Source organism: Lissotriton helveticus (genome assembly GCF_964261635.1).
Source record: "Lissotriton helveticus chromosome 1_1 unlocalized genomic scaffold, aLisHel1.1 SUPER_1_unloc_47, whole genome shotgun sequence".
Lineage (NCBI taxonomy): Eukaryota > Metazoa > Chordata > Amphibia > Caudata > Salamandridae > Lissotriton > Lissotriton helveticus.
This window is the reverse complement of record NW_027611689.1, coordinates 1,636,491-1,708,579: the sequence shown is the minus strand read 5'-3', so window position 1 is coordinate 1,708,579 and position 72,089 is coordinate 1,636,491. Positions and strand designations below refer to the sequence as shown.

General features: G+C 46.3%; 1 protein-coding gene across 1 annotated transcript; it reads left to right on the top strand.

Moving 5' to 3' along the window:
- Positions 1-13,071: 13,071 nt before the first annotated feature.
- LOC144806122 (uncharacterized) lies at positions 13,072-37,838 on the top strand. Its single transcript, XM_078672553.1, is given in 3 exon segments — positions 13,072-13,167; positions 31,986-33,243; positions 33,246-37,838. Coding segments are annotated over 2 exon segments (2,484 nt in total). The 5' UTR covers positions 13,072-13,167; positions 31,986-32,321; the 3' UTR covers positions 34,808-37,838.
- Positions 37,839-72,089: the final 34,251 nt, after the last annotated feature.

Here is a 72,089-nt window from a genome sequence, read left to right as displayed (position 1 = left end):
CAGTGGAGAGCAGCTATTGAGTGCAGAAATGGACGACTGCAGCAATGGAGTAAAGCAATGGACTGCAGCAATGGACTGCAGCAATGAACTGCAGCAATGAACCGCAGCAATGAACCGCAGCAATGAACCGCAGCAATGAACCGCAGCAATGGAGTGCAGCAATGGACCGCAGCAATGGACTGCAGCAATGGACCGCAGCAATGGACTGCAGCAATGGACCGCAGCAATGGACTGCAGCAATGGACGACTGCAGCGATGGATGACTGCAGCAATGGACCGCAGCAATGGACCGCAGCAATGGACGACTGCAGCGATGGACGGCTGCAATGGACGACTGCAGCAATGGACGACTGCAGCAATGGACTGCAGCAATGGACTGCAGCAATGGATGACTGCTGCAATGCTGCAGCAATGGACCGCAGCAATGGACCGCAGCAAAGGAGCGCAGCAATGGATGACTGCAGCAATGGAGTGCAGCAATGGAGTGCAGCAATGGAGTGCAGCAATGGACCGCAGCAATGGAGTGCAGCAATGGACCGCAGCAAAGGAGTGCAGCAATGGACGACTGCAGCAATGGACGACTGCAGCAATGGAGTGCAGCAATGGATGACTGCAGCAATGGAGTGCAGCAATGGATCGCAGCAATGGACCGCAGCTATGGACCGCAGAAATGGACGACTGCAGCAATGGAGTGCAGCAATGGACAACTGCAGCAATGGAGTGCAGCAATGGAGTGCTGCAATGGACCGCAGCAATGGACCGCAGCAATGGACCGCAACAAAGGAGTGCAGCAATGGACGACTGCAGCAATGGACCGCAGCAAAGGAGTGCAGCAATGGACGACTGCAGCAATGGACTGCAGCAAAGGAGTGCAGCAATGGACGACTGCAGCAAAGGACAACCGCAGCAATGGACAACTGCAACAATGGACTGAAGCAATGGACTGAAGCAATGGACGACTGCAGCAATGGAGTGCAGCCATGGATCACAGCTATAGAGTGCAGCAATGGACTGCAACAATGTAGTGCAACGATGGACGACTGCAGAAATGGACCGCAGCAATGGACCGCAGCAATGGACCGCAGCAATGGAGTACAGCAATGGAGTGCAGTAATGGAGTGCAGCAATGGACGACTGCAGCAATGGACTGAAGCAATGGAGTACAGCAATGGACAGCAGCAATGGAGTGCAGCAACGGAGTGCAGCAATGGAGTGCAGCAATGGAGTGCAGCAAGTAACTGCAGCAAGTAACTGCAGCAATAGACTGCAGCAATGGAGTGCAGCAATGGAGTGCAGCAATGGAGTGCTGCAATGGAGTGCAGCTATGGACGACTGCAGCAATGGATATTAACCCACTGAGCTATCAGTATAAAATACAGTTCTGTAATATGCAGCAGACTCTCTGCAGGAGGCGCATTAACCCATTGAACCCTCCATATCAAATACAGTCCTGTAATATGCTGACAGACTCTGTACAGGAGGCGTATTAACCCACTGAGCTATCCATATAAAATACAGTCCTGCAATATGCTGGCAGACTCTATGCAGGAGGCACATTAACCCACTGAACTATCCATATAAAATTGTAGGAGAGTAGGGTCTGCAATCCTATGATCACCCAGATTTTTGCTTTTTGCTGCACTGGTTTACGACTTTCCCTGGCTGTGGGCCTGCTAATCAGACCCACAGCCTAGCTGTTCTCTCTATCCAAATTGTACTCAGGTACTGAATTGGCACTGGGCCCTCTCCAAGTCCCTGTACCCAGGGCTGAGGTGCACCCAGAAGTCTCCCAGGGGCTGAAGCATGTATTGTGCCACCCCTGGATTGACTAACTAAAACTGACACAACTGGCTGCACGACAGCTGGGGCAAGGTGGTGTACTCACCCTTTGCTTTAGATATAGTATACCTATATCTAACCCTAAAATGGACACACAGATCTCCTATCAGTCACTCCTATGGCAGGCCTTAACAATCCTGAAGGCAGAGTGCTTGGAATCGTGTGAGATGGTGCTCTGGCATGAGCTGAGCCTGTCTGCGGCTTTCGGGATCTATCCCTTAGCCGTTTCCATGATATCGCATACCATATACTCTTAAGTGCATTATAATCCTCGCGGTTATGTGCCAACTCTGGTATCGCTTTATCAAAACATGTCGAGTAAGGTGTCATACGAATTGGAATACTAACCCCTCGCCAATTCTGGCGACGGGGTTAGCATTCCACCCTTCTAGAGGGACACGACATGCATGTAACCTATAACCCGGTTAAAAGTCAGACAGAGCCTTAGCATCCACAAAATGGATGCTGCCACCGAGACACAAGTCTGCCCTCCTGCTGCTGGGAGTCCTCCCAGAGCAGGAGATAAGGACAAAGGGTTTCCTGCCAGGGGCGGTGCCAGCACCGTCCCAGACAGGGTTTTGTGTATTGTAGGTAGGCAGGGCTTTAGAGGAAGGTGACTGCACGTGGCACCCCGGTGCTCACTGTGCATAGGCTGGCTGGAACCAGTTCCAGGGTCACTCCAGACCCTGTGCTGGGGAAAAGCCCGCCAAGGAAGTGGGTGTAACCACCCCCCTCCCAGTCCCACCCATAGGGCAGGACTTAGTCGCGTGCCAGCCCCTTTTTACAGGATAAAGGTAGGAACTGGCCCCCTTCCAAATCAGATCATCTTTGAATCCTGAAACTACTTTCTGCGAAAGGAACTCAAGACTTCTTCCTAAGATTTCTCCCTTGTGACTAAGGAGTAGTCACCCTGCATCCGCAGGCACCATCTAAGAACACTGCGGTCTGCTGCAAGTCCTTCCTCCGGAATCCGACTGCCCAGCTCGACGAGAACCGGCTTCCCTGGCACCTCTGACCTCTACCCACCTCTACAGCTAAGCTGAGAACCGTGGGTGCGACGAGACCTCAAGGGACCGGCCATCTGCAAGACTGCACGACTTCTTTCCAGCAAGCCCGCCGAGTGAATTCCTGGTGAGTGCTTTGGGGTCCGAGAAGCCCCCACCCTGAGCAGCTCCAGCACCGAAGAGCAGCCCCCCAGCATCTCCACGATCTGCGTGGGGCCCTTGTGCTTTTTACTGCTCACCGCGTTGTTTGGCTACTAGCCCGCTGGCTTGTGGCCTTCCTGACGACGCCCGACGACATTTCTGCTGCTGGTCTGGTTGCTCCAGACTGGCCCTTGCTTCCCTCCATCGGAGAAGTACCCTGGACCCTCCTGGTCCACTCAAGACGCCATTTTAGGTCCACCGCGTGGGCCTTGCATTTGCCAAGACTTGTTGCCCAATCCTGGGTCCAGCGACGTCGACAGCAAGAACCTTCGTGGGACAGCTCGCACCTCCATCCTGGTCGCCGACAACGCCTCCTGGTCCGAGAGACTGCAGAGCCCAGCAGCGCCCACTCACCTGACTGCGGTGACTTCGCCCGGTGCCATCCTGGTGCCCACTTAATCACTGGCTAGTGATTCAAGAACTTGGTCCCCTCTGCTTTCAGGTTTTCTTCTTCCTTGATCCAGGCTTGGATCCATCGAACTTTTCTTCACTGGTCGCCTGCCAGCAACTTCTTCCTTCCAGGCTCCTGGTCCGGCAACGAGATCCCCGACGTCTTTTCAGACCTATGCAGCTGCAGCCCCTGGGCTAGGTAACTTCGGCACTTCGGTGTCCCAGCATAGCCTCACTACCCTAGGGTCAGGATCCACTGTCATTTTCTTCCTACCAGGTCGGGTTCGCCCGTGAACACTAACTTTGCCTTTACTAGCTTCCATAGACTTTGTCCCGCATCCCGCGTGAGAGTGCACACTCTGCACCCGAGTCCCCTAGGTCTCCTAGAAGTAATCTAACGATTCTATAGTCAAGTCCTAGCGATTCCAAAGCCTATTAGTACTGTACTTACCTGCTAGTAATTTCGCATTCCACTTTTAGAATATATGGTTTTTCGTGCCCCTCGGGCATTTGTGTATAACGTGCTAACTTAAGTATTTTCATAAGAGTTTTGTTGTGTGCTTAGCACCCTGTCCTCATAAAGAGTACAGGGTTGTTGTGATTCTAATAAATACATTGTTTATTTTCATAACACTTGTGTGGTGTCCTTTCACTGGGTGTTCAAGGGGTAATGTGATGGTAAAACAGCTGGCTTAACACGCCCTCTAGAGTCTTAGCCTTAGACTGCTCGTATCCATGCTACTAGGATAGCTGGTCTATAAGGTTGACTTACAACCAATCATCAATAAGGGTTTTTTGGACTGATATATAGTGATCACTAGAATAGTGAACACTGCACATCAGGCCAACTTCTCACAAAAATACAGTCTTGTAATATGCTGGCAGACTCTCTGCAGGAGGTGCATTAACCCCCTGAGCTATCTGTATAAAATACAGTCCTGTAATATGCTGACAGACTCTCTGCAGGAGGCACATTGACCCACTGAGTTCTCCATATAAAATACAGTCCTGTGATATGTTGACAGACTCTCTGCAGGAGGCGCATTAACCCACTGAACTATCCATATAAAATACAGTCCAGTAATATGCTGACGGACTCTTTGCAGGAGGCACATTAACCCACTGAACTATCCATATAAAATACAGTCCAGTAATATGCTGACGGACTCTTTACAGGAGGCACATTAACCCACTGAGCTATCCGTATAAAATACAGTCCTGTAATATGCAGCTGCCTCTCTGCAGGAGGCACATTAACCCACTGAGTACTCCATATAAAATACAGTCCTGTGATATGTTGACAGACTCTCTGCAGGAGGCGCATTAACCCACTGAGCTCTCCATATAAAATACAGTCCTGTAATATGCTGGTAGACTCTCTGCAGGAGGCACAGTAACCCACTGAGCTATCCATATAAAATACAGCCCTGTGATATGCTAACAGACTCTTTGCAGGAGGTGCAGAAAACCATTGAGCTCTCCATATAAAATACAGTCCTGTAATATGCTGACAGACTCTCTGCAGGAGGCGTATTAACCCACTCAGCTATGCATATAAAATACAGTCCTGTAAAATGCTGACAGTTTCTAATAATCCAAATCTGACCTGCACTGTAAATGTAAATGTAAATGTACATGTATTTATATAGCGCAAATCACCGACACAGTATCTAAGCGCTTGCTTAGGGAACCCGTCCTGGTATTCCCCTGTGAGATACCCCGGCAGGGTATCCACAAGGTGAAAGCCAGGCATCCCGCCGCGAGGGGCCGTAGTGGAGGTTAAGCAAGCTATTGCCCAGAGTCGCAGAGTGTGACCCCGTGAGTCGAGTAGGCACCGGAGCGAGAATTATCGAGTCCGTGGAATTTTAGAGCCCGAGACTCGCCGAGGCGGGGAATCGAACCCTGGTCCACGGCCGATCTCAGCTTCCAGGTCTGCCGCCTCTAACCACTGAGCCACACTTCTTCACTAAGTGCTACTCCCATTGGCATGGTTCGATCACAGTGTCATTTTATTTGAACCGAAAGGTTCAAAAGGCCTTCAACCGAGGCCTGAACCCATAAGGAAGATTGCAAGAAGAGCCTGGAAAAATGCAGATTGTTTGAAGAGAACCTTGCACCCTCTCCCCTCTGGGGTGGACGAGGCTACGTCGGCCTATACAGATTGGATAGACGTGGCATGCAATAAATTAGTTCCGGTTAAACATTGGACCCCTAAATGGGCCCAAACCTCAGCCCCCTGGTACTCAGATGATTTAAAAAACCTGAAACAGCCTGTAAAAGATTATAACGGGCATGGAGGAAAGGGTATAAAAGCAAGGATTGAGAACTGTATAAGCACAGTCTCAGAATCTATAAGGAACTATTGCTGGAAACAAAAAAGAAAAACAAATTTCTCGAGCTAAATCCAGTCTCAAAGAACTCTTTAAAAGTATTACTAAACTTGCCGCACCAGCTCATAAGAGCTTAAGTAGTCCTGAATTGTGCGAAAAATTGGCTCCTTTTTTCCAACAAAAGGTAGAATGTATTTTTTCTACATTCACTTTAGCCCAAAAAGGTGAAAGAGTGCAGCCACCTAAAATAGAACCTAATAGACCCAACCCTACACCAGTTTTAGATAAATTATCATTGCTAGAAACATCAGACTCACTCAATCTTTTGAACTCTTTTCGATCAGGGTCAATAGACCCATGTCCGGCGTTTGTATTGAAATTAATTCCGGAAGTCATAGGGTCAGCTCTTACCCCTTTGCTCAACACCATATTCACCACCGGCATATTTCCCAGGGACTGGAGGAAGGCCTTTATCCTCCCTCTATTAAAAAAAACGACTCTGGTTCCTAAGGACCCAAGTTGTTATAGGGCAATTTCACGGCTTCCGCCTCCTGCAAAAATTGCTTACAAAGCTATGAATACCCAGCTCGATTTATTTCTTCGAACCAATAATCTACTCGAACAGTCTCAATACTGGTTTAGAGGCAAACACAGCACGGAGCTGGCCTTAATTAAATCTACAGAGGAAGTGAGGGAGGCCTTGGACTGTGGAGGCAAGGCAATACTGAGTATGCTAGATTTGTCAGCGGCCTTTGACACGGTCCATCATGAAGCTCTGATGGACCGGCTGTCTGAAGCAGGGGTACAGGGTGCTGTTTGGAACCTCCTGCAGTCCTTTCTATCTGAAAGAACACAAACAGTTGATCTGGACGACAACAACATGTCAAAGCCGTTTTCCCTCTCTTGTGGGGGGCCTCAGGGCTCATCGTTAAGCCAGACACTTTTTATTGTGTACATGATAGCTCTGGCATGTTTAATAAGATCCTTTGGCTTCCAACTCACCTCCTATGCGGACGACACTCAAATTGTCTTATCTCTTAGAGATGGGGAGAAAAAGGAAACTGGGGCATGTTTTCATGATTGTCTGAAATCCATCTCAGGGTGGATGTCGACCAACTGCTTGAAACTAAATTCGAGCAAAACAGAAGTCATCATATTCGGGAATAACCCACACCTATGGACACCAGACTGGTGACCAGAAGATTTTGGTATTTGCCCTGCCCCCACCGGGAAAGCAACAAATCTGTGGGTGTTCGTGCATAACAAACTTACGTTTAGTGACCACATAAGCACGGTGGTGTCAGATTGTTTTCTGATACTCAGAATCATAAGAAAAATAAAGCTTTATCTTCCAGAAGAAAGTCTCAGGACGGTGGTCACGGCACTTGTTATGGCACATCTGGATTATTGCAACAGCCTCTGTCCGAATGCCCCAAAACAGCACATTAACAGGCTTCAGATCACACAAAACACGGCGGCCAGGTTGTTAACAGGGACACCTACATTTTGTCAAAAAAGAACTAATACAACTACACTGGCTCCCTGTGAAAGAAAGGGTACGCTTTATGGGCCTCTGTATGGCATTTAAAGCCCTCAATGGAATTGGCCCGACCATCTGAGTCAAAGATTCGAATGATATGTTCCTGGAAGGACTCTTCGGTCCACAGTAGCAAAACAAGTCCTAGTTCCTATATTTAAACATGCATTTACAATGCAATAGGTCTCGCATTTGCAAAAGTTAGAGCTAATGTCATTGTAAATGACAAACCTTTTATTTATGTGTTGGATTTGAAACCAAAACAGATAAATAAAAGGCATTGTCATTTACAATGCCAATAGCTTAATCTCTCGCAAATGCGAGACCTATTGCATTTGCAATGCAATAGGTCTTGTATTTACGCGTGTTTGAGCTATTGACATTACAAATCACAATGCGTTTTATTTATGTTTCAAAAACCAAAACATAAATAAAAGGCATTCTCATTTACAATGCCAATAGCTCAAACTTGTGTAAATGCGAGACCTGTTGCTGCTCTGTCAACCGCTGATAAACTTTAGTTGTATTGCCCTTAAAATGATAACAGTGAGCGTGCATTACAATCAAATCTCTGATATGCAAATTGAGTAAAGACTGTCACAGCAGACACCTCCTGCTCAAGTATTTTCTGACACTGGTATTTGTGAACTATCCATAAAAATATAATCTCTGCAAAACCTGCATTAACCCAATGAGCTGACTTGAAAGGACTTAAACCAACACATTACAGATCTTCGCAGCTCACATATTTTTGATACGGGAACCGAGAATAGCAGAAGTCGATATGTGCAAAGCAGGCGCATTAGCCCCACTAACATCCTTTCTAGGATTATAATCTTCACCATCCTCATGACACATACTTTGCAGCCCAAACACCCCTGCTTCCTTACCCTACATTGATTTTGAGCCTGCACTTCAGACAGAATTTTCTAAAGTATGCACATTAGCCCACTGAGCTACATTACTATACACTGCATTGATGGGTCATGCTCAGGCAACTTGATGATTCACTGAGCAGTTTATGGTAAACTACTACTCGGCAAAGATGCATTCATGCCACTGATTAGGCCATGTACGAACTGAGTTGCAATCCGCCGCTTTAAGTTAACACATTCAGCTTTGTTCTTCTGAAGGACACGTGTTTAACTATAATCTTCCACAAACTCGGTTAACCAAGATAAAAACAAGAGATTAAAGCAATTTGGCAGAACGTGAAAAGAGCAGCAGAGCTAAAACAACCGAACATCATCTGAATGAAAACTTGCCGGTTGAATGGGCCTCTTGTTGTTTGGGTCTCTGCAAATGACCTTCTCCTTTCCTGGCACTTATTGTTTGCAATTATATCTTTCACTTGTGACAGCAGCTCCTGTTGCTTCACCTGTGGCAGCAGCTCCTGTTCTAGAGACTGCCTCCAAATTGTCCAGGGTTGCCACTTTAGAGGTGTAAGAATGTTTTTCTGGGTTGCACATGTGCCAGAAACAGATAAAACAACTGGCTTTGGAGTTGTGCAGAGCAACAATGCTTTGATATTCACTTGTATTTTCAATAGGCGATGGTGATGCACATAACATGGACCCTCTTGACGGGTGCGTCTACAGTGAAGTGTTTAGAGAGAATTACTTCGCGAACGTTCTGTTCAAGCTCGGAACTCGTATTTCAAAATAATAGAAGTACATTTTTGCTCGACAGAAAACCGTGTGCATTGTTTGCGAGTGGCTGCGGGTTGATTTCTGGGGGTGGGCTGGTGCATATAATTAAAGCTACATGGCACGGCACACTTGAAGTATTTAAGGCATGTCCTGTTCACGCTCGGAACTTGTATTAGTGGGGTCAAAGTTATTTCAACATTCATTAGATAAGTGACATGTTTACTCGGGAATCATGAAAACAATTAAAGGAAAATAATATAAAAATATACTCGTGGCTATGTACGTTGGCTATCACTATTATAAAAGCGTGTTAGTAACTTAAGACTTTGTGTCCAAGTGGTCGCATGCCACGGCAATGCCACTACGACCATTTCTAAAATTTACATTTTGACGCTACAAGTCACAGAATGGAACATACGGTTTGGGGAAGAGGTCATGAAAGAGCCTGACGCAAGGTGAAGCACATCACATGGGGCCTCTTGACGGGTGTGTTTACAGTGAAGTGTTTAGAGACAATTGAAAGAGTTCTCCATCGCCAGCCTCGGCCAGACCCACACGGGAGGAGGAATGAGGGGCCATCACATGCCGGAATAGAAGGAAGCGCGAACGCCGATATGATAGCCCACAAAAATATTCAGTGAGTGAAATCACCTGGGAGAGAACCAGGCACCGAAAGGAGGGGCATTTACAACAAGCGCAGCAGCGAAACCCCGAAAGTTAAACCATTTGTAACCGGACACAACACAGATGGCAGGCTGCGTGCGCTGCTGACTTTGGAGCTGGAGAACAGGGTTCCGATACTCGGCGTGGGCTACATTATTTACTTATTAAAAAATAAACAAGAATCTCGGAGGGGGGTGGGGAGAGATAAATAGAAAAAAATAATACACATGGAGACAGATACAATTTTTAAAAAGCACGGTTGAGAGGGACAAATGTACCATCTGAAACCAAATACAACAAACGGTGCAAAGAGGTGGCTCAATAATAACGCTGCTGACTTTGGAGCAGGAAAACAGGGTTCGAGCCTCTTCATGGGCAGCATCATTTAAGCCTGATTTAGTTATGAATAAATTAAAGGTAAATAAATAAACAGGTTTAGGTAAGTGCAGGAAGCTGCCACATGTGGAAATGCCACAAGAAAAAAAGTAGTCCTAAATAAAGAGATAACAGCCAGCAGCGTAAGTTAACTGTATTTGGCCCATGCTGCTTCCGCCAGAAACCAAAGAAAAAGGAAGTGATGTATCGGACCACAAGCCAACAATGCGCAAGATAAGAACAGCAATGCCAGATTCCACCAATGGCAAGCGACAGTACAAAGACAAATGCAATGGGTGGAGTTTCAGTAGTAATACTGATTACTTGATGCCGCGCAGAGGCAGCGCATGCGCTGCCCTATACGAGACCTAAAAAGCCAGTTGGGGAGCTAGGAGTTTCATCACCTGGAAGGATCTGCCGTTCCATTTGAGAAATTCAGCAGATCTCCTCTCTTTTACAAGGGGCTGAAAACATGGCTGTTTACTCAGTGACATCATTTCTCCTGATATGCAGTGCATAGCGCCAGGACACCTCAGGGTAACCGTTGCACTCTAAAAGTTTAATTAACATAACATGTACTTGCTGCCTTTCCTTTCTAACTAGAGCTCGGCTGATTGTGGGCCTTTTGAAAGTATTTATGATAATCACAGTGCCCGTCAAGGGCTGCACTTAACAAATACTTTCAAAAGGCATACAATCAACCCCAAAGCTGTGCTCTACTTAGAAAAGAAATGCAACAAGTCTACAAACATTAGGTGTGCTTTTAGAATCATCTGAAAGAACAAGTACGTGCTTTTAAACTTGATGCATTTATTTTCTAAATACAGCTCAGCTGTGTGGCTTATTGTGTGCCTTTTGAAAGTATTTATGCTAAATGCAGCCCTTGACGGACGCTGTGATTAACATAAATACTTTCAAAAGGCCCACAATCAGCCCTGCAGCTGTGCTGCTTTAAGAAAAGAAATGCAGGACGTTTAAAAGCACAATGTGTGCTTTCAGATGATCCTGGATGTTGGTGAGTGGTAGTGATGGAATTCATGGAGAAGAAGGAGATGGGGCGCCAAGAAAGACTGTTGCACAGTGTTGGACGCGTGCTAGGGCTATCACTGGGTGGGAGTGTTAGCCCCCTCCCGAAGGTTGGGTCTAGTTGCTCCCCTGATCACAGCGTACGTCATGGGCTGCATTTTACATAAATTCTTTCAACAGGCAAACCATCAGCCCCGCATTTAGAAAAGAAATGTAGCAAGTTTTATATAGTGGGAACTCAACCCAAAGGTATTGGAGAGATTTACTGGATTTTTTTATTTATATGCCTCGGGAGATTCACGGATTTGCAGAGAATCACAGAATGTTAGTCTGACCCGAGCCAGAAAACCCATCTCCCAAGTTGGCAGCTCGAGCATTAAGCCACAACCTCTACCACAAGACCGGAAGCATTTACAATATGATATACAACTTTATGCAACGAACAACTATTGACAAAGCCAATAAATCTGGCTTCTTGTAGGTGTAAAGATACTTGTATTATATATTTGGATGCAATGACAGAAGAAGCGAAATATCAGTCGGGTGGCACACTATGCTAAACTATCTTAATTGCTTTGTAAGCCACGTCCTTAAATGCATTAGTCAGCCTTTTTGAGAGACACCCTAGTTTTTTCATCTCACTTAAAGCTCTGGTCTACATGCGTGGCCAGGTTCTTGAAGCACATAGCCTTGGCTGCAACACACAGAGACCTTACTCTCTCGCACACAGAGGAAAAAATAGAGGGAATATTGCTTGTGTGGTATTGTCATCACAAAAAAACATTAACAAAGCCAAATAGCTCTCAGATAACATGAGAGGTATTTGGCTTTGTCAATGCTTATTTAGACATGATGCAAAGCTCGCAAGCTGCTGTGCAACATGTAGGGTGCCCAGAATTTTAAAGCTAAAAACCGGGACATTTGACAAAAATAGAAGAAGGACTACCATTTTACTTCAAGCGATGAGAGCGCTCCTCAGCAGAGAATTACAGAACAGGCAGTAAGAACACACATAAAATTCAATTTTTAAGCCCAGTAGCTTGCCCGTTAATTAAATTGCTTTCTTGAAACAACTGCTAAGTATACCTGCTTTGTTAAACATGAAAAACACCTCCCACCGTTTTTAGGCGACCCTCTCCAAAAACGGGGACATGAGCTAAATTTCTTGACATTTTCTGGGACAGCTGGTGAAAAACCGGGACCGTCCTGGCCAAACAAGGACACCTGGTCACCCAAAACATGACAAAGAATAACACAGTCCCAGGCCGCGGTGCACTCTGGGGTGTCAGCGCTTTGCTCTGTTTGACTTTACTTTGAGCTGTATTCACAGCAGCCGCAGTCTGTGCAGCATGTCTAAACAAACATTGGCAAAGCCAAGAGACTTTGCATGGCTGAAATCTCTTGGCTTTGCCAATGATTGTTCAGGACTTGTGCTCTGAGGAGATAGATACAGAATTCACGAATGGTTATAAACATGCAGATCATAAACTGAGGCTTGTAAAGGCCCCGGGCCTCGAGGAGGAGTCGACACAGGGTCTGAGGGATCGACGCTCGAAGGATGAGGGTCGATGACCCCTCCCCCCTCTCACCCCCCTCCCCTCTGTCTCTCCAGGCTTCTCACCCCCCCCTCCCCTCCCCTCTGACTCACCAGGCCTCACAGCGCCGAGAGATGAAGCTTCCGCTTCGAGGCGCCCAAGGGCTGCAGCTCCACCGTAGGCGAGTCAGACTCACCGGCTGCAGCTACGGAAGACGTCACTTCCGGAGGTAGTGAATTCGGATCTGCGCATGCGCCACTCACTGACTACGGATTTATGGGGCAGTGAGCGCAGTGGACGTAGTGAGTGTAGATCTGCGCATGCGCAACTCGGGTTACGCAGTTGTGAAAAGATCGAATGTTAATAACTGCGCATGCGCGCACCTTCAGTTGCAAGTTGAGAGGGAGACCTATGTTTAAGGGTCTGCGCATGCGCAGCACGGCCTGTGGTACCTTGACAGCTGTCCGCCAGGGTCTGCGCATGCGCAGTGCGACCAGTATGTTACCCGACTGCTGCCCGTAGGGGTCTGCGCATGCGCTGAGGGACCAATGTAATGTCCTGACAGCTGAGCCCTGACCTCAGGTTTGCAGCAGACAGAGCAGGATCCCCAGTGCAGGGGTGAGTGCAGCGTCATCACTGTTTGTGTTTATGGGATTTCACAGCACCAGAGAGAGCTGAACCAGACCCAGGCAGAGGGGAGTCACTGGACACCCAAGGGGGGGTGGGCAGAGGAGAAGGATTCTATGGGGCCCACTCTGGGGGGGGAGGGGGGAGGGGCAGAGGTAAAGGATTCTATGGGGCCCCCTGGGGTGGGGGCAGGGGTGAAGGATTCTCTGGGGCCCCCTGGGGGAGGGAGGGGCAGGGGTGAAGGATTCTATGGGCCCCCTGGGGGGGCAGAGGTGAAGGATTCTATGGGTCCCCTGGGGGGGCAGAGGTGAAGGATACTATTGGGCCCCCTGGGGGTGGAGAGGCAGAGGTGAAGGATTCTATTGGGCCCCCTGGGGTGGAGGGGCAGAGGTAAAGGATTCTATGGGGCCCCCTGGGGTGGGGGCAGGTGTGAAGGATTCTCTGGGGCCCCCTGGGGGAGGGAGGGGCAGGGGTGAAGGATTCTATGGGCCCCCTGGGGGGGCAGAGGTGAAGGATTCTATGGGTCCCCTGGGGGGGCAGAGGTGAAGGATTCTATTGGGCCCCCTGGGGGTGGAGGGGCAGAGGTAAAGGATTCTATGGGGCCCCCTGGGGTGGGGGCAGGGGTGAAGGATTCTATTGGGCCCCCTGGGGGGGAGGGGCAGAGGTAAAGGATTCTATGGGCCCCCCTGGGGTGGGGGCAGGGGTGAAGGATTCTATGGGGCCCCCTGGGGGGGGAGGGGCAGGAGGTGATCAGGGAGCAGGCGATCAATCAATCAGAGGTTAGTGAAGCTGATAGAGCGCGCAGGTCACCCGACTAGTCTTACCATCTTCACCTGGGCCCATACGCATGACTTAGCCTAATAACCACCAGGTGACTTTGGCGCCAACTCTAATCAGTGATTTATGAATTTCGTTTTAGGACCTATACCATTGTCTTACCAATCCTTATCATCGGTACCTAAAGTCCTACGGGATCAAGGGAGTTAGCAAGAAAATAGGTAGAACAATAATACTTCATTTACCTTAAGTAACCACAAACTCAGGGACGATTTCAACTCTTTATCTATGAAAATTATTAAATGTCACAGTCCAAATATGCAAGATCAAAGCTCTTTCAATTAGGAAGATAATGATGAAAGCAATAATATGCAAAGAAGTTGTGAAACTTAATTTTGCCATTTAAACAAAGGTAGGGAAGAGAAAAGGGATGACAGACGATAACATACCTACATTTATTTATATTTACCTAAAATAGTGTGAAGACCAACCCTGGCAACGGGCTGGGATAAAGGACAGAACCCCGAATACACAGGTGCCACCAAGATAAAACAGGTGCAGACCAGAATCAGGACAGGTAAAGCCAAAGTGGATCAGGACAAGACCACCATAGGTTAAGACCGACACCCACAGCTAAAGTTGCTCCACCAGCGTTACAACCCTCTCTACAGCTAACAGTCGAACCCCAAATGGGTCATCAAATCTTCTCCCTTAGAAACACCGAAATTGCTATCGATTTTTCTGACAGAGTGCTCGGCCAGCATCTCTGCTCTCGATCGCCTATTGAGTGCGTTGGGCAGGGGCGGCTGGTGACATTTGAAAGTGGTGGGCGTAAATACTGCGCTGTGGCGAGCGCGCGCAGCGAGCGAGGCCCAACCACCTATGGGGGATTCAGGGGTTCTCCCACGAGAACATTTTGAAAAAAGAGTGGGCAAATGGTGCCTTCTCAAGCACATTTGAGAAAGAGATATCTTGGCCAATACATCTCTGGGACTAGCCAGACAAGTCTCTTTGCACTTGCACAGATACATCTCTCTCCCTGCATTCGCATAGGCACAGTCACCCTACACTCATAGACCCATTACTCACCCTTACCTGACACATCACTAAGCCAGCATTCACCCATCCACATCACTCACTGTGGACTCACACAGGCACACTGCTCAACCTGCACTCACACAGACATCACTCACCCTGGACTCACACAGGCACACTGCTCACCCTGCGCTTACACAGACATCACCAACCCTGCACTGTCACAGACATCACTCACACAGGCACACTGCTGACCCTGCGCTCACACAGACATCACTCACCCAGGACTCACACAGGCACACTGCTCACCCTATACTCACACAGACATCACTCACCCTGGACTCAAACAGGCGCACTGCTCAGCCTGCACTCACACAGACATCACTCACCCTTCAATGCACTGCACTCAATAGGTTTCATGTCTTTCAGCCTGTCTAGGCCTGACATTGCCTGGTGACAGACTCCAGTACATAAGACCACGTCAGCTGGGGCCTCTGAGCAGCTGGGGGTGCTCAGCACAGACCCAAGAATGCAAGCAGCCCCTGCAAGCAGCCCCCCCACAGACACTGGTGTTGTTATTGTAGGATGTTCGTCACTGCAACAGCCTGCACTGCAAAGGAAAGTGGGTGTAGATGCAGCAGTCAGAATAGAACCGTGGGTCAATGTGCCTGCTCGCGCTCTGCCCAAATTTAATTTCGTTCGTTTGCGAGCTTTATTCTCATATCAGACCCGCCACATGCTCTATTGTCAGTGATGCTTTTTATGGGTCTTGTCTGAAATCACTGCCCCAGGGATTTATTATCCGCTTTCTAGTAATAAGGGATTTGCTGTCTGGCAGGTTTGTACCCAAGTGGAACAAAGAAGTGACGTGAGCTCTTCGTGCCCAGAGGTAGAAGCTCACCTCCGGGAGGTATTTGGGGTTTGTGTCACTATTTCTGTTAGGATCCTTCCTAGCGCTGCCTGAACACGCTCCCAACCCAGACATCTCTGCCACATTAAGGCTTGAGCATTGAATTCTGCCATAAATACAGTCTGCCTCAACGGGGACCGGCGCCAGAACACCAGTACGAGCGAGCGATTATAGAGTCCACGCGCTGCAGCTACCAGTGCACACATAATGCACAGCGAGTGAAGCGCATTGTCCCTCGGTTAAAGGGCTGGCCAGTAATCTGAATGTGCAATCACTGCCAGCGGTAGTGCAGTAATAAACGAATACGTGCAGTCCGGTGACAGCAGTCGACGCCAACTGCTTTATGAGTAGAGTACACGCGCTGCCCAGTAACTAAAGTGTGCCCCCAAGACCCAGTGCAAGGGGTACAGAGGAATTATCAATGATTGTAGTGTGCGTGCAGTGCTCCGTGAGTGTATCATTCGCTCACTGCCCAGTGCTAATTTATTCACAGTTAATTAAAACCATTCAAACAGTCACGGCTCGCAGTACTCGCGAGGGGGGGGTGGGGGAGTTGCGGGGAAGGGGGTCACGGTGGGGGGTGCGCCAAGGGAGAATAACATTGAGAAAACTTACATGACCGCCTCTTCTCCTTGTCCGCGTTGGCGCCTCATCTTCAAACAGGAACCGGAACAGGAGCAGCAGCAGCACTGAGTGGCAACCCCTAAGCCAATCTGCAGCGCCAGGGCACAGTTACTCCTCGCCCGCAGCACGCCCATTAGGAGTCCGAGGGGCTCCTAATGGGCATGAGCTAACAAGTAAGAACACAAGTGCGCATGAGTAGGCACGGTGCGAAAATTCGCCCTCTGTCCCCACTCATGCGCAGTTGTGTTGTGCTTCTGGCTGCTGCCCCCATGTCTGACAATGCATGTCAGTCAACATGACGCCAGACCGCCCCCCCCCCCTCAGTCTCTGAAGGGGGTGGGCGGTCTGACGTCATGCTGACTGGCATGCATTGTCAGTTCTTCCTCGGCGTCGGTGTTTGAACTTGTAAACTATTCAGTTTACTTAAGTTCAGAAACGTCGGAGCTGTGGGCGGCGGGGCTACACCCCCACGCCCCAATGGACGCACCGCGCCTGGCGTTGGGTCAGTGACAGGTCAGCTATTCAGACAAGTTGGACAAAACTAACTAGCTAAGCATACTCTAGTTATACTATTTTTCAGGGCAGTGTACCACCCCCCAATGTTGCAAGTGTAAGGATCCCTAATTTTGATTGGACAAAAGACGAGGAGAGGTCATCACACCATATCAAAATGAAACTTTTCTTTAGAATATTGAAATTAGCGTTCCCGCCCATAACTTTATTTTCCCATGCACGTTTATTCCACCCAACAATGGATGTTCTAATAGTCAATACAATGTTATAATATAACTTCCTTTTGAGAGTTCAGCAGGTCATCTTCCCAGGCGCATCTCAGTCCCTGGCACTCATTCAATGCCATGACTTGGGCTTTCTTGGTTTCTTCTGCGCATGTCCAAAATGAGTACAGTGGGATTTCATCAGGTCCGAAATGTGATACATGCAAAAATAGAAAACAAACAGTTTTAGAACAAAGAATAAATGAATGTTCTGTATACCACGTATCTCTACTCTATTCCCATTACTTTATTTTAACTATAGCGTTAGGGGTTAAGCAGAATGAACAATTTAGTTAAAGCAGCAAAGCAAGCATTATCACGTTATGACATAGAGAACCCATTTTAGGTTCTAGTGCGCAGAAGCAAAGTTTTCCCCTCAAGCGAAAGGTACATCATGTCACATGAGTATGACTGACGCATGCGTAGAACAGAACCTGCGTTGTGGCGCCCATAATAATGAAAAAGGATTACGGTTAGTAAAAGCACATAGGCAAGCTTCCCCTAGATACTAAAAATGTCATGTGGTGGAATATTAATAAGACAAAACATGTAGTTTAGTAGGTTTACAAGTTATTTAGAGAGGGCTGAGTCTGAGCAAGTTGCTTTTCATGTGCAACCGTGCTCCATCAAAGCGCAGCTACTCCACCACAATGGTCTCAAGGTGCTAGGGGAGGGGGGATGGCTCCACTGAGTGCTGGGGTCATCCAAAGACCCAGGTCTTGAGGTCCTTGCTGAACAGAAGCAGTGTAGGGATGGGCCGGAGGTAGAGTGGGAAGGTGTTCCAGGTCTTGGCTGCGAGGTAGGAGAAGGCCTTTCCTCCAGTCCTGGTCTTGTAGATGCGTGGGACGGTGGCCAGAGAGTGGTCAGGAGATCGGAAGAGTCTCTTGGGTGCGTGGAAAACGAGGTGGTTGTTTAAGTATGATTGTCCGAAGTTCTGGAGGGTCTTGTATGGGTGGGTGAGGAGCTTGAAGGTTATTCTTCATTGAATGGGGAGCCAGTGGCGATCTCGGAGGTGTTGGGTGATGTGGTTGCGACGGGTGATGTCTAGGATCAGTCTGACTGTGGCGTTCTGAATGTTCTTGATTTAACGTACTCGTTTCTTGTAGATTCTTGCATAGAGAGCATTGCCGTAGTCCAGTCTGCTACTGATGAGGGCGCGCATGACTGAAGAACTGTAATCTTCATTCTCAGGGAATACTTACTAATAAAAAAAGAACTTGGCACAGAAGCTGAAAATATGAAAAGACATCTTTATTAAATTTAATAAGTGAGGCCACGTCACACAGAAGCCGTAGCAACTGAATGAGGTAGTCTCCAGAGTACAGAGAACAGAGGCCTTTTATATGCTCTCAGGGTTACAAACTTCAGCATACAAGTAAGGGGCAGTCCTAGCTTTTGCAAGCATACAAAATACCTAACATTCCTTCTTACACAAGCCGGACAAACCCATAATAAACGGACCACAACCCATATCATAAACAGACCATAAAAGAAGGAACAGAAACAGATAGAAGTAGGATAAGGCATGTTTGTGTGCAGTAAAACTTTACGATGTCCTGTGCTCTGATCCTTAATCTTGATCAGCGAAAGGGCAGGAACTGGTTTGGCAAGGTCGGCTTCAGGCAACAGGGTCAGTTCACTCAGGTCAAACAGGAGTCAGCACAAACTCAAGCTAAGGTGTACGTGTCCTAAAGACTTGTCAGCCACAGTCATAGGCCTATGTGAGGGCAACCACAAAATGGCTACCATGCACAAAAGGGAACCCAAGGGTTCAGAATTCACAGAACCTCATGACCGTTTTTCTGGATTCGGATGGGATCTATCTGAAAGCTTTTCAGAGTATACGAAGGGTGTTGAAGCAGGCCGAAGATATGATGTTAATCTGGCCTTTGATTGTGAGCGATGAGTCTAGCATTATGCCTAGGTTTCGTGCATAGTGCTACGCAAATAAATGATGGACGGAATGCTGAATAAATCATACATTCACCCCCAGTCAAGAGATCTGGGTTAAATCCATTGTTCTTTTGCTCGCCATGCTACCCCAGTTTAGACCCAATCATATGCAAATCAGTCTTGACCCTGTGCCTCATGGGAACAGTTCAGACCGACCTGCCAAGCCAGGTCCTCCCTGAACCGGAAACAAGCATCCTGGGACCTGTTTCTGGGTATTACCCTTTATCAGCCAGGCTAGCTTGAATCCAGTGGCACAGTGAGCAAGGGACCCACGTGTGGGCATACCCATCAAACTTAGGGTGAAAAGTGCTGTACAAACAAATGATGGGCGGAATGCTGAATAAATCATACATTCACCCCAGTCAAGAGATCTGGGTTAAATCCATCATTCTTTTTCTCACCATGCCACCCCAGGTTAGACCCAACCAGGGAGGACCTGGCTTGGCAGTTAGGTCTGGACTGTTCCCATGAGGCACAGGGTCAAGACTGATTTGCATTTCTTTTCCATTAGGTGGCGAACCCCCACATGCACAGCCGTCAATTTAGTAACACCATTAATCACTGGGATTTTGCAGTGCTTAAATATCTGTGTCTTTCGTTTTATATACCATTGCAGAGTCTTATATCTGACATTTTAGGTCGAGGCTACCGTCGCACTGCGAAGCAGTGGGCGGAGCCGAAGATTTCATGTTGTTTAGTATGGGGACTTGAACCCGCCCCTCTTCTCCATTGGCTGGCCTCGTAAATGCTGGCCAGCCATTGGAGAAGAGGGGCGTCACTCGGTTCTAGCCCCGGCTTGAGCAGATTCGGGGGCGTGTTTTTAAAAAAATTTTAATCAGTGTCGTCATCCGTCACTCAGCAAAAAAACACGCCCCCAAATTGCGAAAATGGCGGCGCTTTTGTTCTGCCAATTCCCCCCGACCGCCGGCGGAAGAAGTCGTCCTCAGGTGTGTGCTTGCTGTCCTGCCCCTCCTCGTTGCTTGTTTTAACTTTAAACGCGAGGCGCAGGTGCGGCCAGTGCTTGTTTTCAATCAATGCACTTTTGAGGGAAGCGCGAGTTTACTGCCCGGCGATAAAATGAAATGAAGGGTGCCACTTTGTACAATTCAATCACGCTCGGAGGTTTACTCTCCTCCTTGCAGTCATGTTACTAAGTACAGTTCCCATTATTGGAGATTATTTCTTGTCGAGAAATGCGTTTAAGGTATTGCTCCTTCAAATCTGACTGCGTCGCTTCAATCATTCCCTTCAGGGGACCCGCGGATACTCGCTGCTGAACACCTACGTCCACAGTCTGAGGCTCTCTTTGTGAAGGGCTTTCAGCTGTGTACATTCGGCGAGGAAGAGAAGGTTCTAGAATTAGGTTTGTGTTTAATGTGCGTGTCCTCAGCTTCACATTAAACCTGAGGGTGTGCGTAGAGGGGCGAGAGCTGGGCCGGCTGACATTTAAAATTTTATAAATACTTCAATATTTTGTTTTATCTAATACTGTGAGAAGATTATATTCTAAGTGGCCGCACTGGCAAAGCCAATAGGTCTCATCGATGAAAAGCTACTTGCGGTGGATAACGGGGAAAGTGACGGTAAAAAAAGCGCTATGAAGTGGCCAGTGCTGGTCACGTCATATCGCTTTTTTTTGTATATGGTGGTTGGGGGGTGGAAGGGAATAAGCTTCTTAAAATTTTGCAAATGTATTTTAAAAAGTGTCTATAATGCTTTAAATGCATGTATGTCTCCAGCAGATTGAACCTGCGGCTGGAAGCGGTTCTGTAGGAATCTCAGTTTGGACCTTTTGAGGGTTTTGAGTGTTGCTCAAAGTTCCCTACTCGCGCCTTTGGTCGTGAAAGAGTTTGTCCTGTCCCTTGTAGCACCAGCTTCAGACAGTAATCCTCTGGGCGGCCTCTGGCGTCACTGCAGGGCAAACACACCCATCCCCAGGGTCACACAGACGCCCTGCCCTGCCCTTGTTACCCAGATAAGAGGCCTGTGCGTGGGTGGGGATTGCCTCAGAGCCTGCCAGGGGTCGGTGCGTCACACCAGTGCTGGGGGCGGGGCCTGGCTGCCATAGTGATGATGCTACAAACACATCCGCTGCTTCCAGTCTAATTTTAGACCAGGGCACAAACCGGTTAGTTTACTCTGCCGTCCACAGCTCTCCAAGATCAAAGGCTGTCGCGTGCCAAGGGGGAAGTGTGTGTCTGTCCCCATTTCATTGTAAGTACTGTGCAAGGGAGTGTTTGGTGAGGGTGACTAGTGGGCTCCGTGCCAGCTGACGCCCTGGGCTCCCCCAGTCCTGACCCTTTCACTTGCAAACCTTTGTAATCTCATTGTTCTCGTCCTGTCTCTTCAACTGAAGTGAACTAAGCCCACAACTCCCAGAATGCAACGGGGTGTGAGTTGGATTTCCCGGACTGGAGCAGGGTGTCCCAGTGACCTACATTGTTATGAAACCATGTGCTTGCTGCTGCTGGCTGCTTCTTGAATCCACCTGTACTCGGACCCGGGCATACATTCAACGCGGCCCAAATGACATTGTTTGACTTTCATTTGTTAAAGCATGAATCTAGCTACTAACGTGCCCAGGACCACTTGATGGGCTGAAACTAGTGTTAGAGCCGCAACCACAGCCACTCAGCCACATCCCGGAACTCTCCAGTTTCTGACGCCAGGAATAGAAGCGCCAGACCATGGTTTTCTTTGCATTCTGGGACTTATAGTCCTGAATTAATAATGGGGTAAAGATGGCTTCAAATCACAGAATGCAGATGCAAAAACCTGGATTGACGGAGCCAGTCACACAAGGTCACGTGAGGCTCGAGAGGCCTGCTTCTGCTGTGACCTACAGGCCATGCGTCTGAATCCCAGCTTGACTTTTTATGTGTGGCTCTGTCTGTGTGTGTGCGTGGCTCTGTCTGTGTGTGCACGTGGCTCTGTCTGCGTGTGCGCGTGGCTCTGTCTGTGTGTGCGAGTGGCTCTATCTGTGTGTGCGCGTGGCTCTGTCTGTGTGCGCGTGGCTCTGTGTGTGTGTGTGTGTGTGTGTGTGGCTCTGTCTGTGTGTGTGGCTCTGTCTGTGTGTGTGGCTCTGTCTGTGTGTGGCTCTGTCTGTGTCTGTGTGTGCGCGGCTCTGTCTGTGTGTGTGTGCGTGGCTCTGTCTGTGTGTGTGTGCACGGCTCTGTCTGTGTGTGTGTGGCTCTGTGTCCGCAAATACTCTCTACTACTCCCTAATGCTCACCTATTGCCATTGTAAATGTCAATACCATTTATTTAAAAAAATGTCATGAGCAATGCCAATAGCTCTACCTTTAATAATGCCGAGACCATTGCATTGTAAATGCTTGTTTAAGGTGTTTTAGCAAGATGTGAAAAATCTGAAGTATCATAATTCCATAAATAACTTATTTTTTAAATCTTTAATTCCATAGCATCCTGAGGATCTAGTGAATCTAAAAGTGCTGAGTGCAAAATTCGTAAAACATTAAATTCTTAAATTATGAAGGGCTAGTCCACCATCTTTCAGTGGCCTATATAAAGTGTCTAGTGCTGAGCAAAGGGATTTCTTTGCCCAAATAAAAGCTATAAACATGCTCTCTATTTCCTTAAAAAACTTCATCTGTAGAGCCACAGGATCAGCAGCGAACATAAAATTATATAGTGGTAAAACTGACATCCGAATTAACCCAATTCGACCCCATAATGGAGAGAGGCAACTTATTCCATTTAGTGAATAGTGCCTTAATCTTACTGGAAAGGGGGGTTTAATTTAGTTCAAATAAGTTATTAATATTTTGTGTGAAATACACCCCCAGATATCGCTTGGTTCTGGAATTAATTAATAGATAACTTTTGTGCATTAAAGTGTCTTGTGTACAATTACATAATAAAATTTCAGTTTTTGATTTATTAATCTTATAACCTCCCAGGGCTTAATACATTTGAAAGATTGACAAAACTCTTTTCTGATTTTCAATATCTGGTTTTAAAAACAACAGTATATAATCTGCGTATAATTTAATGGGAGTCATACCATCTACAGGTGGATTTATATTTGGTGAATCACGAACAGCGATAGCTAAAGGTTCAATGAAGAGGTCAAAAAGAATGCGTGATAAAGGGCAGCCCTGTCTTATTCCCCTATTTATCATGCATGTTCCACTATTTCTAGCATTTATAACTATTTGGGCTTTTGCTCTCTTGTACATACCAGATATTAACTGAATCAATCTAATAAGAAATCTTTTAAAAGAATTATAAAAAAGGCATGTTTTTCCGTGCAAAATAATCTAAAGCTTCAGTTAGAAAGATTGTATTAAAAGATAACTGTCTTACAGACACTAAACCGCACTGGTCTGAGTGGATAAAAGTTCCCATTACCGAACTGATTTGGTTAGCTAAAAGCTTCATAATTTATAATCCACATTTAAAAGGCGAATGGCCTATATGAATTGATGTATTCATTATCTTATCCTTTTTTTATAAAGCTGACTACCGTTGCTAAACAAAATGAATCCGGAATCTCCCCACCCTCCAGAACATGATTAGCTCATTTTAGTAGTTCTGGGTTTAAAACTGACGCAAAACTTTTATACGACTCTGCCGGAATGCCATCTTCCCCGCAGGCTTTACCATTGCTCAGGGATTTACTACTGTCTCAATCTCACTAAGGGTAAATTTTGCTACCAATGCTTGTATTTGGTTTTCTTTCAGTCTTGGGATTTCTCGCTTAACTAAACAATCAGTAAGTGCTCTTATATCCCTTTGATGTTTGGGGGGTACCAGATATTGCTTTATAGTGCTTAAAAGATTACATCTGAATTTCTTCAGGGTCTTTGATACTTCTCTGTGTCTCTGGATCTATTATTGATATTATCTTATTTTGCTGATTGGAGATCTCTTGTCTGCCAAGCCAGTACCATACTCGCTCTTTTCAAATACCTTTTGTAAAGATATGTTTTTAGCTGTGTATTCTTGTTCATCATAATACTCCTGCATGCATATTCTGGCTTTCCTAAGGAAGTCTTTGTTAGCTTTTGTCGCTGAGCATAGTACTTTTAAACATACCTGATTTAATTCTGTTTCAAGCTCGGCCCTTAATATCGACTGTTTCCTCTTCTTTACAATCTCTTTCAATGTAATATATCCACATATCATGGCCTTGTAAGCCTCCCATACAATTTCAATACTAGTTGAGTTATTATTTATTTTAAAATAATTAACTGTTTATATCTCCATATCTTTGCACCAAAAAAAAGAACCTGGGATATGAGGTAGGACCTCATCTATATCTATAATTGGGGATGGATTATCAGTTATTGGGGAATATATTGTAGCTATCATAATCCTGTTGTTATTAAGAAATACACTAAAATATAAGCACATCTGCCTTCCGTATCTGTTTGGGAAATAGTATCTTGTAGGGGGAAATGCTTTCTCACATACAGTGACACCCCCCTGTTCTGTTGCACTTACACATGATAAACACATGATATCCGGCCCACTGCGTGAACATTTTGAAAGCTGGTTCCTTTTTCTCAATGTAGTGTGTTTCCTGAATCAATACTGCATCCGGGGAATGTCCTCTTAGCCATATATCTATTGCTCTATCCTTAAATTTGTTATTTAACCCATTACCACTCAGCATCACAATCTAATTATTTCTCTAAATTGCGCTGTCATTTCATATTATTGATTACATATCTGAAAGGTTTGTCAAAGTATTGTTGCCTTAGACAATAGTACACTGTGCAAATCATAATAACCAAAATGATCATAATATTTTCTCCCTTAACCCTGTGCACATTTACTTTCTGTGTAGTCTCCCCGCATCTACCATTCTTCATTTATTTATTTTATTTATTTATTTGCGGGTTTATAATGCGCTAGAATCGACTCTATACAGAGTATCTCTGCGCACAGAAAAAAAGAGAGACAGAACAGAGACAAGCCAGAAGTACAGAGTAGGCAGACAGTTCAGTATAGTCAGTGGATACATAGATTAGGTCTGAAACAGAAACGTTTTAAGTTTTTTCCTAAAGCTTAGATGTTCTGAGCATTGCCTAAGCGCAAGAGGGAGTCTGTTCCACGGAGTGGGTCCAACACCTGACAAAGCCTTGCCGCCTTGTCTGGCCTTCTTTGCGGCTGGCACTCTCAGTAGAAGTTGGCTACTTGACCTCAAAGATCGAGCTGGGTTGTATGGAGTAAATTTGCGTATCCAATAAGATGGCCCAAGTCCATGTAGGCTCTTATGAATTAGGCAGCATATCTTAAATTTAACCCTATTACGAACTGAGAGCCAATGTAGTTTGTCCAGGAGGGGTTTAGATGGTGATCTTGGCGGGTTATTCAGTACTAGCCTCGCTGCAGTGTTTTGCACCACCTGGAGTTTTGCTAGTACACCCTCATTGGCTGACATCAGGAGTCTGTTGCAATAATCGAAGCGGCTCAATACTAACTGTTGGACCTGGCCTCGTGGCGTGGTTCCCCCCGTTCCTCAGCACCCCGTTAGCCTTGCCAAGTACCCAGAATCCCCTGATCGTCCTGTTCCCTGTACGCCCAAACTGCCTGCACGACCCGCAGCCGACGACCAGCCCCGCATGCCCCTGCATCACCCCACAGGGCCCAACAGCCATTTTCCTTTCCTGAGGCCCCTGACTCCCTGGGCCTAGCATGACCCCGGCCCCAGCAAAACTTAGGCTCTAGACGTGCCAGTCCCGGCTGGGGGGTAAAGGGCTCCCCGAGTGAGATAAGACAGGGAGTTTCGATTGGACCTCCGGCCTCCCCGAGAGACTGGTTTCTCTCACACCTCTGTCCTCCCCCTGAGGGCCAGTTTCGATCGCACCTCTGGCTCCCCCGAGTGCTGGCTCCAGACCTGCTGGGCGTCTGGGAATTCCCGGGCGCATCTTCAAAAAGGATCAAAGAGCCAACCGCCGGACCCGCCCAATGACCAGCCCCCCAAGGCATGAGACCTCTGCCTGCGAGGGTCCGGACATCAAAGGGCCACTGGACTATATCAAGGCCCGCCCAACAACTAGCGGGCAGTTGTATACTGGACAAGAAAGCCCTGCTGATCTGATCGCGGCTGAACCTTGGGGAAAACTGAACCTCTGAACTCTTCGAGCCCTGCTGACGCTGTAGCGGCTCCTTCTCGTATCACGGAACTGGAACGCGGAGCCCTGCTGATGCTGTCGCGGCTCGTCCTCGCAAAGACGGAACTAAGAACCTCGGAGCCCTGCTGACCTCGTCGCGGCTCGAGCTTGAACTCTAAAGAGATCTTCGTGAAACCTCCTGAGCCCTGCTGACGCTGTCGCGGCTCCTCAAGAACACCTCCGGATCGAGCCCTGCTGACCTCGTCGCGGCTCGAGGAGAACTCTGGTCCGGCTGGACCATCGACGCTACCGACACGACCTGAGTCGACTCAAAGTGAGTGAAGCAGCCAGTATGACCATCATCTTCCGTATCCCCCGGCTCGAGGATTGAGAGCTGTGCGCAGGGTACGCTTCGTACTGGCCTAAAGACTGAGACTGTCCCGCTTCCCTCTTCCCGAATTCCTGAGTCTTTACGATCCCTCGATCGCTTGTAAATAAGAGTGCTGCTTCCTTTTTACTGTTCATAAAGAACCTGTTACTGAAAACCTACGGTGTGGTGTCCGTTCATAAGTGTGGTGTGAGCTCAGTGTGTACGATCCTAGACCCGACGTCCTCCCCGGCGAGGACCTCACGTTAAGACTCGGCATTACTTGTGGGAGAGGTGGGTCCCGGGGTGGTCGGGTGAGCATAACCTGGCCCTCTGAGATCGCCCCTTTTAACAATAACGCCTGCACCAAAGTTTTTTTGGTAGAATCCGGTAACATAGGAAATACTTTTCGTAAGAGACCAATAACATGGAAGCATAAGCCCACCACCCAGTTGTCATGTTATTTAAAGGAGAGCTCACGGTCGAGGCGTACCCCTAGATTTTTTACAACCTGTTTGGGTTCTGGCACTAGACCAAGCTCGTGCGGCCACCAGTCCGGCATCCACATGATCCTAGCCTCCCCGAAAAGCATGACTTCAGTCTTGTTTACGTTGCATTGGAGATAGTTCGATGACATCCATTTAGCCACAGCTTTCATGCATTCGAAAAATGACGTCCTCACTTCGTCAGAGAGACTCTTAAAAGGAAACAGGAGCTGGGTATCATCCGCGTAAGAAACGGGGATGAACCCAAACTCTCTCAGAATTCTGGCCAGGGGCGCCACATAGATATTGAAAAGAGTGGGGCTCAAGCAAGAGCCCTGTGGCACCCCCTTGGTGATCTTAGTCTCTGCCGATTGAAATGAGCCCATGCTAACACCTTGGGTACGGTTAGATAAAAAACTATTTAGCCAGGCTAATGCTGTGCTCTCAATGCTGATCATGGTCAGTCGTTCGATTAAGATCTTATGAGATATCGTGTCGAACGCTGCCGACAGGTCTAATAGTACCAGGATAACAGAGTACCCTCTGTCCTGGTACATATGAAGGCCATCAGTTACCGATAATAGGGCAGACTCGGTACTATGTTTTGGTCTAAAACCAAATTGGGAGCAATCTAGCCTACCAGCCTGTTCAATATAATTTGATACATGCTTATTTACGTGTTTCTCTATAAGTTTCCCCGTAAAAGGAAGCAAGGATATGGGTCTGAGATTAGACATGTCAGTCCAGGGAATAGAAGGATTTTTCCTGATAGGTCTAACCAGTGCTTTTTTCCATTCCCCAGGAACCTGACCTTCCATCAATGAGAGATTCACAAGGCACTGAATCCGTGGGCTCAGAGTGCTCCCTACCACCGACATAATTCTTGCCGGGATAGAGTCTGAGGGGCTACCACTCTTAATCTGGCCTAGAGAGCATTCTACCTCTACCAGAGAGATGGGGGGAAATATGTCCAAGGTCATAAGGCCTGGTTCTTCTTCATCATCCAGGGAAGAAAATGTTCCTCCTACGGAAGATGAGTTTACATTAGTAATGTGATCATGTATCCTATCTGTCTTATTAGTAAAAAACTGAGCGACTTCGTGACACAGTTGCTGTGAGGATAGTTCAGGGGTTTCACAGGCAGCTGGCTTCACAAAGGACTGGAGGATTTGATATAGAACCCTAGGGGTATTACCCGCAGCTGAGAGTAAGGACTCAATATGCGTTTTTCGCGCACGTCGAATATCTTTGTGATAAGTTGTAAGGGCCGCCCAATAATGATTCTTGTCAGCTTCACTATGGGTGGTTCTCCACACCTTTTCCAGCTTTCTAGCGGATTGTTTAAGAGATCTTAGATGCTCCAAAAACCATACTTCCTGTTTGTGTGCTGAGCGTGGTTTGAACGTTTTCATAGGGGCAATGGAATCAACAGCTTTGAGAATAGCTTGATTAAGATTAGCTAAAGCCGTTTCCACACCCTCTGAAGGGCTAATGGGGGGCTCAACAAACCACTCATGAAAGGCTTCAGGGGTTACCTTATGCCATTGCCACTGTCTGCTAGGCAGAGCTTGTGCCTGAACGGGAACTTTCCCTAAATGTGAGGTATGGAATTCCATGACACAATGGTCGGTCCAATTTACTTGTATAGGGTGAACACATTTAATGGTGTTGGATTTATTCGAGAAAATAAGGTCCAAGGTATGTCCTGCCTGATGTGTGGGACCAGTATTCATCTGAGTTAGTCCAAATAAGGAAAGATCAGTCAATAAGGACTGTGCCTCCCCACATTCCTTCAATTCGCTATGTACATTGAAGTCTCCCAAGAGAATAAATTCATTCTCAGCATTAATGTGTCTGGCCAATATCTCCAGCAATGAGATAGAGAAATTAGTACAGGGGCCTGGAAGGCGATAGACTAATGCCCCTTTATGGCTGATTTTATTAGAGATACAGACCTTAAAAACCAAAATTTCTAGATTAGGAGTGCTATTTTCCTCTAAAATGGAGATCGACAGATTGTGTCTATATACGATCGCTATGCCTCCCCCAGTTTTAATTGGACGATCTAACCTGACTATTTTATAGCCCTCTGGGATCCCTAAGGTAATAACCGTAGCCGAATGAGGTTTTAGCCATGTTTCAGTTAAGAAGCAGAGATCTGGTTGCACAGAAGAAATCAGGTCCCATACTTTACTATGGTGCTTAGGTAGAGATCTAATATTCACAAAAGGTTCTTACCTCTCAAATGTACCTGTGAAACTGCCCTTGAAGCGGGGGCTACATACAGGTCAACTGGTGGTTTATCATGTAGGGCCTGGAATCGACATTTTCGACATCCTGTCATATTTACTAATTGTACAGAATATTTCTTAAGATTGTTTAATAAAGTGCTGGGTATGACTTGAAAGTGTGTCATGCTTAGGTGCTGTAACAGACTTGGTATTCACTTGTCTAATCACCTCGTAAGACGTCTTGTCATGTAGTTCTTAGGAACCCTCCAGGACCTGCGTGTTTTGGATGACCGAAACTGAGGGCTTGGTGTCCCTACTGCTTCCGAAACCCCCCACAGGAAATGTCAGCCATTAGACCAGCTCGCTTTACAGTGCCACTACCAACCCCATGTATTCTACAGTGGTGTAGGTAGGTTCTGGCAACGATTGAATATGACAACCCTGATTCCTCTGGGATCGTGGAAAACTGATCTACTGCACTGATTTACACAAATGACTTCTTACCAAATTCAGTATTCTAGCTACTTTTAGAGCAGCCTACCTTTCTGGGTTATGTGTATTTATGTTATTATGTTTCAGCATAAATGTACTTTCATGTAGAATCTGAGGCTTAAAACCTAGAACTAAGTAAGTCTCTGTGGATGAACCCAGTGTCGGTCAGCGATGACTGGCCTAGAACAAACCGTAAGCACCATGAGCTCAAAATATTAACAAGGTATTGAGTTGCATACTAGTTCTGGCAAGACTATCCTAGTCATTTCCAATGCATGGTGCTACATGTAAGCAAACACATTTTTTACTGGCTGTAGAGTGCTTTCTTGCATCACAAGTTGCAGCCCAGTGCTTGGTCACCTTTGATATGTTTCATACTTTGTTTTCGTCAGAAGGGCAGGTCTTGGTGAGGGGTTGGTCATGTGCTGCTCCGGGCATGTACTGTACTAGTGAGTGAATCTCCTTCTTTCCCCTTTGGTCAGAAGTGGTCCTGGGCAAAAGTAATACAAGTGAATAGTATTGTTCCGTGGCATACCCACAGCATGGGGAACCTCATATACACTATGTTTATCCTACAATGTCCGTGCACAAAGCAAACAATAATTATAGCAAAAGTCTGTAAAACAGGCTTCTCCAACTAGTAGCTTGTGATCTACTGGTAGCTCTCCAACTAGATAGAAGTAGCTCTCTTATGTGCATCCCAGCTTACTAATTTGGAACGTTTTTCTTTGTTGAATTAATGTCTACAGACCTAATGAGTGTATTCAAGACAAAAAAGTGTGTGTTTTCAGAACTCATAAGTTAATGTTTAGAGACAAAAATGTCTGAATGTCCAAAATATATGTAAAGCTAGTATCGGAGTGATAAATCATACACTATTACTGATATTATACCTTAATGCTAGGGGTATTGTAGCTATGGATGTCATATTAACCGTATAGAGGCATTCCAATCTGAAAAGGTTTTTTTACTTTACTGCTTGCCGGATGTACTACTGAAGTGATCACTGTGAGTAATCTTGCATGGGGGGGGGGGACTAATGTGATCTTGCCTGATGTGGTTACTATTTCAACACAAATAATAGTAGCTCACAATGATTTTAATTGAACATGAGTAGCTCTAAGTACACAAAAGGTTGGTGATCTCTACTCTAAAAGGTCTAGATAGAAACTGTGCAAATGAATTTGCACTGCTTAAAAACACCTAAACATTAATAACGACTGATTTTATACTGACAAACCCCCGCTGCAGTTCACATCAAAAACTGAAAACAGCAAAGACTTACAGCCTGATTCATGTAGGCAATAGCGCTCGCAAAAGGGCCAGATTCTGAGAATCTGGCCCTTTGCGAGTGCGATTTTTGCATTTGGTATTCATGATACCAAATGCAAAAATCGCTATTTAAGAAGTCGCAAATATGCGAGGAATAGCATTTAAGGAATCTCTATTAGAGATTCCTCAAATGCTATTCATGACACATCCTGAAATTGCGATTTAGCACTTTTGGGGCCGCTATTTACCGAGAGGTCAGACCTGTCGGTAAATAGCAGAAACTCAGAAAAATGCTTTTAAAAGCATTTTTCTAAGTTGCATGTTGCACACACACATGTCCTTTGGACATGTGTGTGCGCAACACCTGTCCAAATGTGCATTTTAGGGGTGCTACAGGGCGTCCTTTGGACACCCCTGGCACCCTTTCAATCGCTATCTTATTTGCGAGTAGCAAATTGCTACTCGCAAATAAGGGATACTCCCCATTCATTCCTATGGGCCTCTTTGCCCATAGGAATGAATGGGGAGTATTTGCGAGTAGCAAATTGCTACTCGCAAATAAAGAACATGTAGGAATCGCTATTTAAGTAGCAATTCCTACATGAATGCCGTTTTGCGTGTCCTCAATAGCGAGTCGCTATGATTCGCTATTAGGGACACGCAAAACGGATTGTACATGAATCAGGCTGTAAATGTATTGCAGAGTTTCTTTCACTTTGTTTTAAATGTTAAGTATAAGTCTTTCTAGATAGCATTAGGTTATAATTATAGTTACTTTATATTAACTTGCTTTTTTTTGTTACAGGTGAAAGGAATGCTTTAGGAATGGAAGATTGAAAGGACATTCGGGTATATTTTTTTAAAGCAAAAGTCTGCAAGGCTGGGCATTGAAAATTCATCCCATGAAGATCCGTTCAAAAAACAAAAAGAAATCTTAATCTATACACTGAAGTAGCATGAAAACAAATACACTGCTTGAAAAGACTAACGTGAGAGACACTAGGGAATAGAGAACTTTCTAAATGTACTAAAACACTCAAAGCTGTTTCTTATAGCATTCTATAAGGAGTGGATGAAGTCAGCATAGAAGAAAGACAATATATATTTATCATAAGTAGGGTTTGAACATAAATCTCACGCAATGGAAAGACATAAGTATTCAGAATGTGATAAAACATTCAGGGCCACTGGCCGTCTACAATTACACAAGGTCGCCCAAGCAAGACTCAGAACATGTAAATGCAGGGAATGTGGGCAGACATTCAATCAAACGAGTCTTGACACCAGGAAGAAGTTACATGAATGTACTGAATGTCAGAAGGCAGTGCATGCAAAAGGACACCTACCGGTACAACAGGCAAGCCATGCTGAGGAAAATACATTCACTACAAAAGGCAACTTGCAGGCATATCAGAATGGTCATGCTGATGGGAAACCTTTTAACCTAACTGAATGTAATCCAGCATTCATTACAAAGACAGACTTAATACAACAACAAAACATCCACATTGGGAAAAAGCCCCATGAATGTAGAGAATGTGACAAGTTATTCATCAGAAAGGCAAACTTAATGCGACTTCTGAAAATTCACTCTGGAGAGAAGCCATATAAATGTACAGAATGTGACAAGGCATTCTATAGAAAAGAGTTGTTAAAGCAACATCAGAAATTCCACACTGGAGTGAAACCCTTTAGTTGTAGTGAATGTGACAAGGCATTCGTTGCTAAGGGAGCGCTAATGCATCATCTGAAAATTCACACTGAAGAGAAACCATATAAATGTACTGAATGCGAAAAGGCTTTCATTTCAAACACAAACCTAATGCAGCATCTGAATATACACACTGGGGAGAAACCATTTAAATGTACAGAATGTGACCAGGCATTTGCTGCAAAGGCAAACCTGATGCGACATTGGAAAATGCATACTGAAGAGAAGCCATATAAATGTACTGAATGTGACAAGGCATTCGTTGAAAAGGAATCCCTTATGCGACATTTGAAAATCCACACTGGAGAGAAACCATATAAATGTACAGAATGTGACAAGACATTCATTACAAAAAAAAGCTAATACGACATCATAAAGTCCACACAGGGGAGAAACCATATAAATGTACTGAATGTAACAAGGCATTTGTTACAAGGGGAGAGGTACATCGACATTATGCAGTCCACAATGGGGAAAAACCGTATGAATGTGCTGCATGTGACAAGGCATTCTTCACAAAAGCACTGTTGAACCAACATCAGAAAATCCACACTGGAAATAAACCATACAGTTGCAGTGAATGTGACAAGGCATTCATTACTAACAGAGAACTAATACGACATCAGAGAGTCCACACTGGGGAGAAACCATATGAATGCTCTGAATGTGACAAGGCTTTCAGTACAAGTGCATCCCTAATACGACATCAGAGAGTGCACACTGGTGAGAAACCATATAAATGCACTGAATGTGACAAGGCATTCATTACAAAAGGAGCCCTTATTCTACATCAGAGATGCCATACTGGAGAGAAACCATATGAATGCACTGAATGTGACAGGTCATTCATTGCAAAAAGCTATCTCTTGCAACATCAGAAAATCCACACCGGAGACAAACCATATGGTTGTAGTGAATGTGAGAAAACCTTCTTTACAAAAACCTATCTCTTGCGACATCAGAGATTCCACACCGGAGAGAAACCATTTGCTTGTAGAGAATGTGAAAAGGCATTTGTTACAAAATTGCAATTAAACCAACATCAGAAATTCCACTCTGGGGAGAAACCATACCGTTGTGGTGAATGTAAGAAGGCATTTTTTACAAAATTGCAATTAAAACAGCATCAAAAATTCCACTCTGGGGAGAAACCATATGGTTGTAGTGAATGTGAGAAGGCATTTGTTACAAAAGGGGAATTAAAGCAACATCAGAAAACTCACACTGGAGAGAAACCATATGATTGCTCTGACTGTGGCAAGGCATTCACTGCAAAGCACACCCTTATACTACATCAGAAAAGACACACTGGAAAGAAACCATTTGGCTGTAGTGAATGTGAGAAGGCATTTATTACAAAACAGCGGTTAATGCAACATCAAGAAACCCACACTGGGAAGAAATATCAATGCAATGAATGTGACAAGGCATTTTTTGCAAAGGGAAGCCTAACGCGACATCAGAAAGTTCACACTGGAGAGACACCGTATAAATGTACTGAATGTGACAAAGCATACACTCTAAAGCACCAACTAGAACAACATCAGGAAATCCATACCGGAAAGAAACGCTATTGTTGTAGTGAGTGTGACAAAGCATTCTTCAGAAAACAACACTTAATGGTACATCAGAATACCCACACTGGAGAGAAACCATATAAATGCACTGAATGTGACAAGGCATACAGTAGAAAACACCACTTGTTGGAACATCAGAAAACCCACACAGGAGAGCGACCATATCAATGTATTGAATGTGGCAAGGCATTTAGGAGAAAGACACACCTAATGCAACATCTGAACGTCCACACAGGAGAGAAACTATATAAATGTACTGAATGTGAAAAGGCATTCACTTTAAAGCACAAGCTAGTGCAACATCAGAAAATCCACACTGGCGAGAAACAATACGATTGAAGTGAATCTGGGAAGGGTTTTCCAAGGGACTGCCTAATGCTACTTCTGAAAGTCCACACTGGGGAGAAACTATATGAATGTACAGAATGTTACAAGACATTTGTTGCAAAGAACATCCTAATGCAGCATCAGAAAGTCCACGGGAAAGACGCTATTGATCTACTGAATAGGACAAGGCATTCGACTCAAAGCACCTATTAGAGCCATCTCAGAAAATCCACACCGGGAAGTAACCATTTGCTTGTAATCGGTGTGACAGGGCAGTCATTAGAAACAACACTGCAATATCATGGAACCCAAACAGAAGAGAAACCATGTGAATTCATACAAGGGCAACATTCTATCAATGTACTCAATCTGACAAAGCATTTCTTGAAAGGTGAGGACTATTTTTAGATTGGGAGGTTCATACGGGGTGGAAGCCACTCCGCTGATCCGAATGAGCCCTAATGTGACAAGTCATTTATTCACCAAAAGGAAGACTGTTTTCTGATTTGACATTTTCCACAGGGCGAAGCCACATCAGTGTACTAAATGTGATGCAGCATACATTACATAGACTGGGCGATAATATCATTTGAAATCTAACACTGGTGAGAACTCTAATAAATTTACTGAATGTGAAAATACTTTCATCATAAACTCATCACTAAATAAACATCTGAATCTCCACAAGGGGAAGAAATCATATGAAATTGCTGAATGTGACAATGTGATTTAGAAATTATAAGCTAATGCGATAGCAGGACACCAACACTGGGGAGAAACCATACGAATGTACCAAATGTGATCAAAATTTAATTATAAAAGGAAACATACTAGGTCATCAGAATGTCCACATCTGAGAGAACCGTTATGAATGTGTTTGAATGTGAAAAGGCTCAGTGTGCCCACCAGGCACAAAACAAGAGTTTTCTGACTCGGACAAGACATTCATTAGAAAGGAATATATTATGTAACATGAAAGTTCACACCAGACAGAAACCACTAGAATATAATGAATGTGAGAAAGTATTTACTATAAAGTGCACTCTAGTGGGTTATCTCACATCACACAATGGATGAAGGGTAGGATGACCAAATTATTAAAAACCAAACTCTGGGAAATTTGGCAAATATATAAGTAGAACTAATAGTTTTAGAGCGACTAAAGAGCACAGAACAGCTCAATTGACAGCACTCGTCAGCATAGAAATGACAGAAATGAGGGTATATGGTGAATTCAATGCAGCCTTTATACTCCATATTATATGTAATGCAGATTGCTATCTGTTTGAGCCATCTAACTGATTCTGCACTGGGACAGAAAAACACATTCATTTAGGGGCGTGGCCTGATGAGATGGCAGACTAGATGTGCCTCTGTGGAGCTCCCGGACCAAGCACGATAATCCTGCACTATCCTTATACACAGACAGTAATCTAGCAGCATAATTCCTGCTAACAGCACCAACGAGGGGTGCGTGTGCCCAACTAAAGGCTGAAGACCATGGCAAAGCCTAAACACGCCACAGGGAGTGGAGTCGGTGGACTAATGTGGCTGAGGGCTGCTGAAGTCAGTAGGTGGGCGTGACCTGTGTCAGTATTGGAGGGGCCCAGAGTGGGTCCTCTCAGGTGAGCATCATCCTGTCCTGATAATATACAAGTGCCGGACACAGAAGCCCTGCCGGCGATTGGGGGCTGCGGTAAGACCAGAGCCTACCGCTAGTGACTGGATGGCAGCCAGCCATTGCAGAGGCCTGTTGGAGCCAGTGGATGGACTCAGCCCATAGTTTAGTCGGAGTGGCATGGAGGGTGTTAGGCTGGGCATGTGCCATCCCGACTTGACCTCTGCCTCTAACCTGCACTGGGGTGGGGGTGAGTCCTTGCCGGAGCAGCAGCTGTGGATGGTGAGAGTAAGACACCTGAGTTCTTTTTTGGCTCCAGGGCGCCCTGTGAAACTGTTGCTGGAGTTGAGCCTGGGGTTGGCATGACATTCTGCATCGGAGCGGGCCTCTGGTGATCCTTCTGAGCTAGATTGGCTGAAAGGCAACATAAGACATGAGAGCAGGGTGCCAGGCAGGGACTCAGAGTGATGCTGCTGACACTGAGGGGGGCACACCATAAAGGCTCTCTGTCTTGTTGCGAATGTATCTAGGACCCTAATTAAATATTCCCGATTCATGCCCTTGCGTGGTTATAACAAAACATATCCTTATAAAGGCATAAGAATCATGTCCATATTTAGTCATAGCCCATGCAATCCAAATACGGCAAGGCTAATCCCATAGACTCCTAGAAAGTACAACGCGTTCTTTAAACAAACCAAGCCTCCAGCAGCCCGGGAATTCCCCCTGCTTTTATTTTGATTTACACAAAAACTCCTGGAGTCCAGAAAGAACTGTTAGTTCTTAGTGACGTCTTATGTCCAACCTTACATCAAACTCGGCACCTTTCAGGTATAAATATACCAACGTTGCCTTAAGCAAACACACTGTGGTTTGGAGCAGAGCGGCTATCTATTTTCCTGACGCCCAGCTGATGCGAGTGCTGAAGGAAGCCGACCCTCCCATTTGACGCACTGAGAGAGACGCTGTCTTTTCTCCTGCCGAGAAATTCCAGCTCCGGTGTTTCCAGTCACCCTTGCGGGTTGCTGGGAGATCGAGTCCTGAGAGAGATACACGACCTCCTTCATTCTAAAAACCAAGGTACAGAGCTGATTAGATCTTAAGAGAATTCTTGATTCAGATTCTTGGCAAAAAACCAACTTAACTTAAACTGCAACTTACTTACTCCTTCCCACGTATTAGGCTTAGGTCAGGTACACCGGGGTAGGCGTATCTTAGAAGCTCCAGTTGAGTACGTTAGTCAATGTTTTTATGTATGTATATATTTTATCCATTTTAAAGTATCATATGGCTCAGAAACCATATCAATGCTTTTACAGCATTATTTCATAATACTACTTTTACTGTACGCACTTTACTTCATGATAAGTATTGCAATTGCGGCAACTCACTTCTCTTGCATGAGAAAGAGGACTGCTCAATAAATAACACCTTTTATTGAAAACGCCTGTCTCTCTATTTCTCTGCACTCTGGTGAAACTAAGCATGCACGATTGACTGAGTGAAATAGCTATCTATTGTTTTCACACGACTCTGTAGATACACTCCTTATTCTGGGGGGAGCAAAGTTGTCATGTTTATGCGGTTGTCAGAAACTAATCCGTTCTTGTCTAATCAGGAAAGTTAACTCCTTCCTGAACATTCGAGAAAGTTTCTAGTGACCTCTGAGCTAGCTGGCAAAACTAATTAAGTCTAGCAAATCCAGTAGAGACCTAGATGACCTCAGTCCTACGTCTAAACTGCTGTTTGTGTTATTCCAATGCGCAGAGCCTATTGGGAATATAGGAACTACACTACAGTCTGGAGGGACTTTCAGATCTGGCATGGCACAGTGGCGTAGTGGCTGCTCGACCCAGGTGGTGGTGCGAAGTGGAGAGAGAGGACTGTTGTTTGGGACTCCCTTGGACTCCTGTTGGTTCTACCTGGCTCTGGTGGAGGAGAAAGGAAGCCGGGGTGAAAGCAGATAGTTCCTGGGCCCTAAGTGAGGGCCGGTGACGTGTTGAGGCCAGCAGGAGTTGGAGGCCATTGGAAGCCATTGAGTGACACCAGAGGTCAAGTGCAGGGGACCACGTGGCAACCCATTCCTAGATGAATAGTCTGGTCCCTGGCAGTAAGCAGCTGGAGCTACTTATACCTGCCTGGTTGCCCTAGACGCTGTTGCTGCTGCAGTCGGTTCGTTTGGAGTTGCCTGGAAGTGTTACTTGCCCGGCCATGATGCCTGCATTGGTTGGATGTCTATAGCGAGGGCCACACATTCCTCGCTACCGAGAGCATAGTGGATGTTTAGTGTGACCTGACTGTTGTGAAGGCTGAGTTGGAGACCGAGGCACAAGAGGTAGCTGGCAGAGAGTGATCTGGTATTGGTGGACTGCTTTGGGCGCCTGGGTGGAGGACTCGAATGAGACCTATGAATTGGGGCTTTCCCTCCTCCCCATGTTTGGGGCGCCTCCTGTGCCTGCCTGCACAACAGTATGGTGAAAGGTAAACCCAGGGGGAGAGGTGCTAACAAAATTTGACGGTACATGATCCCTGGGGTGGGTCCCACAGGGACCGATCAGGTGATACCACCCCAGACAGAGGAAGAGCGGGGCCCCACAGGGAACAGCAGCAATATTGGAGGCTTTCCAAGGGTCAGGGTCGCCATGAAGACCAAAATTGACTTGATGGCCATTGATATTCATTTTTTACAGAGTGTGTCACGACTATGGAGTCCTGAAAAGCGCAGTTCAGGACTTGCAATGTAAAGTGACTGGGCTCAAATACAGTACAATGCAAATTTATTGGTGCCAGGAGGATGCAGAGGGAATGCCTCAGCACAATAATTAGCATTTTCTTGTTTCCCGGAGGGAGCGGAGGGACCCTCGGCCAAATTGTTCCTGGAGGACTGGCTCCCCTCAGCACTTCGACAATTGAAATTATCCAGAATGTTCACCATTGAGGTTGCTCACAGAACGTTGGGCTTTGGGCCCATTGCCATGCCACGGGGCACTGCCCCGGGCTATTGTCACCTGTTTGTTTGATTATCAGAAGAGAGACATAATTTGAAGCATGTCCTAGCCCATGGCCTGCCTTGTTATGAGGATAGCCCAATCCAAATGTATCCAATTTACACCCTGAAGGCCAGATTCACAAAGGCAATCTGAGACAAAAGTCTAACTTTACAACTTTTGGTATTCACAGAGATCATTTACGAGTAGTATCTTTACATCTGCAGTCGGCCCGGAATCTCTGCATCCGGACCATACTCTCTGCACCTGGGCCTTTATACTTTTGTCTCAGATTGCCTTTGTGAATCGGGCCCAGAAAGTCCAGGAACTGCACAAGAATTTCTTGATGGTCGAGCAACGTCTGTGAGAATAGGATATCAAGTACATTTTGCTATTCCTGGGCCAACTGTGAGTTCAACATGGGAGTAAAGTGCTCTTCTACAAGACTCCCCAGGAGGCCCTCCACTGGATGGACTTGATTGGCCTCCCACACCAGGACCAGAACCTTGAATGGACGGAACTGAGACGCAGGGGAATGAGGCGATGGCAACACCAATGCGAGCCCTCTGCACAAAAGAATGGATCAACTTCGGACCGTGCAGGGAGACAGATCCTAGTCAATCAGGATGGTACATTGAGATCTGAACGCCAGCCCCTGAGACGCAGAACTCCTACTCACCTTTGGACAAGGTCCCGGAGACTCAGAGTGATGGTATGTCCTCGGGGAGAAGCATGATAAAACGGATTACCCTTGCTAAGGTCCTGCTTGCTGCTACCGGCTGGAGACAGGTGTAGGGAAAAGTGATGTTTAAATTAACCCTTTTCCTTTCTAGGTTGCCATGAGGGGGCATGCAATTTGATGTATTAGTTGCTGAAACTGTTGATGTGGGTTTTTTTTTTCCTCCCGGGCTGGGGAGTTCGGGGACCCAGACAGATGTGAGTTGCTGAGCTCTGTCTTGGGGCTTGTGACCAGCAGAACTATCGTGCTCCCAATCAGTGTATAGACACACTGTTGACTTCTAATACTTACTGATGTTGACTGAGAGGGGTGGGCGATTGGGGCAGGAGTTGCGATCCCCTTGACTGCAGGTTGTGCCAGGAGGGGTGGTTGCTAAAGCCCCAATGGAGGTGGGGTACATTGTAAGTTTTTTGTCACTAAGGTTTGTTGACATGCCTCAAGAGTTTGTGTGGAAATGTGTTTTGCAGTTGGGGGAGGGAGGTTTCCACAGATGTGCAACGTACTGGGCTAGGAGGGAGGGCTGTGCTCGAGGGACATGGCCAGGGTCGGGCTTGTAGTGTGTATGAATGGTTCTTATGGATTCCAAGTATAAGTTCATGACGTGGGTGTCCAGGGGCTTAATAGTCCATAGAAGTGCAACAGAGTGCTGCAATTCCTTAAGAGATATGGGGTATTGATAGCACTCTTGCACGAGACTCATACATAGGGGGATTGTGTCACCACTTTGAAGAAGCCGTGAAAGGGCCAGTTCTTTACCACCTCCTCTGAAAAAGCTAGAGGGGCCTTGATCTGCCACCGCACCCTAATAGCCCACCCCCAAAACACTGGGATCCAAGGAAGAGCCCTGGACTGGATCACCTCGTTCCTCTCCAACAGAACCCAGAGAGTCCGCCTCCCTCCCTTCCTCTCCGTGGCCACCGACATCATCTGCGGCGTACCCCAAGGCTCCTCGCTCAGCCCAACCCTCTTCAATATCTACATGAGCCCCCTCGCCACCATCGCACGCAAACACAACCTCAACATCATCTCCTACGCAGACGACACCCAGCTGATACTCTCCCTCACCAAGGACCCAGCCACCGCCAAAACTAACCTCCAGGAAGCAATGAAAGACGTCTCCGAATGGAGGAAGCTCAGTCGTCTGAAACTGAACTCAGACAAGAAGGAGGTCCTCATCCTCGGACAATCCCCATCCGCCTGGGACGACTCCTGGTGGCCCACAGCGTTGGGCACCGCACCGACACCCATGGACCACGCACGCAACCTAGGATTCATCTTGGACTCCTCCCTCTCGATGACCAAACAAGTCAACGGCATCCCACCTCATGCTTGAACACCCTGTGCATGCTCCGAAAAATCTTCCGGTGGATCCCCACTGAAACCAGAAAGACGGTCACCCAGGCCCTCATCACCAGCTGACTGGACTATGGGAACGCCCTATAAGCAGGAACCAAAGCCAAACTTCAGAAACGACTTCAGCGCATACAGAACGCCTCCGCACGACTCATCCTCGACATCCCTCGCCACAGCCACATATCTACCCACCTGAGAAACCTGCACTGGCTCCCCATCAGCAAAAGGATCACGTTCAGGCCCCACACCCACGCACACAAAGCGCTCCACGACATGGGCCCGAATACCTCAACAACCACCTCACCTTCTAAACTCCGACCCGCCCGCTCCGCTCTGCCAGCTTCTCCCTCGCCACCATCCCACGGATTAGCAGAACCACCACCGGAGGAAGATCGTTCTCCTACCTGGCCGCCAAGACATGGAACTCCCTCCCCGCCCACCTACGCATGACCCAGGACCACCTCACCTTCAGGAAACACCTCAAAACCTGGCTATTCGAGCAGTAACAGCACCCCCCCTCCCTTCAGCACCTTGGGACCCTCACGGGTGAGTAGCGCGCTCTATAAATGCATTGATTGATTGATTGATTGATTGATATGGTTGGCTCCAGGGGTCCCATTTAAACCCACCTGGGTTCTCCGAGATAAAGAGGGGCGATATGTTAACCTTGAGGGGATGCTGGATGCTCATGACTTCTGTCTGGTAAATGTGTACACACCCAACACTAATGATGAGGGGTTTCTGGGATTGGCAGGAAAACCATGCAGCTGTTCCCAGATGCAGGGGTACTATTTGCGGGCGATACTAATTATGCGGTGGACCGGACCCTGGACAGGACTCTGCCTTGCTTGACATTTCGAGCGTGGACTTCCATACTCAACAGGCCATTAATAATGCCTTTGTGGAACATTTTCGTGGGCGATGCTCCCACAAGATCTCTCTGATTATTTGGATGCACTTCCGCTGCAGTCCTTGGACCCTGGAGATAGTAAGGATCTGGAGACTCCAGACTCCAAGCAGGAACTTTTGGGAGTCTTGTTTGCCTTGAAGCCTGCAATGCTGTCGGGCAGCCACTGTTTGCTGGTGGTATTACATTAATGTTTCCTCCAGACACTGCTGGATGAGCTACTTGAGGTGTTTGCGAAGGCTCTTGACCGGGGTGTTCTTCTGGGTCCAATGAGCGAGGCGTTCAATCAATCAAGTGACTTACCAAGCACAGTTACTCACCCGTAAGGGTCTCGAGGTGTGGGGGGGGGGGGACTGCTGGTCCGTCAAAGGCCCTGTAGTTCAGTTGAAGATCCAGGTCTTGAGGTCCTTCCTGAATTGAGGCAGTGAAGGTGAGTGCCTGAGGTGGAGAGGCAGGGTGTTCCAGGTCTTGAGGTCCTTCCTGAATTGAGGCAGTGAAGGTGATTGCCTGAGGTGGAGAGGCAGGGTGTTCCAGGTCTTGAGGTCCTTCCTTAATTGAGGCAGAGAAGGTGATTGCCTGAGGTGGAGAGCCAGGGTGTTCCAGGTCTTGAGGTCCTTCCTGAATTGAGGCAGTGAAGGTGATTGCCCGAGGTGGAGAGGCAGGGTGTTCCAGGTCTTGAAGTCCTTGAATTGTGGCAGTGACGGTGATTGCCTGAGGTGGAGAGGCAGGGTGTTCCAGGTCTTGAGGTCCTTCCTGAATTAAGGCAGTGAAGGTGATTGCCTGAGGTGGAGAGGCAGAGTGTTCCAGGTCCTGAGGTCGTTCCTGTATTGTGGCAGTGACGGTGATTGCCTGAGGTGGAGAGGCAGGGTGTTCCAGGTCTTGAGGTCCTTCCTGAATTGAGGCAGTGAAGGTGATTGCCTGAGGTGCAGAGGCAGGGTGTTCCAGGTCTTGAGGTCCTTCCTGTATTGAGGCAGTGAAGGTGATTGCCTGAGGTAGAGAGGCAGGGTGTTCAAGGTCTTGAGGTCCTTCCTGAATTGAGGCAGTGAAGGTGATTGCCTGAGGTGGAGAGGCAGGGTGTTCCAGGTCTTGAGGTCCTTGAATTGAGGCAGTGACGGTGATTGCTTGAGGTGGAGAGGCAGGGTGTTCCAGGTCTTGAGGTCCTTGATTTGAGGCAGTGAAGGTGATTGCCTGAGGTGGAGAGGCAGGGTGTTCCAGGTCTTGAGGTCCTTCCTGAATTGAGGCAGTGAAGGTGATTGCCTGAGGTGGAGAGGCAGGGTGTTCCAGGTCTTGAGGTCCTTCCTGAATTGAGGCAGTGAAGGTGATTGCCTGAGGTGGAGAGGCAGGGTGTTCCAGGTCTTGACGTCCTTCCTGAATTGAGGCAGTGAAGATGATTGCCTGAGGTGGAGAGGCAGGGTGTTCCAGGTCTTGAGGTCCTTGAATTGAGGCAGTGAAGGTGATTGTCTGAGGTGGAGAGGCAGGGTGTTCCAGGTCTTGAGGTCCTTCCTGAATTGAGGCAGTGAAGGTGATTGCCTGAGGTGGAGAGGCAGGGTGTTCCAGGTCTTAAGGTCCTTCCTGAATTGAGGCAGTGCAGGTGATTGCCTGAGGTGGAGAGGCAGGGTGTTCCAGGTCTTGAGGTCCTTCCTGAATTGAGGCAGTGAAGGTGATTGCCTGAGGTGGAGAGGCAGGGTGTTCCAGGTCTTGAGGTCCTTCCTGAATTGAGCCAGGGACGGTGATTGCCTGAGGTGGAGAGGCAGGGTGTTCCAGGTCTTGAGGTCCTTCCTGAATTGAGGCAGTGAAGGTGATTGCCTGAGGTGGAGAGGCAAGGTGATCCAGGTCTTGTGGTCCTTCCTGAATTGAGGCAGTGAAGGTGATTGCCTGAGGTGGAGAGGCAGGGTGTTCCAGGTCTTGGGGTGCTTCCTGAATTGAGGCAGTGAAGGTGATTGCCTGAGGTGGAGAGGCACGGTGTTCCAGGTCTTGAGGTCCTTCCTGAATTGAGGCAGTGAAGGTGATTGCCTGAGGTGGAGAGGCACGGTGTTCCAGGTCTTGGGGTGCTTCCTGAATTGAGGCAGTGAAGGTGATTGCCTGAGGTGGAGAGGCAGGGTGTTCCAGGGCTTGAGGTCCTTGAATTGAGGCAGTGAAGGTGATTGCCTTAGGTGGAGAGGCAGGGTGTTCCAGGTCTTGAGGTCCTTCCTGAATTGAGGCAGTGAAGGTGATTGCCTGAGGTAGAGAGGCAGGGTGTTCCAGGTCTTAAGGTCCTTGAATTGAGGCAGTGAAGGTGATTGCCTGAGATTGAGAGGCAGGGTGTTCCAGGACTTGAGGTCCTTCCTGAATTGAGGCAGTGAAGGTGATTGCTTTAGGTGGAGAGGCAGGGTGTTTCAGGTCCTTGCTGCGAGGTAGAAGGATCTTTCTTCGGCTGTGGTCTTGCGGATACGTGGGCTAGTAGCCAGGGCCAATAGGGGGGAGTAGAGATCCCTGGTGGGTTCATGGAACGGGAGACAGTGGTTGAGGTACTCTGGTCCTATGTCATGTAGGGCTTTGTAGGTGTGTGTGAGGAGCTTGAAGGGGATTCTTTTGTTGATCGGGAGCAAGTGAAGGTCTCTCAGATGGCTGGTGATGTAGCTACAGCGGATGATGTTGAGGTTGAGTCTGGCGGAGGCGTTCTGAATGTTCTGCAGTTTCTTGAGGAGTTTCTGGGTGGTGCCATCATAGAGTGTGTTGCCATAGTCCATTATGCTACGGATGAGTGCGTGGGTGACTATCTTTCTGGACTCGGTGGGGAGTCACTTGAAGATCTTTCAGAGCAGGCGTAGCGTGTGGAAGCAGGATGATGAGCCTGCATTGATCTGGCGGCTCAGCGTGAGTGAGGAGTCCAGGATGAGGCTGAGGTTCTGTGCGTACAGTGTGGGTGTGGGGGTGTTCCAATGCTGCAGGCCCCCAGGAGTCGTCCCAGGCAGAGGGGGTGGAGCCCATGATGAGGTCTTCGGTCTTGTCCAGATTAAGCTTAAAGCAGCTGTTTTTCATCAAGGTGGTGATAGCCTTCATCCCATTGTGAAATGTGTTTTTGGCGACTGTGGGTTGGTGAGGGAGAGAATCAGCTGGGTGTCATCGGCGTAGGAGATACTGTTGAGTCTCGGGTTCCTTACGCTGGCTGCGAAGGGGGCCATGTAGATGTTGAAAAGAGTGGGGCACTCCGCAGCTGATCTCTGTGGGTTTAAAGAGGAACGGAGGTAGTCAAACTGTGTACGGCCGGTGAGAAAGGGATGGATCCATTCCAGGGCTTTGTCACCGATGCAGGCATCATGGAATCTTGTGCATAGGGTGCTGTGAGGGACGGTATTGAAGGTGACAGAGAAGTCCAGTAGGATGAGAACTGTAGTTTTGCCTCAGTCGAGGAGGGCTCGGACGTCATATGTGACAGCAAGGAGGGCTGTCTCGGTGCTGTGGTTGCTTCGGAAGTTGGATTGGGAAAGGTCCAGGATGTGGTTCGCTTCAATGAACTCAGAAAGTTGGGTGTTGATTGCCTTCTCGATGTCTTTGGCTTGGAAGGGGAGAAGAGATATGGGTCTGAAGTTTTTGAGGTCTGTCGCGTCAGCAGAGGGTTTCTTCAGCAGGGAATTGATCTCCGTGTGTTTCCAGTCTTCTGGGAAGGTGGCTTAGTTGATGGTGCGGCAAACTTTTGTGGCAATGGTGGTGCTTGATTTGTTGAAGAATGATGCGGGCAGGTCTGAGGGTGCTCTGGATTGGATGCTCTTCATGATCTTGAGGGCGTTGTCCACAAAGAGTCCAGCTGCGTAGGGTATGTTGGGGTACGGCCCCATGTTGTGAGATTTTGGGTGGGGTTGGAGGGTCTTGGGTATCGAGGCTGTTGAAGCTTTCGTGCAGCTCCTTGATCTTGCAGTGGAAGTAGGTGCCACGGTTGTTGCAGAGGTCTTTGGAAGGAGTGATGTCTGATGTCTCTGTGCTGGGTCTGGCGAATGCTTTGACCACAGAGAAAAGATCTTTACTATTGAGTGCATTGGCTTTGAGGCTTTCTTGTAGGGCTGCTTTCTTCATTGTTCTGATGAGATGGTGTTGTGCGATGACAGCTGACTCAAAGGCTGAGTGGTCTTCTGGGGTCTTGCTGCTCCTCCATCTCTTCTCGAGCCGTCTACAGGTGTGTCTAGACTCATGGAGGGCGGGAGAGAACCAGCTGGCTTTCTTGGTGTGTTGCTTGCTTTCGGCTTTCTTCAGGGCAGCCAAAGAGTCGGGGCCCGGAAATCCGTCGGTGGAGGTTGCATGCTGAGGTGTTGGAGTCTGTGGATGTCATTGGAGGTTTTTTTCTGAGAGAGGTGGTGAGCTGTTCTTCGGTGACCTTGTTCTAACTTCTGGGAAGGTAAACGTGGGTCCGGTGTTAGTCGGTAATGCGTCGGGTGGGGCTGTTGTACAGTGCCAGGCAAAGGCATATCTGCAGTTCTAACTTCTGGGTAGAAAAAAGGTACATGGGTGTCCATTGGCGATGTCTAGCGGCAGGCGGTGTTGCGTCCAGTGTTGAGGGCGTGAAGGGTGCTGGCATCGTATCGGTGGCTGACCAGGTTCCCTTCACCCTGATTCTGGTCCAGACACAAGCGGGCACGAACAGACCTACCTTTGGTGTGCCTTTGGCACGTAAGCAGGGCAGCTGCACAGCGGCCGGAATAAGTAGTGTGAAGGGGAGGGCTAGACAACTGGGAGGTGGGAATCGGTGCTGTAGGGGCCGAGGCTGTGAGGGCAAAGCAGGGACACAGAGGGAAAAGGTGCAAAAAAGAGGCAAGAGGGAAACAAAGAGAACATTGAAAAGAAGCAAAGAAAACTGAAAAGGAGGGATACAGTGATCAGAAGGCAGTGAGACGGGGCAGAGCAGAGACACTACCACTGGACCACCAGGGATGAGGTGCAGACAGGAGCCCGCGAGTGGAGGAGGGTCTCGAACCACTGATTATTGGGTCGGTAGCAGGTGCTGGGGCAGCAGCTGCCAGGTGGATCTGCGCATTGGAGGTAGCATCCACTGAAAAAGTCAGTGGATTGCACCTTCACTTTGCCATAAGTAGTGTGAGAGGGAGGGCTGGTCAGCTTGGAGGCGGGAAAGTGGTAATCTGCGCTGGAGGGGGTGAGGCCACGGGGAACATTTAGCGGCACGGACACAGAGGTAAAAGGTGCATAAAGAGGCCAGAGAGGGAAAAATATAAAAAAGTGAAAAGAAGCAAAGAAATTGAAAAGGAGGGAAAAAGATAGCAGAAGGCAGAGAGCAGAGCAGCGGCAGAGCAGAAATGCTCTACCACTGGACCACCAGGGATGAGGCACAGGTGGGAGCCTACGGTGGAGGAGGGCCTCGAACCACTGACCAGAGGGTCAGCTGCAGCTATGGGGGCAGCAGCTACAAGGTGGAGCTGGGCATGGAAGGGAGCAGTCTACTGACAAGATCAGTGGATTACACCTTCACCGTGTAGCGGACGCCATAAGTAGTGGGGGAGGGCTAGACAGCTGGGAGGCAGGAAAGCGGTAAGCAGTAATCGGCCTGGAGGGGGGCGGGCTGTGGGGGACAAGCAGCGGCAGGGACCTGGAGGGTAAAGGCACTAGAAGAGGCAAGTGTGGAAAAGAAAAAAGTGAAAAGAAGCAAAGAAAAGCAAAGAAAAATGAAAAGGAGGAAAAAAGAGATCAGAAGACAGAGGGCAGAGCAGCAGGCGAGCAGAGATGCTCTACCACTGGACCACCAGGGATGAGTAACAGGCTAGAGCCTGTGGGTGGAAGAGGACCTCAAACCAATGACCAGAGGATCAGCAGCAGCTACGGGCCCTGTCCCCACTTTTTAAAATGGGTTCAGTTAGTATACAAGAACCCTGTGGCAAGCGTGCATGCTAGGCATTAAGTGATGATGGAGTGCCTTCTCCAGGGGGACGCGAGACAGGGTTGTCCCCTGTGTCTATTGATTTTTGCTCTGTCTATGGAGCCTTTGGCCTGCAGACCTCAATATGCAGTTAAGGGTTGGGCTGACGGAAGATATAGTTTCTCTTTGTTATGCAGATACCGCAATGCTTTATTTACGCTAGCTGAACATATCTGCCCCAAAAATGTTAGCAGTGATGTCTGAATTTTGGGAACTGTTGGGATTGAGGCTTAACCCAAGCAAATCGGTCCTGTACCCGTTGAGTAAGCTGAAGGTCCGTCCCCTTGCCCAACTCCTGAGCTTGGACTTGCCCTTGATGGTTGAATGGGTGAAGTACTTGGGTATGTATGTTACCACTGACTGGGCCCAGTTCTATGTCCACAGTAGGGGAAGAGTGCTGGATAATTTGAGACCCAGGTTTTGGGAAAATCTGCGCCTCTCCTTGGTAGGGAAAATCAGTCTTATAAAAATGGTGGCGCTCCCATGGTGCCTGTACACTTTGCATGTTTTTTATAAACTGCCTGGACAGTATTCAAGGAGGTTGATAAATTACTACAGTGTGGTAAGGCAGGCGATGCAGTTGGATTGTCGACCCTGAATCAAGAGTGGAATAAGGGGGGTACGGATGTCCCAGACCTAGGACTTTATTATGTTGCAGCACAATTGCAACATGCTGTTCATTGGCTAGATGCTGATACCTATTGGGAACGGTCCTTTATTGCTGGCACTCATGGGGACCAGCAGCTAGAGGTCCTCCTGCTGCAGGGATGCACCTGATTCGTTTGAGGGGGATCTGGGAATGAGTGGCAAGGCAGGTCCTCCGGTCCTCATATGCGCCTGGGCTGGACCTTTGGTTAATCTACCAATTTGCTCTGGTGTCTAAAGAGATGTCCGTCGAAAAATGGCAGGCAGGGGGTTGTATAATGCTGTCTGATTTATATCCACAGGGAAGCTTTGTCTCCCTTAAGGACGCTATTGACATGTTTGGTTTAGGACATGGCCAATTCTTGCAATATGTCAAGATAGGGGCAATAGGCCAGCAGTTGTGGCCCCCTTTCTCGGAGGCGCCCGATACCTCACAGACCTTAGTAACACTTTTGGCTCTGACGGGGACGCAGCCTCATTTCCAATTTATATCAAGCACTTACCACTGATAGACTGCTTCGGATGCTCAAGATAGAGACAACATGGCAGCAGTACATGGATGGGCCCTTGAAAGACTAGTCCAAAATTCATGAGGGGGTGCGCATAGTAGCGGTCTGTGCTCAATTCAAACTGATCCAGTATTACAGGTAAACAATCATTACGATGCGGTCATAACACAGCAGTACCATTACAACGCGGATTTAAGAACGCAAGTCGTTACCACAACTTGCACTGGAGGGCGCTCTAGACTAAGGAATAGTGTGCTTTACTATTCCAACACCTTCCCTACTGTACGTAGGCTGGAGTTGGAATAGTAAATCATACTATTCCTAAGTCCAGCACAAGTCGTGGTAACGACTTGCGTTGTAAAAGCTGCGTTGTGATGGTACTGCGGTGTTATGTACCGCGTTGTACCATCATACATCCATATAACGTGGTCCACATGACCTACTTTTCCCCAAAGAGATTGCATTCTATGTAACATTCTATGATTTTTTACAAATGGTGTGGTACTCCTCTCCTTTGGTGCCCTTTTGGGTTCAGGTTTTTGCAAATCAAGAGAGGGCCACAGGATGAGCAATTAACTGCATGGTTGAGAAATGCTTGCTGGGACTCCTCCCAGAAAACCCTAAGAAGAAGCTTAGGCGGTTTGCCATGCTCAGCCTCACAGTGGCAAAAAGATGGACATCCATCTACTTGATGGGTCTGCGGCCCCCTTCACTGAGTGCCTGGATGACGGACATGGTTGAGTGGGACGACGGTTTATCTCAGGGTTTGCCCGCACAGTCTGATGTGTGGGATCATTATGTGAAATTGCTAAATGTTTTTGGTTCTATCTGTGGAGGCGATGGGGAAGATGGGTAAGAGTGGGAGGTGTTAAGTGGAGTGTGGGTTCTTGACCTATTGTCGAATAGTTCCTGGTTTAGAATTCTGGCAATGATGATCTAGGTATCCTATTTAGTATATACTATGCCTGAGTAGGGATGCTCACTGCACCATTTGTGATAAGGTGTCCTGTTTTTAAATGATAATAAAATTTTTACCACAATTAACCACCTGAAACCAGAACATACTACATTTCCAAAATCCATCAGGACAAATGATGCAAAACCAGGACTTTCTCAGCAAATGTGGTACATCTGGTCACTCTGTGAGGTTTGGGAAAAGACCAAGGGTCAGATGTAGGTGAATAGTATTTACCGATTCTAAAATACCGAATTCTACCGATTTGGTATTTTAGAATCGGTAAATGCTATGTAGCAAATAATTCGGTAAAAGATACCGAATCACTAAGATCCGGTATTTGCCGAATCGTTATTTACCGACTCGGTAATTGCCATTCATTCCTATAGGCCTGAGGCCCATAGGAATGAATGTCAATTACCGAATCGATAAATGCCGATTTGGTAAAATAGGGAAAGAGTCAAGGGTGGCAGGGTGTCACATTGACTCACTGTTGCACCCCTGAATAGTGCTTGTGTGCACATGTGGCACACATACATGCCCTAAGGGCATGTATGTCTGCCATATGGCACTGGTGTAAATGCACAGATTTGCATTTACAGAGGTATTCGTTATTTACCACCAACTAATAGTTGGTGGTAAATAACAAATCCTTAAAGCATGGAAGCACTCTTCAAAGTGCTTCCTACATGTCATTTACTGATTCGGTGAATACCGAATCGGTAAATACCGAATCGGTATTTACCGAATCTCCCCTACATAGCAAATGGCTCAATACCAGTCGGTAAACCTGAAATTTACCGAATTTCGCGTTTACCGACCGCTAATGGGCCACCTACATCTGGCCCTAAGCATTCTTATTCAGCATTTATTTGTTCTTCTGTATTTGACTAACTTGAATTTTAACTGCCTCATTAAATTGTTTGATTTATGTTTTTTTTTAGTTGGAGACACCAGACAGACTGAAAATATGTTGTTTTAAGCCCTTGTGTAAAAGTAAAAAAAAAAGCTATTTTATTTTCCATTTATCCAGTGTTCCAATCATTGTACCCATATGTTGTTGTCCATGCGCACAAGGTGTTATAGAGAGTGTGAAATGAGTTGAAGCCACACCGAATAATTGTAAATGAGTTTCACAAGGATCCATTTGAAAAACTGGTACAACAAAATTATTTTCCACTTTGTGTCTGATTGTCAATAAGGTAGAAGATGGCGACGTTCTTCTACTGCCTCTCAGTTGTATGAATCCCTGTGATGCATAATGTGCAAAGAGGTTCTATCCGCCACCTCTGCATCAGGGTTTTATCTTCCACCTGTGCTCAGAGAGTCTAACCTCCACTTGTGCAGAGAGGGTCCATCATCCACAAGTAAATAGTGGTTTTAATCTTCACCTGTACGCAGGGATTTTAGCTTCTGTTTTTGACCGGCGATTTTATCCTCCACCATTGGCCAGTGGTTCACAGTTTCCACTATCTACCTGTGCTTAGGGTTTTTTACCTAAAGATTTGCTTAGGGTTGTAACCTTCAGTTCTACCTAGTGGTTATAACTGGCAACTATGTGCAGGAGTTCTAGCTTCCACCTGTTCTTGTGGGCTCTAACTCGTTTCCTACACTGAGGTTCCAACTAAGCCTGGGTGGAGTTCGCAGAGTTTTGCTCGGCGGAACTCTGCGAAAAACACTGCAGCGGCTTTCCGCCCATGGCAGAGCCTGTTATTTCGCACTGCTTCTACTGATTTTTAAGCATGGGCGTAAAATCCGTTCTGTTCGCGGAATTTGCGGATTTTTGGCAATTTTGTGTTCCGTGAATCTCGAGAATTTGTCCAAAACTCCGCAAATTCGCAAGCTGCGGATTTTTTTGCTTGGTCGCGCTTGACAAATACAATATCGCGGCGCGCGGAGTTCAATTACAGTGATTCTGCGTTCGAAGAGTTGTTTTTCTCCATGTTTGCGTGTGCTGTGCCATTTTGGATCTTGCTGCGTGATCCCGCGGGAGTTTGTCAACTGCGATTACGTCATCGCGGCCCGCCACCTTGCACAGCGAGAGTTTGACAACGCGAGTACGTCATAAAGGCCCGCGATCACGCATCGCGGGAGTAAAGAATTGCGAACACGTAGATGCGGCCGGCAGCAACCATCTTGCGTTCCCGAAATTGCAAAAATTGCAATTCTGCACAAGAAATCCACCAGCAGGCAGCATAAACCTTCTGAAAATGATGATTTTTTTCAGAATAACTCCTCAGATTGACATTTGTCTGCACTTTTGTGTGCCTGGAGTCCATTTTTGGGGGGGTAGGAGGAAGGAAGTGCCCAAGAGTCTCCAACTTCCTGCTCCTGTCCAGCAGGCTCCTCCCAGTGCTTTGTCCATGTCCTGCTCACTGTTCATTTGGATCTGGAGATGGAAGGATTACTTTTGTGGCTGCTGCTGAATATTTGGATTTGAGGACTTTTTGGACTTTTTATCACTTTAGAAATTTCACAAGTAAGTTGGTGTTTGTTTGGGGCATTGCAGTTGCTGCAACTACAATTTTTAAACTTTTTCACAACTTTAAAAAATATATATTGCGGGTAGCCACAGTATCCAGTAGGACCAGAATTAGTTATGGGTGCATGATATAACTGTTTTGTTGAATTTCAACATCATGTAGGGCATGGATGGCATTGGATTGGGGTGATTTTTGTGTGTATTTTGATTTTTTTGGGTGTTGGGGCCTTGCACAGGGCCTGGCCATGTGGGTGGGGGCCATTGTGAGGCCTGGTACAGGCAGGGCCTGGCCATGTGGGTGGGGGTGAAGGGTCCATTTTGAAGCCAGGCAGTGTGCTCAGGCCTGCACTCAGATTACCTTGCTTTCACCCATTATGCCCAGGGGTAAGCAGTGGTGCATGGACCGAGTCTTTCTGTGGGGTCTATTGAATTTAAACATGATTGAGGGCATGGATGGCATTGGATTGTGGTGATTTCTGTGTGTTTTCTGACTTTTGGGGGTGTTGTTGGGGCCTGGCCATGTGGGTGGGGGCCATTTTGATGCCTGGTCCAGGGCCTGGCCATGTGGGTGGGGGTCTTGGGGCCATTTTGAAGCCAGCAAGTGTGCTTTGTGGCATAGGCCTGCACCCAGTCTGCCATGCTTTCATCCATTATGCCCAGGGGTACTCAGTGGTGCATGGACCGAGTCTTTCTGTGGGTGTCTTGAATGTAAACATCATTGAGGGCATGGAAGGCATTGGATTATGGTGATTTTTGAGTGTTTTTTGATTTTTTGGGGTGTTGTTGGGGCCTGGACATGTGGGTGGGGGCCATTTTGAGGCCTGGTCCAGGGCCTGGCCATGTGGGTGGGGGTCTAGGGTCCATTTTGAAGCCAGGCAGTGTGCCTTGTGCCATAGGCCTGCACCCAGTCTGCCATGCTTTTATCCATTATGCCCAGGGGTACTCAGTGGTGCATGGACCAAGTCTTTCTGTGGGGTGTCTTGAATGTAAACATCATTGAGGGCATGGATGGCATTGGATTGTGGTGATTTCTGTATGTTTTTCGATTTTTTGGGGTGTTGTTTGGGCCTGTCCATGTGGGTGGGGGTCGTTTTGAGGCCTGGTCCAGGGCCTGGCCATGTGGGTGGGGGTGAAGGGTCCATTCTGAAGCCAGGCAGTGTGCTCAGGCCTGCACCCAGTTTGCCTTGCTTTCACCCATTATGCCCAGGGGTACTCAGTGGTGCATGGACCGAGTCTTTCTGTGGGGTCTGTTCCATTTAAACATGATTGAGGGCATGGATGGCATTGGATTGTGGTGATTTTTGTGTGTTTTTCGACTTTTTGGGGTGTTGTTGGGGCCTGCCCATTTGGGTGGGGGCCATTTTGAGGCCTGGTCCAGGGCCTGGCCATGTGGGTGGGGGTCTAGGGGCCATTTTGAAGCCAGGCAGTGTGCTTTGTGCCATAGGCCTGCACCCAGTCTGCTATGCTTTCATCCATTATGCCCAGGGGTACTCAGTGGTGCATGGACCAAGTCTTTCTGTGGGGTGTCTTGAATATAAACATCATTGAGGGCATGGATGGCATTGGATTGTGGTGACTTTTGTGTGTTTTTCGACTTTTTGGGCTGTTGTTGGGGCCTGGCCAGGTGGGTGGGGGCCATTTTGAGGCCTGGTCCAGGGCCTGGCCATGTGGGTGGGGGTCTAGGGGCCATTTTGAAGCCAGGCAGTGTGCTTTGTGCCATAGGCCTGCACCCAGTCTGCTATGCTTTCATCCATTATGCCCAGGGGTACTCAGTGGTGCATGGACCAAGTCTTTCTGTGCGGTGTCTTGAATGTAAACATCAAGGTTTTGCTTTTTGCCTGTTTGGGGGATTTCCACTTGTTTTCGCCTGGGTTGACAGGTCTGGGGGCATTGCTGGGAAGGTCTAATACCGGATAAAAGTGTTTTGGAGAAAATCCATGGTGAAAAAGTTTTCCACATTTCAGCGATTTTGCTCACTTTTGTGTTTTCGGGGGGGGCTGCTTGGGGGGGTTCCTGGTGTTTGGGGGGGGTTGAGGGGTCTTGGAGCAACGCTGGGCATGCCTAATTTTGGCTGCAAGCAGTGTGAAGAAAATCCATGGTGGAAAGGGGCGATTTGACCTACTTGAAGAAAGCATTTGACACTATTTTTAACTTAGGGCTCGTTAGGGATAGCAGTATTGCATGTGTTTGGGGGTGTTCGTGATTTTCGCAACTGGGTTCTGGGGTCTACTCTTGGAGCACTTGTCGAGAAATGTCTAATTTTGGTTGCAAGTGGTTTGAAGAAAATCCATGGTGGAAAAGGGGGGATGGATTTGGGCCTACTTTACTTTCAAAGTACGTTCTTTTGTCACCATTTTCCACTAGGCCTCACCTCAGACAGTTAGCAGTATCGCATGTTTTTTGGGGTCTGATTGGGGGTCTTCTACATTTTTGCAACTTGGTTTAAGGGTCTGGGAGCACTGTTGGGAAGGTCTAATGTTGTTCTAAAATCGCAGTTTACAGTACATCTAGCTTGAGGGGAAAGATCCGCAAAATTCGCCCATACTTATTTATCCTTCAAAAGGAGACTCAGAGTACGCCCTTTCGAAACTATTGTACTGTCGATTCTGAAACTGAAAGTGTGACTCTTTGCACTACACAGCGTACGTACTTTATATTTTTTTCTCAGTGGTGTTTTAATATCACTTCCTGTTTTTCCATCAACATTTACAGGGCGGCTTTCACCCTGTGTAATGGGAAAAAGGCTGAAGTCAGGCTTCACATTAGCGAGCCGTAATTGAATTCAGCATCCGCCAGGCAGGCAGTGGACAGGGTGTCTTCTGGTCACCAACATTGATGGACGGAGCGTCAGATGGAAGGGAGGAGTACCGCAAATAAGAGGAATGGCTGGATGCATGCAACTTCCCAAATTCAACAGGACAACTACAACGACATACAGTAACAGTATCCATTCATTTCTACTTATCTTTTAAGTAATGTTTTTGCTGTGAACTTCTATGAGTGTGACTCTGCATTTCTTTGCTCGCTGCTTCTAAATTCATCCCTCCAGCCATTGCATAGGTTTTACTTTGCTATTTTTCAAACTAATTTAATGTACGAATTGTTTCTCTGAGTGTAGAGATAGGCAAGTGAAAACGCATAATTACTGCAGCCTTGTACTGTCGCATTCTTTCATTCCTAGTTAGTACGGTGTAGAAAGTACTACTTACTTTTCAGTAACTTATCCATGTAGCTTGATGCACTTCCACTTAAAAGATTTATGGATAGCTTCGTATCCAAAGATTTGTTTATCTTCATTTGTTGTTTGTCCATGATGTGCTTTTTTTTTCTTCTCTCAACAACTTTCCCAAGAAACCCCATTCCCATCCAATTTCCAAACCCTAACCCTCTTCCCCAGGGCTGTGTGGTTTTCATTGATGTGTGAGTAAATAACAGCAATAATTCCACACACTTGCTGGGGAGGATAAGGTCATAGCAACAGAAAATTAATTACATTTCAAGGCTGGTGAAGGAATCTGAGGATATATTCTTACTCAGCTTGACACAGACCCATGACTATTGGCAAATCAAAGCAGATTTTCATGGGCGCCATCAACTGGATTGATCATCAAGAACATCCTCCTCCTACACGTGGCAAATGATTACGCTGCTGTGTCCTTCACCTTCAGTACTATTTCTTGTAGTAGTAGACAATGTCAAATTCCACGCAAGTAGTAGTTATACTTTCAATACTTTAGCATTGGTAAGGCTACATTATGGCACTGTTCTAGTGTACTGTCACGTGCTATAGTATCTATCTTACCGTTCTAATGCTCCGCTCAGGCCAATCAAGGTTTCATTTTCTTTTATTTCATATGCTGCAACTGCCACTGTGTACCACCTCTAGTACCACTGCAATGATGCCATTTCATCCGCCCAGGCTTGCCAAACTTAATCGCCATTTGCCATGCAGCCAGCCCTGTGCCTGGCCCTATTTTCAAACACGAATTACAGGTAAGATAAGCGTTTGGGGGAGAAAGAATAATGGAGTAGTAGGAGAGACGAGAGACTGAGGGTAGTACTAGTAAAGTCCTAGGACAATTGAATTCACTAACTCTGTGAGAGGCACTTAGTTTTGTACACATTTGGGCAATTATTTACACAATTTGAATCAAGAAGCCACTTAAGTTTCGGGAAAACAAACTTAGAGGTAAACCCCCCCCCCCAGCCTCAACTGCAGTAAAACACGTATGCTATGTTTAAGTTGAAAGTAATAATTATTTATATCCCTAACAAAAATAAACTATCCCGCAAGACCCGACCCACCCCCCCAACCCCAAAGAATGTCCGTGAAATAAAAAGTCCCCAAAGTCGAAAAACCTAACTCCCAATTCCCACCCCCGAAAAGTCTTTAAAAAAGGGGCAAGGGACAGTCTCTCCTCCTCTAATGCCGCCAGCAGTGTACTTTTTTAGCCAGGTGGTCATGTTCCTTGCGGAGGTTCTTGAGCAGGATTCTCGTTTTCTTCAGCTCCTGCTCAAGGTAGGACACCCTGAGGGTTAGGCGGTGCACGCGTGCCTTTAAATTTGAAGTGCTGTGGGGGGTAGCTGATTATTTGGCTGCTTGGCGGTGGCGGGTGGCTGCGGTACCACGGCTCCGTACCGCTGGAGGCTTGCACTGAGTAGCTGACCCAGTGAGCCCGGAGGAGTATGCAGCTGCTGCTGTGGATGTTGTGGAGATCGACTGCGTGTCCTCCTCCTCCTGGGCCACCAGCCGCCGATATTCGGCGACAGTCGCCTCCAGCTTCCGTTGCCGGGCCCGTCTAGCCAGCTCCTTCCGTGACAGTTTGGAAGGAGCATCTATATGAAGAAAGACATAGTCTGTAACCAATGCTCTTTAAGATTAACACAAAATAATTCAGCAGAAAGCAGTTGTGTCACAGTAGAACTAGCAACTTGCACGCACAGTACATAACATTTGTGGCCTGTCTCTATCTAACCTCCCACTTCTTCAGCCTTGATCTAACATTAGTGGGAGTTTCAGGAATCAATTCTACAAGCACTATGGACTCACTACATTAGAGTCGACTATGACAGTACACAAGTCTTCTTCTTCTTCTTCTCTCTTGTTTAGCGAAATTGGTACGTAAACTTCTGGAAGCCGGCATAATGCCAGCGCAGTCAACTTGCACCCGAGAAAAAAAGACGCACGCCATGATGACACAGGCTTATGTTACTGTACCAGTCAAGTACATGCAGGTGGTGAAGCTCTTACTTTTCTATAATGGGTGGCACTGAGAATACTCTGTTACAAGGGCTACTGCTTAATTAATTTAACTTTCACCCTACAGTGCCAATGACTACTAGAAAAGGAAAATGAAGAAGATAAATAATATGATTATCTATCCCTTCACAGAATATGTATTTGCTTGCATATCCGATGTCTTTAGGTGCTTTGTTTTTTATTGAGTGAACACTGATAGGCCACACATGAATGACAGAGTTGTACTAAAATTATTAACAGAGGTAGTGAGTGGCCCTCGTAATCGCTGGATATATGCTGTGCTTGCAATACAAACTACTGCTACTATTCATGGTAGTATTCGGAAAAATTAAAACTTATTTTCCTTGCCTTTCCTACACTGGAACGGACGTGCAGGTGCGGTGTTACATGCTCTTCAAAGTAACACTTAGTTCATCCAGAGACCGTCTACTCTCTCTCCATACACATATGCTATCTATGAGTCAGATAGTACCATGATCCAGGCATCCATCCATTCAAAGTAAATGTCAATCCTTCTTCTTAATGTCTCAACTGGACAAACCTTACTTTTTCTAACAGGGAAAACAACATTTTCATTTTATTTTGGAAACCGCAAGCCATGCATCTGTGCTTGCCTTGCATTTGAATTTCAACCAAAGGATATATTGCGCACACATACAGTTTCTGTTTCACCCACCCAGGCAGTCCTCTTCCCTTTCTCCTTCCACCCATCATTGCTTCATCCTTCAACCGGCCATGCATCATATTCCCAGCCACCTCGGGCAGCAATCAAACACGTATCATTCTTTGGCAGTCATCATTACTTTTAACTCGCTCGTCCTTCCACACTTACTTACACCCTTCTTTTCCTTTTCGTTCATCCCATCCATCAAGTTCATCTCTGATCTGACTTGGATTCTCGAAAAAACGTTCACAGCTGAGTTGAAGTCAATTTAGATGAGGCTTCTACCTGGTTGATAAAAACGTAGTTCTAAATGTGTCTTCTTAACAGTATAGTATACTTGTACTGTGCAACATATACACCCATGCAGAGAGCACACTCTGCAGTCTGCAATCTTAATAAATAAGGAATATAATAGCTTACCAATGTCCGCCACTACCGTGGCATCCCCCACAGCAGTTTCCACTGGCTGTTGCACTGCCTCCGCCCCAGGAGTGCCCACCTCCACGCTGGCCCCGGCACGGGTGGATGGTTGTGCCGATGTTCTGCCTAGAAAATACATTTGAGATTCTTAGATGCCATATACACCACTCCCTAGTATTTTGTCTAGGAATGAAAACATTTCACTACGACTACACAAACAAATTTAATAATTAGTGACTGTCTAGTCAAAAACTAAAAATTAGCCTTTTTTCAGGGAAGGGTGTTGTCTTGCTACACTTTTTGGCATGACTGAGGAATGCTTGCTTTTTTTAACACGCACCATTTTTCTCATAACAGACAGAAGCTTCCCTTCTAAGAACAAGAGCAAGATCAGTTCATCATCACTAGGACGGAGTCAGCAACGATGTAGCACCACAAAGAAGATTTGAAGTTCCAACCAGGTGAGGGCTCGCCCACAATTAATGTGTGAAATCGCTAAGCACTTTTCCATTTTCAATCCACCATTTATGGTGTATGATGAACTTGATTTTAATAAATGTTTTTACTTTTAATAAAGCTTTAAAACTTACATAGACTCTGTGGTGTTTGATCATGAGTGAGCGAGCAAAAGGGTTTGCAATTTGCAAGCATGAGTCCGTGGCTCTGACAGTTCTGGACTCTGACTCCGTAGTCTTATGTCCTGGGTTGGATAATCATCATTGGGGATCAATCATAGAGGAATTAGGAAGCTAAATGACTCTGCCACACTAGCTAGTCAGTAAGGAGATTGGGGGTTCAAATTCTGTTATGACTGAGGTATATGGAAAGTCTACCTGCGCCTATTATAATTGATAAACAATGCACTATTTAGTGTCCATAGTTCTGTTTGTGCAGAATAGTCCCTGCAACAATAGTAGTATGGATTGTCCTCCTATCCAATCAAAAAGTAAACTAGTATCTTATTCTTTCTTGGTGGTCATTGACATTTTATTGTTGGGAATTGTCAAAGCATAAACATTTAGAAGACTTCAAAAGACATTATGGACAACCCAGAGGACTGCACTCAGTGCATAGAGCTATTGCTGAATAGAATGGGAGTTTTGTTTAACACCTTTTGCCAACTGTGCAAGCTTAGTTAGCTACACAGACAGACTAATAATAATAATCTAGTAGTACCACAGGGAGTCATAGTAGAGGCAGGATAAGAATTTAGAAACAGTCTACAAGAAGATCAAAGACGATTTAGAAAAAATCGAATGAGGAACGTGAATAAAAAATAGGTACTCTAAAAGATAGGGAAGTATAATTACTAATATTAACATGAAAACTTACTGGGGCCAGCAGAGGAGCCCTCGCCGGACCGATCCTGGCCTTCCTCTTCCTGCTCCGCCAGCGCCGCTACCTCCTCCTCTGTCCTCTTGCCCCTGGGGGGGAGCTGATGTACAACATGAAAGAAAGACCCAAACATGGATGATTGTTGTCAACCAAATCAATCATTTCAAAAGAACAATAACAAATAATTTCGGGGAAATAGCAAATAGACAACAATTGCACTACATTTATTGACCTATCTGATGTGATCTACTAGGATATTAGTATTGCTGGATTCGCGGACCGTCGACTTGGAAAGTTATGTAACTCACTAAACAAACTACAAAAAGGATCGACTAGGACTGGCAGGCAGCACTCCGCAGCACGCGAAGTGACAGACAAAGTCCATCGTGATTGCAGACCAGTGAGAACACTAAAGTAAGTTTCCTACTACATAACCAGTCATTAAAATACTCAAACTATCAATCCACCACCACTCTTATTAGTGGCAGGTGTACAAAGGAAGGACTGGACTTAAGTCTTTAGGGGCAGATTTACAAGTCCCTTGCGGCTCTTTTGCTCCGACGTTGTGTGACTTTTGTGACGCAGCGGCAGCGCAAAAGAGGCGCCATGGTGCGGGGTATATTAACAACGTGACGCATCTGGGAGATGCATCATGTTGTAAAGCCCTGCGCCATCAGGGGGCGTTCCGGAGCAAGGGAGGGCGTTCCTGCGCAGGAACGCATCCTAAAAGTGGCTGAGTGAAATCTACAAGATTTCACTCATTCACTTTTAGGCCAATGCTGCGTCACTCGAAACCCTGCGGCTGCTTGAACCAGACGTACGGCTTGACGCAGCATTGGGGAGATAGGGCACCCAAGAGCATTGCTGGAGCTGCGTCGTGGTTGCGACGCAACTCCAGCAATGCGCTGACCTTAGGGCACATATGTGTGACGCTTCTGTGTCGTTTTTGCCCCATGGTGCGCCACATTGTAAATGCGGCGCACCATGGGTGGTGGAGGCGTGGCGCACAATTACTGGCGCATCCCTGCTAATTTGCAGGGATGCGCCAGTAATTGTAAATCTGCCCCTTGGTGTCTAGCATTACGCAGTTCTGTAAAGTACACTCGTACATAATTACTCAGGCCAATGAAATCAACACCCAAAATCAAAAACAAATAAGCATAGTAGCACCGCCACTGAGCAGGAGAACAGTGCACCTGAAATGCAATCACAGAACATTTTGAAACATAATTTACCTACAATGTAATCGGCAGCATTATTGCTCTTTGAAAAAAAAAGAATTTGCATAATGATAACACATAGAGCAGGAGAAAACAGAGTAGTGATTAAATAGCTACTAATACTCACCAAGCCCGGGGATCTCGATGCATAGCAGGTCGAGCAGGTCGCGTTCACGGTCCAGGAGGTCGGACCACCGGTGCGTGGCCTGGTTGTAGGTGCGCCGGACCCGAGAGTGTTGATACATGGCCCGGCACACCTTCTCCCACTGCTTCCGACGCTCCCGGAGCCCGTACCCGCCAGCGATCCTGCCGCCTGCAGCGATGGACTTGGGGAGGCGGCGCTGGACATAAAAAACCAGTGCGGCCACCTCCTCCGCGCTAAAGATCTCCCGGACTGTGACGTTCTCCCCTCCCAATCGCCCGCATGGGAGCCGGGTACGGGGTGCGGGACCCTTCCCCTTCCCAGCTACCTTTGCCATGGTCCTGTTTTTTAAAGTAGCTTTAAAAGTAACGAAAAGTTGAAAAAAACACAAAATATAGATCTAGAAAAAATAACGGATAGATATAGAGTTGAAAAGATAAAAAAAAAGTCCAAAGAACAAAGGATTGAACAGATGAAAGGAGGATTAGAAAGCATGCACAGAACCATAGCAATGAATGAAAAACAAGATGTCCGTGCCCATTGAGGACCGCGTGGGTAAGTTCACGGGATATTTCCCTTGCGAACACGTGAAAACGCCCGCGAACACGTAATCGCGTGCCGCATACGACGCGAGCATGCAACTAGCGGCCGGAAACGGAAACACGTCACGCAAACAAGAAGGCCACGCCCATACACGACCGCATTGGCAACCCCGGGATCGGTGCGCTGCAAGCGGTCCGCAAATAAGCAAAAAAACGTGCGAACACGCAAAAAAAACGAAATCCGCAAATTTGCACGAATTTGCGGATTGCAAGTTCGATTTCGCACGAATTCGCACCCCGCGATTCTCGCGAAATGGCAGAAAAACAAATTTTGGAAAACTGAAAGCACTTAGCAGGTGCAAAAGTTCAAGCTAATTTGTAACCATTCCCTGTAGTGCTTCCTGAGGGGCCCCTCCAGAGTTCAGTTGCCTACTTGCAACTATTCTCTGACCCTGCTCTGACCCTCAAAGCAGGGTCAGAGAATAGTTACAAGTATGGCACAATGCTCATGTAAAAAAAATTAAACTGCAACAGGAAGCACTTACAGCTAAGGAAGCAGGTGCCAGACTTGAAGCTCAAATTCAGTGACTCATTAACCAGCCCCATATTAATTCATCTCAGTTGAGGCTGGGAAGGTGTGCTTTCCCCACCATGATCTACAGTGGTAAACAAGAGGGTGGTAGTGGTGAACCAGAGGGTGGCAGTGGTGAACCAGAGGGTGCTGTGATGCACCAAAGGGTGGCAGTGGTTGTGATGTATTCCTATAGGTTCTGAATCGATCAACCTATTCCTGACCCTATTCTGGTTAGCAAACTAACAAGTTAACTAGCAGTCAGCCCATGAGGCAGCAAACCCCCATGATGCAGATACCGTTATCTGACGAAGCCACACTACGGCACAGGAACGTGTTATCTGATTAGGTCATAACGCTTGCGATCTAATTAGACAAGCGATATTCCTCCAGCCCCTGATAAGGCATACGGAGTTCTCAAAACAAATCAAACCTATGACAACCTGGAAAAACTCTGCGGCCATTGTTTTGATTTCACCGAGAACTTCAGCAAAAGAATGTGCTAACGACCTGGTTGTATGACATCCTTATTGACGTATCTATGTCCATCCTTACGTCAATCTCGGCACCTTAAAGGTATAAATATTACCGATATTGCCCTATGCAAACACACGCGGTGGTGACGAGGACGGAGCAGCCAGACTAGCCGAAGCCCAGAGCAGAGCAGACCCCGCTGGCGCAGCCCCGCCTTCCTGACGCGCTGAGAACGAGACGCGCTGCTTTCTCCTGCCGAGAAATCCAGTACCGGCGTTTCCGGGTAGCCCTCGCAGGCAGCCTGGAATATCGAGAGCAGAGAAGAGAAGAGAGATACCATCCCTCATTCATCCTAACTTCCAGGTACAGAACTGAATAACCCCTCACAGAGAATTCTTTAGTCAGTCACTTGGCAAAAACAAACTTAACTTAAACTGTAACTTTCTATTCCCGCCCACGTATTAAGCTTAGGTCAGGTACACGGGGTAGGCGTATCTAGAAACACCAGTTGAGTACGTTTAGTCAAATGTATATGTGTATGTAATATATTTTATTCATTTTAAAACCTTCATATGGCTTAGAAACCATATCAATGTTTTTACAGTATTATTTTATACTTCTGCTTTTAATGTATGCACTTTACTTAACTATAAGTATTGCAATAATATCGATCCATTTCTCTTGTACGAGAAAAGAGACTGCTCAATAAATAACATCTTTTATTGAACACGCCCGTCTCTTCCTTTTCTCTACAATCTGATGAGACTAAGAATGCACGTACTGACTGAGTAAAATAAATTGCCTTTTGTTCACACGACTCTCGAGATACACTCTTGATTAGGGGAGAGCAAAGTTGTCATGTTCTATGGTTGTCAGAAACTAAATCCCTTCTTGTCTAATCAGGGAAGTTAATTCCTTCCTGAACATTCGAGAAAGTTTCTAGTGAACTCTGAGCTAGCTGGCAAACCCAAAACTTTAAGTCTAATATCGACAGTAGTAGACCTAGTTAACGTCTGGTCTAGGCCTATACTATTGAAGGTATTATTCCAATGCGCAGAGCCTATTGGGATAATAGGAACTACACTACATGGCGCCCAACGCGTTTGGAAAGGGCGATAAAACTAACGTAAGACATTTAGAGTAACTCAGTCGTGCTTTCTCACTCAGACCCCTTTTCCCCATAATACTCCAAAGACGTCTGGAGTGGGTGAAAGGTAAATATCCGCCAAACCTCGCAGGAGGAAACTCCTATGTATGGTACTTGGTTTAGTCAACGTTGAAGGATACACCGTTCCAAAATATTGTGCATCTAATCTTTGTTTCCATAAGAAACCTGATCTGCAAACAAACAAAATAACCTTCTGGACAGTATAATGTCAGACAGTGAAGGAGAAAGAGAGGCAGTTAGATTAGCAGCTGAAATAGCGGCAGCTGATACTGCACTACAAGATGCAGACCCGGAGATAATACTCATCCCGGTCATCAAAAGGAAATCTATAACCTTAAAACTTATAGAAAATGGACTGACACCTAGAGGTGGCACATTCATATTCGTAATTGAGGCACACGAATATCGGCAGACAGAGGTATACTATTCATGGATACATTTTCCAGCAGCAAATGCTGTAACAAAGTACTTCCACTATTACAAAATAGAGGAACCTCCTGAAACGTACACTCCTTTCGAGGAGGTGGAAGTACCACTCAAATTTGAAGAGCACCTGCTCTTATTTGATGGCGCCCTAAAACATAATAATCACATCACCAGGCTCGGTCCTTTAGGTAGACCAGGAGCAACGTGGCCGGTCCTAGCCGGATACACACCACATCCAGACATCGATGGGATGTCTGCAGCAAACCTTTTAACACAGCTAAAACAACTAATAAAAATACACAGACAATTAGTCCAGTATGTGATGCGGACTTCAACAATTCAACCAGCGATTAAAATTCCACAGCTGACCCCTCACCAGGGGAACACAAATAAAATTACACCACAGAACATACAGTCCTGCCTAGGTAAAGTACCGGCTAAACGGGAACAAATACCATTCTGGTTGGCACAGAAAATCACCCAAATAGAGGCGGTGTTTCCTGACACCACCCCATTAGAAAAACACAGGATTCTGACTATCTGTCTTCCAATGGGAATCGCACCACACATTGAGGACTGTGACACTTGGGGTACAGTTTTTGCTTCCATCTATACAAAAACGCACGGTGTTCCATCCATTTCGGTAATACCAGATGTGCTAAAACAAATTCAAGACGAATATGGTCCAGAACCCGCTTTAACTCTTGGTATGAAATTACTAAAAGACTTCAAGCAGGTCTCGCCTATATTATTGGCCAACATAAAGGGAGAAGCAGCAAACGTGGCGATCCGCCAGAGGTTAAAGGAGACAGATATAGCAGACCAACCAGCTGAAATTGCCAGAATCATAGAAAAATCCTATGAGGAACTAGGTAGAGATAGTTTAGGTGGAATACCAGTAAAACCACAACTGATTGAAAGTCCTGAAAAAATATTTTTTAATAATAATTCAACATCACAGAAAAAGAGCTTGGATGGAAACAAACAATCCAATCCTAAAGAAAAGAAATTCCAGTCCAGAGGAAGGTCTCCTAGGCGAAGAGAAAAATCTCCGAACCAAAGACACAGGTCACCCCAAAGTGACCCCTCTGGGAAAAGATATAACCTTAGAAATAGGGATAATATAAAAAAGCCTGATAGATATCAAGACATTGATACACGTCCCTCTCAATCTTTTCAGACTTCCTCGCAGAAATCGGAAAGAAGAGGACGATCAGAACAAAGAGAAGAGCACGCCAAGTCCAAAGACAAGGAACCTGCTCAGCTAAAAAAGAAATTACAATTTCCAAAAAAGAAGGTAGCCAGTATCAAGGTAGTTAACAATGCCGAGAATACTGAGGACACAACTGAAAAACGGAGAATGGGCTCAGACAATGCTAGACAGCGCAGCAGAAGTGAGCATAGCTCGCAAAGTCCTTATGAATCATCTGGAGACAGTGGACACGAATGAATATCTTCAAGTGGAAACTGCAGACACCAGAGTTAGCAAACCTCACAAAATATATGAAATAACATTACGTATAGAGGGGGATAAGACTAGAAAAATAAGGGGACTATTTTGGGATAATCTCTCCAAGGGCTATGACATCCTTTTAGCTGAAAAAGACTGGCCACCAGAGTTTGTCAGGGAGTGCCCTCATGGCGAAGAAATAATTATGCCTGCCTTCTCAAATCACATCCCAATTCATAAAAAATACACACTTGCTAGAAAGTGGGCAGTAGCTCTAGCTCCTGCTTTATATAAAAATCACGTAGGATGGGATGAGGACTCTCCTCCTCACAAAATCCAGTTAAAATCACAACCTACTGCACAAAGGCAGTACCCAATTAAGCAAGAAGCTAAAAAACAGGTAAAAGGAATTCTAGATCAGCTAGAATACCAGGGGGTGATTGAAACTTGCAACTCACAAATGAACAACCCTTTGTTTCCGGTCTACAAACCAGACAATTCATATCGTCTAGTTTTGGATTACCGACACCTTAACTCATGTTGCAAAACTTTTGCAGTGCAAAATTCGCATAGTGCTGCACTAATGAATAACATAGTGCGCAAAAAATACAAAACAACCTTAGACATCTCTAATGGATTCTTTTGTCAAAACATAGCACCAGAGAGCAGATATTTGTCTGCATTCTCAATAAATGGCACTCAAAAGCAATTCTGTCGGTTAGCCCAGGGGTACAAGAACAGCCCGGGAGTATTCTCAGCGAGAGTAACAGAATTACTACAAATATATGACGACGAAGCATTATCGTATGTCGACGACATATACTTAACAGATGATGACTTGGAGACTCACTTGAAGAGAGTGAACACCATAATACTTGGGTTCGCAGCAGAGGGTTACAAATTCAACTTTAAAAAATCCAGAATTGCCCATCTGACAGTCCTGTTCCTAGGATATGAATTATCAAGTGAAGGCAAAAGCCTGGCTGACAATTTTCTAGAAAAATGTGCCGTACTCCAAGCACCTAGAACACTAAAAAACCTACAGTCAATTCTAGGCTTCCTAAATTTCGGAAGAACATACATTGCAAATTACGCAGAAAGGGTCAAACCCCTTTATGATCTGATAAAACCAGATTTTAAAAGATCCAATTGGACTCAAATACACACAGAAATTCTGAGATCCTTACAAACAGACATGCTAATTAAAACAAAATTAGAAACACGTGATAACACACGCAATCTCGTGATTCGAGTCATCCCAGGAAGATGCGGATTCACATACCTGACCTCTAATGAGGGAGAAAAGGTACCAATTGCATTCAAATCACACTTGTACACTAAGGCTGAAATGAAATTTAGCCCAACGGAAAAAATTCTTACCGCAACACAGACAGCTATAGCAAAAGAACGAGCCCTGGCACAAGGTAAACGAATAATAATCGTGACACCGATACCAGCCTTAGAGGCTGTAACAAAAGCAAGCATTCCAAATGCTAAAGCGCTCCATCCGAGATGGATACAATGGGCTAATTCTCTTGCTGCAACAGACTTGGCGTACGAATTTGATCCTTACTTAAAAACACAAGAATTTCTCCAATATGAATTTGAATGTCCTCCGCCGACCGAAATTCTGCCTCTAGAACACTACGGCTGTATAATATATACAGACGGATCAGCACAACCCGCAGTGGGGGGTAAGCAAGCTTACAGTGCTGCGTGCGCGATCGTTAAAGGTCGCTGGCACGAAGGAAAATTTAAACCAGCAATCACTAAAACACAATCTTTAGGAGATTGTACAGCTCAGCGAGCTGAACTACTGGCGTTCAAGATGGCGCTTGAAAATACCGATCGAGAATTCCCCACACTCATAGTGTGCGATTCGTATTATTGCGTTCAGTCTTATAATGAATACTTGCAGATCTGGCTTCAAAATGGTTTTAAGGATGCAAAAGGAGGCACAATCAAGCATAAAATGCTCTGGGAACAAGTAGTTCTTTTACAAAAAGAACTACCAAAGACTCACGTGATACATACACTGAGTCATCAACGTGATGGCGTTCACGTTGCAGGGAATTCATTGGCTGATGAGGCCGCGAAGGCAGCTGTGCAAACGGCTTCCGTAGCTGCCATCACCCGGTCAAAAACAAAAATAGACAGCGAAATATTACAAGCTGTCAGCGCTTCAGAAAAGGATTCGATAGAAACACTCCCGAAAGGCTTTCCTGTAAAATACGCATACATAACTGATACAAACAACGTTCCTTTTGCTCAAATCCCTGGAGTGGGGGATAGGGCAATTCCAAACATGGAACATAGGTTAGGACTTATAATAGCGGCACACGAAGGGCTTGCTTCTATACATGCTGGCGTCTCAGCCACAGTATCATTATTAAAACAGAGATACTGGAGGCCACAAATGAGAAGACAAACAAGGAATTATGTTTTAGAATGTGAAATATGTTTCAGTTTCATCAACTTTTATTCGATTATAAAATTGGATAATCATAAAAAGTACATTTAAGAAAGTTTTACACACAAGAAACAACTTTGAGATAAAAATGGAATTATGTACGAATGAGATCACTGCGCAAAAAGATATTTCGAGGTTATAAAATCATCTTTACAGTTCTTAGCGAGACATATTCATTTGGCTAACAATATTACGGCGAACTCTTATGACTGCTTTAAGAAAAGTCGCTATGAATTTGGCTTCGTGTGGGGATTTTGGGGATTGTAAATAAAAGAGAGCTGGATAAGATTGTCTAAGTCCACTGGCCCGGAGGATCGGGATGATCCATCTTTTCCTTGGAAGTTTATAATATTTACAGAAAAGGACAACATGGATCGTAGATTGTAAAGAAGCTCCGTCACAGGGGCATCTCATCATGTTGGAAGACCAATTCTGTGTTTCCGGGAATGTAACCAAACGGAAAAAGACATCAAAACGCAGTCTTGTAATTAGAAACTTTTCGTAATTTGATAAAAAGTAAGTCAAATAGGGCTGGATTACTTTTCCTGTCTGTAATAAGCAGATTTTCTCATTCTTTGGTTTGATGATCTCGGCCTGGTTTCGAAGATCTCTCAGATGGGCTAGCGCCATCTGCTTTAATTGTTTTCTTGAGATGTCTTCGACTGAAGGTGGATCGAGGAAATATTGTTCACAGTCCAAATCTTTAAAAAAGTTATGTATGAATTTCAGCCACGGGATTTTTCGCCAGTTTGTTAGTTTCAGACAATCAGAAATAAGGGAGCGGGTTAAATGACTTTCAGGGTTGCACCATACTCGGTGCCACAATAAGATGGGCTGGCATCGGATGGTGTCGGTGATGTACTCTATACCAAGCTCCCTATGTGAGGCCAATATCGGGGAGCTTTGGGGAAGACCCAGAATGTACTTAATGAACGCATTTTCAGTGATCTGGAGCTGGTCAATACGGCCGTAACCCCAGATTTCCGCTCCATAGGTAGCCACACTGTGGCATTTGGCGTAGTATATGGATAACAGTTCAGATGGAGCAGGTTTGCCGAGTTTTCTCGAGAAAGATGTTAAAGCTGAGGTTGCTCGGCGAAAGTGGAGGGTCCTCGCCTCCACTGCCTTGTTCCAATTCATCTTGTCATCCACTAAGATGCCCAGATATGGATACACCGGAGTTTTGTCTAATCTATGGTTGTTGATAGAGATGGGTTTAGAAACTTTCAACCTGGGGCCAATATTCATTGTGAACGTCTTTTTAGTGTTAACCTTAAGGCCAAGAGAGTCCATGAACGAAACATACTTATCAAGCTGAAGCTGGAGTTCGTTTAGGGTCCGTGCTATGATAACTGAATCGTCAGCATATAGGAGGGTAGGAATAGAGCGATGATTTATCTGTGGTAGGTCCTGGCTCCCTCCCAGCATCGCCTGTTCGAGCCCATTTGTGTAGAGGTTGAACAGGAAGGGAGCCAGTACACAGCCCTGCCTTACTCCTCTCGTTATCTGAAATGTGAAATATGTCAAAGAATGAAAGTATCAACGGTGAGACGTCCAGCGCAGACGCCCCTTCTAATCTCGGATAAACCATTAGCCTGTGTTTACCTAGACCACTGTGGTCCCTTACAAAGGGATGGTAACTATAAATATATCTTGGTTGCAGTGGACTCATGTATGAGATTCATATGGATGTGGCCCCAGCGAACGGCTGACGCCAGAACTGTTATAAAAGATTTGCGAGTCTTTATCGGCACATACGCAATTGGCATGCTGCATTCAGGCCACGGTCCTGCTTTTAGCTCTAGAGCTTATAAGGAGGCCATGGTCAGCATGGGCGTGGCATTGCGGTCCATTTCACCCTGAGGGGAACGGAATTGTTGAAAGAAAAAACCGTGACATAAAGCAATCTAGAACGGCAAAGGTATTAGGTTCGGGAGCTGGGTGGGTCAAACATCTAATAAGTGTCCAACGTAGTCTAAATAACTTGCCAAGAAATTCTCTGAAGGGATTCAGTCCGTACGAATTATTATTTGGAACTAGGATGCTAATCTCTGATCTTGACAGTCAGACTTCAGTGGTGAAAGAAAAAAGCTTTGATATCAAAGACCGTTTGGCTATTTTGCAGGACTTAAACAAAACAAGAAAAGACCTGAGCAACATAAAGTTGAAACAACAGCCAACAACCACTGAAGAACCACCACCTGTCCCAGCAAGACCTGTCTGGATTCCAAAAGTCGGGGATCTAGTCAGAGAAAAGATCGCGGTAAAGAAGGAATTTGGGCCTTTTTACAGAAAAGCAGTTCCTGTCTTGTCTGTCAACGGGACAAGATCAGTTGTACTACCGCCACTTGCTGGTAAAAAGGAGAACCGAGTTGTATCCATCGACCTGGTAAAACCACAATCATGTGGCCGATAACAAATAGTAGGCCAAGTGGACTCCCAATAAGTAGCAGAACACCAAGGTTTGCTACCAGTACAGAGGTTCTAACAAAGAGGCTACTCACATTCAAAACGCCTACAGAAGAACAACAAGGACTATGCAACAATGCAATGGAACTTAGACCTCTGAAAACCCAAATAAAAACATTTAGCAGAGACACACCAATCTATAATGAAGTACCAAGTGCAAATGCAAGAAACAGTAATCCTGAACCAATTGGAACAATTGACAGAACTGCATCCGGCTACTTCATAAACTTCAATGATTCCTCTGAAGGCTTCAGTGAATCAAAGACACAGCCATCATCAAAAACCTTTAAAGATAAAGCTACAGAACTTTTGAAACAACTGAAAGAAACATATCTGATTTCTCCATGGCTTGAATTTTGGGTGGGTTTTGGTGCATTTATCCTCATACTTTGGCTCATCATGATACTAACATTGGGACGCTTCATTGAGGGAAAATATGCTAAAATGGACACAGCAAGTCAGAAAATCAACTTGATCCTCAAACCACACACATCTTCACACGTCGAGAAAAGAGAACTTTCTTCAGCCAACTTCACAGCCAATCCTATACCGGGTGGGGTAGCATGGGACAACACAGACTACGAAA